Here is a 71,203-nt window from a genome sequence, read left to right on the forward strand (position 1 = left end):
ATGTATTCTTGTATTTAAGGATCACTTCACCCATTTGCACAGGCCTATCCCATGAGGAATAAGACTGCTGATAGTGACAGAGAAGCTCTTCAATGGCTTCATCCACTTATCTGACTTCCCAAGAAAAATCCACCACAAAATGGGAAATGAATTTGACAATTATCTTCTAAGAAAGTTGAAAGCAGTGTGGAAGGGTCCCACCCGAGCCCATGTCATCCAGAAGAGAACCGAAATGTTGAATGCTTCAGTAGGAACCTGTGTGGCACGTTGCACTTTAAAAGAGAAGGAAAGGCACATTGGAAGACTTCAGTGCGTCAGGTCATCCATGCTTACAACTCCACCTGCTCTGAGACAGCAAGTTATTCTCCTTATTTTCTTTTCTTTGAAGATCTTCTCCACCTTCTGTTCAATCTTGGTGTCTGTGGAAAACGAGCAAAATATGAGGACAATGTCATAAAGTAGCAAAAATCTATGAAGTAGGCTTATTCGACTGCAAGCAAGGCAGTGATGGATAATCACTCCATGGCATTGGTTTAATGCATTTTTTGTTCTGAATGGAAAAAGTGACTATTGGCTAAAAATCTGTGGGTTCATGCAGCATGCATTCTTCAGTCAAAAGTTGTAGTGGAGTTTGAGTTGCCACTGAGAAACGCCGCCAGTTCAATGTTGTTTTCATTTCCATATCTCAGGTGGATAAATGTGACAAAAACAAGTGTAAACTTTGTTGATGGTCTCATTTTTTTTGGTCTTGTAGTAGGCCTGTTTTGTACTCTGTGTTGTTTTTGGTTTTATTCATTTCTAGTAGCATAAGGGGTTAGCAAAAGGAAAACAGCTGATTAGCAGCACTACTGTTTATTGCTGCCAAGGCAGCTACACAATACAAAGGCAAAACACTGAACAGACGCAGAAGAAAGTGCCAGCCCACTTCAGGAGATCATTTAACAAGGCAGAGTGAAACCAAGAGTAAGCACAAGAAAGCTCAGGAGGTTTCACTGGACCATGACCAGTCAACTCCTTCTACTTACAATAAACCACCATCAATGGAACCAACACCTGCCATTGGTTTTATGCCCTACAGACAGAGAGCCAATAACCTGATTCAGAGCACAACAGCTGCAGAATTGTATAATGTGTTTTGGTAGTAGATAATGAAGGATGGCATTCAGCAAGCAAAAACTACTACTGCAGATAGATAACTAAGAAATAAATAAATGCATCAACACATGCCAGCTGTGTACTCCTAGAGAGTGGCTGTCATCAGGTTGTCATGGACTATGTAAAATTTTTATTGACCACCTTTAGAATGAAAGAGTCATGTGATCTAATAGACTTATGCCTGGATACAACCTGAGGTGAATGGCTAAAACTGTGAGTCCTCTGGGATAATGCATGTCTTCTGTGCAACATCATTCTGATAGAGGTTGACTAGGTTTGGCTGAATTAACCTAGTCATCTTAAATCGCATGAACTTTGCATTACTCTTTTGTTTCCAGTTCACATATGACATTCACGTCCAAAGAGGTGAGCATAACAATGTTTCTGTAATGTTTCTGAAAGAACTGTCCAAGTATTCTCTCTCCACTGCAGTCCATCTGCCGACAAACTTGTCGGATCTGACATTCTCAGCATGTTTTCCATTGATCACAATGGGATAAAGTGTGTTTTGCTGTGCCCTAGATCTTTTATCATAACTTTGGTTTATTTAATCTCAGTATCTGAAGGAAAGCAGGAAAAGCTCCACTGAACAAAATCATGTCATTTAAAATTGTCACCTCATTCCATTCTCTGTTCATAGAGCAAGTTAACTGGGTAATCAACATATTTAAACAAATGTCTTCTCAGGTGTGGGCCTCTACAGTTGACAGTATCCAGTATTTACAGAGGGGAGGAGATGATGCAACCTTGAGAGCAGCCTTCAGAAGAGAGTCACTCTTCCAATAGCATCTACCCTTTGCGCTTTGTTGGTTGGGATGTCCCAATAGCCAACCCAGCATTGACAACTCTACATAGGAATCAGACAAAATTTCCTCTGTGTTGAGGTGTGGTTTAATAGACGCGAATGAAGAGAAATCAACAACAACAGAAACTGAGCATTCTTTAAGGTGTGATTTGTGAGGGCAGAGATGACAGGATCCCCCCCCCCCCCCGATCTAAGATAGCCATTCACAGCAGACAGTAGGCCTAGTTTGACAAATAGGTAGTCACATCATTGAATGACATGTGTCAATGTGTAAAAACTACTGGAAAAGATCTTCATTTATCATAAGGATAGTGTTTTGTATATCAGGCATAGGCCTATTTGTCTCAACAATTAGCAAATTAACTAGCACACTAGGTGTAACTTTTTGTTGTCATGACACTGACACCTCTTGCAAATTAATGATTAATGTCGCACAATTCAGTATTAATACAGAAGAATATCAATCTCTGCATTCTAAATCCTCAAAATAATTAAAGGTCGCTCTTTCCAAGAAGGGCTTTATTACTCCACCCCTCTCCGACTCCTCCCTTGAATGCTATGTAGTTACAATGCTAACATTAAAGACTGCTACTCGATTTGTTAACTTGTAAACTAGGTGTAGATGGTAAAATATAATAAAAGGCCGCGCGCACTGGAAACGCAACGGAAAACACATATTGGTGAGCATACAAAATACTGTATTAATGAAGCCCAAGAAGGTTGTGTAGCTGACGATAGCTGGGTACATGAAATGGATACAGTCTTTTGGAGTTAGCTATTTAGCTAATGTTGGCTAGAAAAAAATAGCCTCCTCACAACCTAGCAAGCTACAACCCTGGCAACTTTCATGCACGAAATCTAAACAGAGTTAATATACATATAGATATATATGTAGATTACAATTTGGATATACCACATAATGATGACGTTGGAGTGTCCGGTCCACTGCTTCTTAGAGAAATAGCCAGCTACGTCGTTTGGCAAACCAGCTACTTGCTAACCTACCGTTTCCATTCGGTCGTTTTGTTTTCCACCAGCTAGCGAACCATACAGTTAAAATGCACACTAGATTCTGTCGTATCAGATAAAATGACCATGCGTGTCCATTATCATGATCGATTTTGTAATAGCTGGGTAATTTAATGTTTCATGTATCCTGGGCATTTACGAGACATCCTGGCAGTTTAACCGAGTTTTAAAAGTTGACTTGATGTAAACATGGGTTTACTGTTCATATAACAAGCTAAATTTTTAGTGTCAAACATGTTTGATAAAGAGACGAACTAATCAAACGACTGTAAATAAAATACGACCTTGATAATCATGTACACCTTCCTAAAGAGCTCCTTTTTTTTCCACAGAATTCAGCATGTCATAGCGTATGTTACCTTAAACATAGCTGTCGACGTTACAAGTTATTATACTAGCCATATACCAGCTATATCACTTGCCATCACAAGTTACTGTAGCATGTATTATTATATTTTTTGGTGTCACAGTTGCATTATATGCAGCAGTCATTTTGCTCTTCTTAGTCTGTAAGCTGTATGAAATTCCCTCCTTTTAAATCTCAGAATCCTGGTTTTTGCACCATTAGTGATTTAAAAGTGATTTTGTGACAGAGGACAGGGTCAAGATGAATAGTGAGTGGTTGGGATACTTTGTTATGTTTGAATTTGAAACATATACACTGTTACAACACTTGTAAGTTTAGTGAGATGCTGTCCTGTCTTGAATTGTAATGTAACTTGTTCATGAAACATCTGCCAAGTACTAATAGTGTTTGAATTAAATTTCAGACTTAGTGTCTTTTTGAGAAAAGAGAGCCATTTTGACGCAGACTTACTTATTTGCTTGTTTAGGTATTTGTGTATTTACTCAGTTACTGGCACATCTCATGTAAATCAGTCATTTTCAGAATTAAACTCTCTATTCTCAACAACGTGGTCTGAGTTTCATGCACCAATGAATGAAAGTGAGGCCATTACTGAAGCACTTTTCAAATATATAGCCATTTCTCAATGTAGAGTGCATCAAGTACAAATTCCAGTTCTTGGGAGTTCGGGCTTGTTAGTTCAGTGTAGCTGACGAGGGCTGTGGGCTAGAGCTAGCTAGATCGGTCCGCTAGCAGATGTCACCTCTTCGAACATTTAGGGATTTGAAGGAGGTGCCATTGACCCATATTCGAATCTCTGAAATATTAATTTCTCACATGAATAATCTTAAAAACTACATTTGGTGACAGAACAACAGTCATAATATGAAACGTGCTACGTGCTAATGTCACATGCTAATTCAGCTGCCACCATTTGGGTGAAATGCATTCTGGGAAACTTAATCACACAAGTCACCTCCTGATGCATCCTTGATAAAACCCACGAATCGAGGACGCTTCTGGGTATTTGATCTGTACTTGGCTAGATGCAGATTTTGAATTGGAACAGTGCCGTTACTGATTGGACCGTTACTGATGACTTTTCACCAGTCCATGAGAACGCAAATTGAGAAACAGCTTATGTTGCTACAGTAGCTAGCACAGGTGATTTTATTCGGAAGGCATGCTCTCCCGAGGTATCCCTTTCTCGCTGAGATAAGCGTCTTTGTGCAGCGCTTTACTCCAAACGAAGCTCTTACATGCCAAAAAAGTTTTCTTTCACAGAAGCGTTGCACATGACACAACTGGAATCCATACATGATATATTGATAAGTGGATCACCAAAGTGGACTGCTTGTTTTAGCCCAGAAATGGGTTTTTACCAATTGTGCAAATACTGTGCAGGTTATACAGTAAGTTCAAGGGAGGAATGTCAATACATTCTATGTGTTAATGCCAATATCTCATCCTTTTTTGATACTTATGGCTTTTTTGAGTAAATTAAGTATGGCAGAAATTCACAGTGGTTGTACTAGTAACTAAAAATTACTGCTAAAGTGATCAAACAGCAGTGCTCATTTTAGGAGGTCATGCATGAAATGTTTCGTCATGAATAACATGTATTTGTATGAGCACTTTAGGTTAGTGCAGACATAAACTTTGACCGCTCAGCAAGTTCAACAGACTCTTGACTCATCCAAAAGATTACATCACTTGTTCTGGTTAATAATTAAAGCTTTTATTGTAGTGGGTTCCTGGCAAGCAGCCTAACATTAGCTTGCTTGTTGTGCTATGCTAGCTAATGTTAGGCAGATGAGAGAGGTTGGCTAGCCAGCAAGCCATCTTCTTGTCGTGTCAGAAGACTTGGCTGCTCAGTCAGCATTTAGGTATTATGGATATATCAGCTTCAGAAGTGAACACTGGCAGTAACCATTACTGACACCACCAGATCCTCCAGCAAACATTTGGTTCTTAGCATGCACATTACAGTGTGAATCATCATTACATATATGTTCAGTAGGGCCGTAAGGGTACATGTATTCATCCTGAACGGTCACTGTACAGACGTTACGATTCAGTGCACGCAGTTGTACGGAGAATACGCCGTAGCCTATGTGCAAAGATTGGTGAACGTAATGCAGAACCAAATTTCACAAGCGTGAGTCTCTCATTTCACTCTCTCATAGTTGGTTTCTTCTCTTCTCTCTACAATTTGGGATTGGATTGTGGTGCAAACATGTTACGACATAAGTTTTTTAGGACTTTATGTCCTTGTTTACCGATAGTTTGTGGTAAGAAACCTCATTTCTTAATGAGTAGTAGATGGCAATGCTGGCTGTCGATAGCCGAGAATTGGCTACATGCTGCTGTAGGCAGCCACGTGTAGTTGTGACGTCACAAACACACAAACTCAGAAAGGGCAGTAGAAAGGCTTGTATTCTTCACGTGGATCATATGGCTGTAGGAGGAGAACGCATGTTTTCATACTTTGACAATGTTTACATTGCACATTCATCTCAGTGAATTCAAAGGGGGAAGGAAAATCGTGATTTCCACACTATAGCACCTTGCACTACAGGTTGTACAAACTACCTCAGGGGGGACTGTACAACACTAGGTGGAACAAACTGCAACTTGCACTACTGTCTGTTCAAAATAAATGGAAAAAACCTAGCTTTCAGGGGTTTTGTTGCTTTTTTCCCCATGTACCAAACTTGTGCCGAACGGTGATGTCCTAACCGTGGTGTGAACCGAACCGTGACTTCTGCGTGCTGTTGCACCCTAATGTTCAGGTTTCTGTTTTAAGGCAAAATCAGCAACTGACATCTAGCGTTAGCTATCAGTGTAACAAAGTTAAATACTAACTTATTGTCAACTCTTTTGTCCAAAACTGTGCTTTAAATAGTATTTACTTCATAGTCCCCAGAATAATGGGATACCATTAACTTTGAGACCTGGCTATTTGGGTTGTTGTCATCACTCTTGGTATTGTTGCTTGTAAAAACATTATCCTAGAATTAGCACACAGCTACAGAAAATGAACACCGTTCTCTACCTGTTCCTCGAAGACTACACAGAAATTGATCTAATTAAGGCTCGACACCTTGACTATTGCTTCTCCAGGTCTCAGAAGTTGCAGGCTGCACTCTATAACTGCAGTTCCATAGTAAGCCTTACCATAGAAAACAGTTTTTTCAGTTTTGTGGGTTTTGTGTAAAGATGTTTGAGACTGTTATAACTTCAGCCTACCTATTTACGCACAGAAATGAAAGTCTGGTTATGACCCTTGGTATGCTCAAAGTTGCATGTGGCTGTCAGAGCCTGAGAAGTTTCTGTTGCCTGTCACTTCTTTTCAGTATTGTTTTTCAAGACTGTTGACATCTGTTAGCCACAAATTCAGTCTTGATGACGTGGTTTCTTCCTTTGTTTTGCAGGTCCTGTGCTAAATCTCTGTTGTCTGAGTCAGCTGATACTTTTGAAGCAAATGGGGAAACTATATGCTTCTGTGAGGTAGGTTTTTGTGGATGGGAGGTTTCAACTTTCCATTCTAAGTAAGAATGACCAGTTGCAAGTATAAAAAGTTAACATCCTCTTCGAGAGATGTACCATTCATACACTTTTCAATTGCTGATTCTAGTTCAGTGTAGATAACACCTTATTAGTAACTTGCCAAATGGCCACCTAGTGAAAGTATGCTTGGACAAGTTTTAGAGCTGGGGTGTCAAAATCCAGTTCTGGAGGGGTGAGGTCCAGCTGCTTTTTGTTTTACCTCTGAATTATGTGCTGACTAGTGCATCTGCTCTTCAGCTAATCAGAAATCATATGTAATTTCTTGACAAGAAAAGCAGCAGCACCTTGACCCTCCAGGGCTAGATTTTGACAACTCTGCTTTATAGATAAGTTGCGCATGTATCACCAGAATGTTTCCAGCCCAACCATGCTTGCTTTCATCATAACGGGCCCAAATCAAGATGCTTTGCCTGAAGGGTTATTCCTTCTTGTGATGTAACTTGAAAATTGACCTCATTTTAATGGTTTTGTGAAGGAGATGACAAAGGAGAGGCAGCTAAATTGGATGAAAGGATATGACATGGGGCATTTAGTGTCGGCAAAAATTTGAATTTAAACCCCTCAAATCTTTTTCAGTCCAAATGAATTGAAAGGAATTCTCATTACAGCATCTGTAGATCACATATGAACTCAATGTTGTTTTTCAATGCATATAGAGGATATAATGCAGCCTGTATCAGATCATTTCAATAACATCCTGCTAATAAGCAATCTGTATTTATGAGTTGTGGCAGTTATATACCTGTGCTATTAGGGAGGCTACATTGGTAATAGTTGTGAAGAGGTTGTATGGGTGTCCCAATATTGGTGCTTTATCATTTTAACAGTAGGAGCTCATAAAACTCTGTGACGGATTTGCATGTTCAAACCTTTGACTAGCTTTTAGTGTTTATCAAACATTTAAAATTCAAAAAGTCTTCAAACCTCAAATTTATCCTGACAGGATAATAATATGCACCCCTCATAAAGGTATCCAAGTAAGGTGCTAAAACAAACATGAGAATCCATTAAAGATATAAAAGTGACTTTATATTATTTGCTTAACTCAGAGTGTCTATAGTTACATCCTGAGTTCTTGAAAAAAAAAACAACAACATCACATTACTGATGCCTTGCAATGCATTTTTCTTCATATGTCACCCATTTAAGTACTGCTACAACCTGGCCAATCTTGGTGAAACATGTATGATGTCTGTTTTTGCCTAGTGTTCAGATTCAGGATAAAATATTGAATATCCAGGCACAACTTTTCAAGTCTGATTTGGGTTGACAGTTTTGAGACTGGACCTGAATGGTTTAAAAATTTATTGTAGAACCCCATTGTATCTCCTGATAGTTAAACTGTTACATTGCCTGGAGCTAGCTAGATGTTGATGTTCATGGTGAGTGACATCCAGTGCATGACTGGGAAGAGTAAAAATGTCGCGTGAACAAGCCCTACCTGAGATTTACAAGGAGGTCTCAATATACACTGGTGAGGTGTCCACGCTTTAGCACACCTGTGACACCTGCACAAGAACATCACTCCCAGTTCAGTACACCGATATATACTCTCATTTCACTCTCTCCGAATCCATTGAATGTCTGGTACTTGTGAAACCTCACAGAATCATATCATAGCACTGGGGTAGTTCATGTATTGCGTTGTTAGTTCTGATTCATGTGATTGCTTAGATGTTTGGTTTTTATTTTTCAGTTTGACTGCATGCGGGAAGTAGCTGAAGCATATTCCTAAAGACAAAATGGGTTTAAATCCCTAAGATCTCTTAATAAAAAAAGTTCAAACAGTTATTTTTTTCTCTGAACGTTGATTGTCCATTGTGAGGCATCTCATCATACTCTGTCTTCAGTAAGGTTAAGCACGCTCCATAGAGCTTATACACACAGTATTATGCTGCATGACAGTGAAAAGAAGACTGATCTGAAGTTATAGTATATCAAGGTTGCAGTGTTTTAGGTATGAAACAGAACTCTTAGATATGAGATCCTTAAAAATGAAATGGTAACAAATTTTGCAACTATGTTCTCTCAGTCAGAAATGGTAGTTTTCTTAAGGTAAGTGCATCCAGTATGCTTTGTTTCTCGTAATATGTGGTTACTTTGCTAGGTTCGCAATCACATAGTCCAATAATACCAGGTGAGCCATTGTGTTTGTAGTTTCACACAAATAGATTAGTTTCATACAGTACTCTTTGCAAATTGCACCTTCCTCCCAGACAAAATCAGTCATGAACTGAAGCAAAGAAACCATTTCTTAGTCTTTACATTCAAGATGCAGTTGTTTTAACATTGTGCAGCCTGTAATATTTTAGAAAAGTAAAATATACATTGCTTTTGGTCCAGTTTGTCAGAAGGAAAAGTCTATGCAAATGGAAGATATAAAAGTCTGCATGTGTAGCATAGCCTGAGGTGTAGTGGTACACTTGTTTTTCAGCCCAGTCTGGAGTTCCCAATCACTCAAGTAGGTCTTGCCCTCAAATGCTTTCTGTAAAGTTATGTGTGGTTGGCTCCTCTGCGTGTGAAGTAAACCGCTGCATCTTTACTCTCTATAAGCAGCTAGCCTTATTGTGCAGTGAGTTCTGCAAGTTGTAGGTGCCTCCGTGGACGGATTATCATGACCACGGGCCCTGGACACAAACTCACCACAGGCCCTTACCTACGCACGCAAATAGTACGTGCGCACTTCGTGTACCCTCCTCAAGCACACAGAGTTTGGTTGCACAATATTACGGGGCAACCCACAACCACTCAGTCACTCACTATCTAAGCTGCTTCTCCCAATTAGGGTCACAGGGGGTGCTGGAGCCTATCCCAGCGCTCATAGGGTGGAAGGCGGGGAAACACCCTGGACAGGTTGCCAGTCCATTGGAGAGCAGACACACAGACAAACACACTCACACACACATTCATACTGCCCCAACCCACAACCATACAGCATGAATTACTTTGCAATTATAAATGTTATTTTGGCATGTTAAAATACTGCCATTTTAGATCTGTTTTGTTCTACACTTGCCATGTACAGCACAGTATATACATCTTTAGGAGTCAAACACACACCTTAATTTAAATAAAACTGCAATATCCTACCTAAACCAGTGGCTTTCTTCTGGCCTTCTCTGAAGCAAAGTCATTGATCCAGTCGTCAAAGCCCAACTTCTGGACAGGTTTCAATTCAGTGGCCAGGGGTGACAGCATGCTTAGGCGCCTCTGTGTCATTCTTGTCCTTATTTCATTTTTTGGTGAAAAATGTTGAAATAAAGGGTATTTGTTGCACCAAAGTGGCATCTTTAGCTTCTTTTTCTTTTTTGAGTTTACGCTTTGCCGACACGCTAAGCGCGTTTCTCCTTGTCGACCACAAAATTGACATTTGACCTATAGTCTACGTCATTACAACATTATGTGATTTAATGAGCTAATTTACAAAACATTCAAACAATTTCATAATCATATGGCATTTTCAAAATCACATTTACTCCAATATTTTAAAAACAAAAATACTGTACTCATTAAAATAAAGGGATAATACAGCCTCTTCCTGACTTACGGCGGAGTAACACAATGCGTGCTTATTCCAGTTTAGCCCAGGGTGCATGTAATGGGGTGTCGTCAATAAATGTCGAACTCACGCGGTTTAAGTCAAGTCTCTGGATATTCATTATGTGATTGTGCAGCAATCATATATTGTTCTTCCATCCCTAGTGGTAGGACGTATTATTATTATTATTTTTATTCTGCTCATTTTTCGAACCCGTTTCTACTCCCACAGTTTTCATGATATCAATTCCAGTGCAGCGGTAACAGGTCCATCCTGATTTGAAGTAGTGTGTTTGTATACAGCTAATTGATCGGTCCACTTTTTTTTTTAATTGCCATTTTTAATTGCTTATTTTCCATTTTAAAATGAATAGGGAAAGTTTTAGGCCCAAATGATACAACGAGGGATTGCACACAGCGGCAGTCGATAGTTGGATTTAAGATTAATATTAAATCTCCATGAGAGCATTGTGAGCCATTGTGTTTGTAGTTTCACACAAATAGATTAGTTTCATACAGTACTCTTTGCAAATTGCACCTTCCTCCCAGACAAAATCAGTCATGAACTGAAGCAAAGAAACCATTTCTTAGTCTTTACATTCAAGATGCAGTTGTTTTAACATTGTGCAGCCTGTAATATTTTAGAAAAGTAAAATATACATTGCTTTTGGTCCAGTTTGTCAGAAGGAAAAGTCTATGCAAATGGAAGATATAAAAGTCTGCATGTGTAGCATAGCCTGAGGTGTAGTGGTACACTTGTTTTTCAGCCCAGTCTGGAGTTCCCAATCACTCAAGTAGGTCTTGCCCTCAAATGCTTTCTGTAAAGTTATGTGTGGTTGGCTCCTCTGCGTGTGAAGTAAACCGCTGCATCTTTACTCTCTATAAGCAGCTAGCCTTATTGTGCAGTGAGTTCTGCAAGTTGTAGGTGCCTCCGTGGACGGATTATCATGACCACGGGCCCTGGACACAAACTCACCACAGGCCCTTACCTACGCACGCAAATAGTACGTGCGCACTTCGTGTACCCTCCTCAAGCACACAGAGTTTGGTTGCACAATATTACGGGGCAACCCACAACCACTCAGTCACTCACTATCTAAGCTGCTTCTCCCAATTAGGGTCACAGGGGGTGCTGGAGCCTATCCCAGCGCTCATAGGGTGGAAGGCGGGGAAACACCCTGGACAGGTTGCCAGTCCATTGGAGAGCAGACACACAGACAAACACACTCACACACACATTCATACTGCCCCAACCCACAACCATACAGCATGAATTACTTTGCAATTATAAATGTTATTTTGGCATGTTAAAATACTGCCATTTTAGATCTGTTTTGTTCTACACTTGCCATGTACAGCACAGTATATACATCTTTAGGAGTCAAACACACACCTTAATTTAAATAAAACTGCAATATCCTACCTAAACCAGTGGCTTTCTTCTGGCCTTCTCTGAAGCAAAGTCATTGATCCAGTCGTCAAAGCCCAACTTCTGGACAGGTTTCAATTCAGTGGCCAGGGGTGACAGCATGCTTAGGCGCCTCTGTGTCATTCTTGTCCTTATTTCATTTTTTGGTGAAAAATGTTGAAATAAAGGGTATTTGTTGCACCAAAGTGGCATCTTTAGCTTCTTTTTCTTTTTTGAGTTTACGCTTTGCCGACACGCTAAGCGCGTTTCTCCTTGTCGACCACAAAATTGACATTTGACCTATAGTCTACGTCATTACAACATTATGTGATTTAATGAGCTAATTTACAAAACATTCAAACAATTTCATAATCATATGGCATTTTCAAAATCACATTTACTCCAATATTTTAAAAACAAAAATACTGTACTCATTAAAATAAAGGGATAATACAGCCTCTTCCTGACTTACGGCGGAGTAACACAATGCGTGCTTATTCCAGTTTAGCCCAGGGTGCATGTAATGGGGTGTCGTCAATAAATGTCGAACTCACGCGGTTTAAGTCAAGTCTCTGGATATTCATTATGTGATTGTGCAGCAATCATATATTGTTCTTCCATCCCTAGTGGTAGGACGTATTATTATTATTATTTTTATTCTGCTCATTTTTCGAACCCGTTTCTACTCCCACAGTTTTCATGATATCAATTCCAGTGCAGCGGTAACAGGTCCATCCTGATTTGAAGTAGTGTGTTTGTATACAGCTAATTGATCGGTCCACTTTTTTTTTTAATTGCCATTTTTAATTGCTTATTTTCCATTTTAAAATGAATAGGGAAAGTTTTAGGCCCAAATGATACAACGAGGGATTGCACACAGCGGCAGTCGATAGTTGGATTTAAGATTAATATTAAATCTCCATGAGAGCACATACACACTGTGAGCAGTGAATTTGACCTCTGCATTTAACCCATCCTTGCACACCAGTAGTGTGCAAGCACACACACACAGTGCTAACAGCTGTGTGCGTACGATAGCGACCGTCAGACGATATCCCAGCATTGTGTACATCACAGCATCTCTCTCAGTCCTTGCTCTCAGTTGCCATACGACTTCTACATGCCACGCTAACATTCATCTGAATTGCATCCATTTTGAGATACAATCAGTCAGTCAGAACTGTAATAAATCTTAGGGCCAAAGGCCCCCATTGGCTCCAGGGCCCTGGGCACATGCCTACTTTGCCCATGTGGTAATCCGTCTATGGGTGCCTCACCATTAGTGATTGCCAGTGAACAGCGATAGGGAGTATGACCCTGGCCACAGTTTGCAGGTGGAGCCCAGCTGGTATTTGAACCCTGAATCCCAGGTTTAGAACATATCTCTGCCCTAACTACAAACAGCCAAAGTATGTAGAAGCTCATTGGCAGGGTGCCTGGCATTATGGCTTGAAATGCACTCCACAGGTCCTTAGTTTTGTCAGAAATGTGGTATACATTGAGGTTTTAACAGAGTGAAGTCCATTAAAAAACTTGTAGGTGAAGTTTTAACCTGATCTCCCAAATATCACATGGTATAATGGTTGTAAGGGTTGTGGAGTCACTGAGAATAGTAGTTACATTTTTCATTTTGTTGCATCATTTCCTGAGAAATCCTCGCTGTACACTGAAGAGTGTTTCCCAGGTTAAGAGAGGGAAAAACTAGCCATAAACTGACTCGAGGAATGCTGGTCTACAGTATAGTTAGGGACCTTGTGAAAGACCAATCCCATCTGACTGCCCACTCCATGGAGTAAATCAAGATTTCATTCACATGATCGAAGCATTTACTATACTAATATGACAGTAAAAAGTAGCGAATGTAAGATTCCAGTTTGGGGTGCTATGGGACACAAATACCCCTTTTCCACTGCCGCGGTGCCCAATCGAGCACCGGGGCCGCGCTTTTCCACTGACAAAATACTGGTGCCGGAGCCGGAAAGCTGGCACCGACACGGCACCACAGAATTGCTGGTCTCAAAAGTTGGAACCGTTGGTCAGAGGCTATGCAAATAAAAACCACACGATAACCAATCAGTTCAGCGTTTGATGTGTTTGGGACGTGACGTTCTTTAGAGAGGCGGGAGTAACAAAAACATCTGACCAAGTAGCGGTAGGCTAAAGGATATTTGTAGCATGAAAATATGTATATGATTAAAAGATGTATGAGCAACAATTTGTGTCTACATCAATACGGGCTGTTGTTTACATGTTACATGAACGTAGTCGGACCCAGAGTGGTAGAAAAAGACACGCTTTTCTCTCGACTCTGGCTGGTGCAAATAAACCACTGCATGCAGACCTTCATTTAAAAACTCGTTTTAACTTTTGAGCTAGGTGACAGATTTACTATTTTCATGAATTTTGCCCAAAGAGCGAAAAGTTATGGCACAAAATTCGTGAGGTGTTTCGCTGTGTGGAAGCCTAGCATAAAAGTAAATTTATAAAGAGCAAGCAGATGCGTTCTGTCCGACATTATTTTTTCCCCACGGAAATTACGCAAACTTTCGCTATGTAGCGTTCGGTTCCCAAACCAGTGGAAATGCGGGCCGGTTCTCAAAAGGCACCAAGGCAGCACTGGCTCCGCACCGGCACGGGCACGGGCACCAGCACCGTCCTAGTGGAAAAGAGACAAAAGTTCATGGTTCATTTTGTACTGTGTGGTCCACCATTTAATATGATGAATAACAAATTTGTTTGACAAATGAATGGAAGATCCTTAAGGTAACTTGCTAGCTAACGATAGCTATCTCTCGGAAGCATCTGATAGCTTTTGACCGAGATCATGCTATCAACAAATGATACTCCATTTTAGAGTAAATGATGTGTAGCCTGCTACCTTCTGAGAGCTGAAGTCCTTACTTGCAAAAAAAGAAAAAAAAACAGTTTTTCCTTGTATGTTATAGTCAGTGTTAGAATTATATCTCTAGGTGTATAGGTGTATTGGTGTATAGTTTTATATGTTGCATTGATCTTTCCTCTATGGAAAATACATACCAAACAGCAAGTCCCACACCCAGCTGTTTGGTTTGAATAAATGTACTGTTACACACCTAATTCTAAATCCAATTTTTTGAGATTGCAAAATCTTGCTTAAAGGCTGAACAAAGCTTAGACAGTGAGTTATGAGAGAATCGTCTAAATATATTGCCAAAGCAGTAATTATGACAGTCCTGGCCCTTGTCACCAAAAAATGTTCCTAAGCATTGAACTACTATGTAAAACTAGCGAAAAGACGTTCGCCCACCACCGCAGTCCTGGGTTCGAATCCAGGCCTCTGCTTCAGGCTTGCCCAGGCTTTCATACCAGCACGGTTTGCTGTATTTGCGGATGGGAAGCCAGTAGATGATCAAATCCCATGTTGCTGCAATAGCACCTCCCATTGAATGGTTATGGAGCCAGATTAGCAGCAGGTGGATCTGGGAAGCATAGTTTGAACCTCTGTACACATCATGGCTTTTGATGAAAAGAGGCTGTTGGGGATACAGGGTAGCCTGTGACCCTCTGGCTAGTGTGTGGATTGTGCAAGTAGTGAGGAAAGGAGGTGCATGCAACAACTATATTGAATGAAAAAGGGCAACAAATTTTTATTCTTAAGGGAGTCTGGGATCTTCTTGGGTGGGTTAGGGGCCTGAGTCCCTCTCGCTGCAATTTGACACAGTATGAGTAGGGTGGCTATGGAGTTGTGGATTGTACAAATTTCTCTCTCTTCCAAGCACAGTGTTTCAAATGATGTTGCCATGCAGTGAACAATGAGGGATGGAGCTATACATAAAATTCCTTCATTGTGAGTGGTTTCATTCGTGCATGTTGTATCACCTCATGCTCTCAAGTTGACTGAGAGACTTAGCAGCATGGGTAATTCCACACTGCAAACCAAAATAAGTATTTGTTTTTGGAACTTTGCAAAGATGTAACCAAATGATACCTAAGCTGACAAAACAAGATGTAAATGCTCTTTTAAAGAAGTCCACTCTCAGATTCTAAAGTAACATATATTTGAATATATTTGATAACCTTGAATATCTGGCTGCAGAGAAATGGTGCTTTGCTGCTGATATCCACTGATGATGTTCACCAACTGAAGATTGAACCCCAAATTGAATGTGTTTAATGTGTTTGAACAAGGTATTGACACTTAGACTCCTCTACCAAACCTATCACAAAGAAGCTCTAATCCTGATCAACATTTCTTCTGTGCTGTATTTCAGATGCTGGTGTCAAGGCCATGACGACAAGCTGGAACAAGAAAAACTGTGTTAACAAGTTATGGTTAATCATTTCAAATACAGATGCCATCTCATCCATGGATGTGGCTTCCTTGATCAAGGATATTATGGAGGAAATTTGCAGATATCCTTTAAAGAAGCTGAATGAATAGACTCTTTGCAATCTCAAAGCCTTACAAACAATGAACATAATAGGTATGACCCATCTGCTGATTGCTTAAGACTGTCTTAAATCAGTTAAATTAGCTGCTCAAGTGATTTGTGTGCCAGCATTTCCATAGCATTAGCTCCTTGAAGCAGAGTGATTTCCATAACATTTGCATTCTGCTTAATAATTCTGAGTTGTAGTCCATTGGACCAAGTTGCCTGTGGTATCATTAAGATTAGTTTCATTAAGAGTTTCTTAAAAGTAGAAATTTAGCCTGCCAAGGTTTGTTCAGCAAGAGAGACGATTGTTTTCAATATGTCCTACTCTTTAGTTGATTTTACTTGTTCTCAAGAGTCTGCTGGAGGTGGAGATGCCTTTATCTGCACAGAATGTGGTGAAGGATTTGGCCATTACACAAAATTGGTAAATCACATGGCCATGCATGGATCTTTGGATTCCTTCCCCTTTAATGGATCAACCAATGGTAATAGTTCTGATGTACCCATTGAGTTAGCCCTCCATGAAAATGGAACACTAACAGTTGTGGACAAATCTGCACTATCAAATTTCTCCTTTTTATTTGGAAAACCTTCACCAAATGTGCCTTGGTGGCATGAATCCTCATCTTATCGGGAGTGTTTTTCCCCAGTGAAGACAGCAGAAAAAGACCGCACCCTTTATAAATGTGAGCAATGTGGCCAAGCATTCAAAAGCAAGTTGAGTTTACAACAGCATCAGCAGTACCGTTCTCTTGAGCAAGGGTTTAAATGCACCCTGTGCTGCAAGGTCTTTAATGACCGACAAGGTCTACGTGAGCACCTTCAAAGTCATGCCCATGAACGGTTCTATAGCTGTGGTCACTGTGGGAAACGATTTCTAAAACAAGAGACTTTACACACTCACCAAAAAGAATGGCATGGATCTTTTGGGTCCAAGAGTAAACTTGAGTATCATCAAGAAAACAGTATTGACAAGTCTTATCCTTGCAAAAAGTGTGGACTACGATTCTTCTGGTTGTCTGATTTGCAGAGCCATCTAATCAGTCATTCCCATATCACGCAGCTATCTGCTGAAACCACACCACGTTCTCAAAAACATGAGAAAATTAATGTGAGGGAACGTAAAAATGCCATATGTTCTCAGGGAAGTTATTCTGAGAGAAGTTATCGCTGTGGTATCTGTGGGGATCGCTTCCATCAGTTGACAGACCTAAAGAAACATCATCTTACTCATGAAAGTGAAGAAGGAAAGAATGACGACGATGATGGTGACAGTGATGATGATGTTGATGATGATGAGGAAGAAGAATTACCCAGATCACAACGGGTTAGGCGGAGCAGTGTCTATGGTAATGCCCGTCCCATATCACCAAAAGGCCAAATGCAACGAATAGATCCATCCAGACCAATCAGAGGTAGGCCACCACGTAGCAGACATAACTATGGAAAAAAAGTTTACCCATGCAAACATTGCCATCGAGTATTTGTGCACTCTAGCAGTTTATCTCGTCATATGCGATATCACAAGGGAACTCTTCATACATGTGTTTATTGTGGGAGACGCTTTCCACAACGCTGTGATGTCAGAAGGCATGTAATTATGTATCACGGGTCAGAATTGGCAGAACCTCAGCCTACGATTGAGAATGAAGTGGCAGAGAGTAGAAATGCAGGGAAGGAAACTGATGAGAAGAGCATTGAGGTTGAGGAAGAAAATCATGAAGGCGAAGAGGAGCAGTCCTCAGATAACAAAGAAGTATCTTCTCTGAAGTCACGTGGGACATACAAATGTCGAGACTGTTTCAGAGTTTTTGGACTCCTCAGTGTTTATCAGCGACATGTACGTTACCACAAGAGAGAACCAGCACGTCAGTTGCACAGGTGTCCTCACTGTCCATGCCGCTTCTCATTCCGGTCTGCTCTTGAGCGCCATCTAGAAAATCATGAAAAAGAGGCCTCTGGAGAAATTGTAAAGAAAAGGTCTCCAGCTGTTAATGCCAGTATTGATGATAACTTGGAACACGAAGAGGAGGAAACTGAGGATGAAGATAATGAATCAGGTGTGGAAACAAAAGAAAATGGGTCATCTGCAGTATTGTATGAATGCACAGAATGCACCCAGACATTCTCTTGCCTTCAAACTTTCCTGCAACACCAGAGTGCTCATGGATGAGACAACTTTGGATAACATTCATGCCAAACTGTTGATAAGTCAAGTTGTAAATTTTGTTGAGTTATCTTGTCTGATCTCTAAGAGAATGTTTCCTTCTTTGATAAAAATTAATTGAGGAACATGTGTAATTGATAACTTCATAGTGCTAGTTTACCAGCACAGATTCTGTTCAGTAGCATCCCACTCAGCTATACAAGTTCAGTGCCCCACTAGTATATTGAAATGCCCCAAGTTCAGCTGCCACTCAGATCTATGTTTTATTTCTTTATTTGATTTTATTTTTTTGCATAAATTCTCCCTTGTATTGTGCATGTGTAACCCCTCATAAGGAAGTCAGCTTGAAGTCAGACATCTCTGCCTTATTTACACATGGGAAGAGCAACTAGATGATTGTTAGCGCTTATGCACGATAATGGAGCATTAGTAAGCTTTCTAAAGTTCTCGAAATATTTCAATCACACCCTCTCAAGGCCCACTTCCTGTTGATACATCATTTTGCATTTTGGAATCTTTTTTGGATGAGTCTTTGATTGCAGTCCATTTAGTTCAAGCAGCTGTGGCAGTGTTCATAGTTCAGAATATCATGACTACAAAATTTGTTTATTGCTTTTTGGTCAAAACCATGATATGCTCCTTACCTCACCAAACAGCACACCGCTGGAAAAATGTGGTTGTAAACTGTATGTTTCAACCTTGTCAGTGCTGGGAGTGAGGGTTCTGAGCAAGTGGCTATTTATGGATTCACTTGTTTGTAGCTTTTTCAGGACTGCAGTTTATTCTGCATATAAGTATTGTTTTCTCTCTTTTGCCTGCAGTTAACACTGGATAAAGCCCTGTTTGATGAAACACTGAATGAGTTACTCTTGATGAGAGAACTATTTTAGAGTTTTAGGCATTAAAAATCTGAATGGGTTTTCTGTTATGGGAACGAAAACCTAAAAATGGGTTTCCCGATGTTTCAGTATTGCCACACTTTGTGTACTCACTCCCTAGCCTTCATTTCTCAAGAACTTGACTACTTGAAAAATAATTGTTGTTGTAGTGGAGTTTTATTTTCTTTTGTCATTGAAAGAAGTGGCACAAAATGACATCCTGCTTCTGTACTTTTAATAAACATGCTGTTGCAGGTTCATTTGGTTCACTTTGATTTATTATTTTCAAACATCCATTGGTGAAAAATTGAGTCTTTTAAGAAATTGTTTCACCCCCCCCCCCAAAAAAAAAAAACACATATGGAAGACCTCAGAAAGACCTTTTTTGATGAGTAGACTACTATTTTGTCAGCCCCTCGAGTTCCAGTTCAAGTTTTTTGTTTTTTGTTTTGGATTGTCCAAGAATGTAATTTATTGATGGGACCAATAAAACTTAGAAACTTAAAGACTGAATGTAGGTGAGGTCAGAGGTGACATGAATCAGTCCACCCTGACTCAATCATTTGTGCCTAAGGTGCATGCTCTGTAGACTGAGGTGAATGGAAAGCCTTCAGCCCTTGTGGCAGTTGTGGACCCAGTGTGAAATAAAACAGGATTTGGTACAAAGTATTCATTATATAAATGAGTTATGGGGAAATGATCGTGTGAATGAGCCTTAAGCAGGTATTACCTGCTTTAGGCAAGGTGTTGATGTATAGTTGTCCAAAAGCTACTTGCAACTGCCTTTTACCAATATTATCTACTTCATTAAGTGCCATGATGCTGTCTGCATTGCTGTGCAAATGTGGACATTGTGTGGAGTTTTTGCTGTGCAACATTTGCCTGTTGTGCTCAGGAGCCTCAGGGAGCAGAACTAGCCAAATTTCTCTGGGTGGGTGAAACAGTGTTATCCCTTTCACTTTTGATGAAAAGCAAAGCTTTTAATCAGACAGAACCAACCAATGGCAAGGTCCTGGCCATGCACCGCATTGATATTTTGTGAACAAAAAAAATGCATTTGCAGAGTTTCCATGCATCGGGAAAAGTGCATGCTATTTTTCACTGTCCTACGTTGATGGTTATGTTATGCACTGAAATGTCTACTTGACCATTCTAAACGTGGAGCAAATGAAAGAGGGGAAAACTGTTTGTAATGGTATAAATAACTTGTGGTTCGCGCATTTCTTGTCCTTTGTTTTTGTTTTTGTTTTTTTTTTAGCTTGCAAAATTTTCCGCAACCACCAGGGGTGCCATAATCTTCTGACTCACCATTTGTAACGGAGATGCAAGGTTATTTTGACAAAAGCAACAGAATGATTTATGTGACATGTAATAATAACACTTAAAGTACCAACAGATTATTATGGCTCTTGGAAGCAACACTCTTCAGACCTATCTCAAGGGAAACAAGCCAAAATCATTGAGGTCAACACCAGTAGAGTATTGCTGTAATGGCTAATCATAGTGATTGTTACCGCATTACCCAATCTGAAGCCAGCACCTTTATTTTGGTTTTATGAGTTACGTAAGCTTAAATGTTTTAGCCCCCTATGGCCAGTTGCAGAATATTCGGTGCGTGGTAAACTTTCTTTCCCTCTGTGGAATAGGGCCTGATTATAGGTGGAGTGCTTCATATGAATCTGGTCAGAATTAATCATTAAGTGTAAATGGGGACTGGCTTCTGCACTGTAGGAGAGCATTTTTATTTTTTGTATGAAATCCTCATTTGTAAGTGTCCTTTATCCTACTCATCCTGTGCTTGGCAGTGTGATACTATAAAATGTCAGCACGTCCCTTACTTATAGACAAGAAGTTGTTTCTACTTTGTTCTTCCTCATAGCTTGCTGAAGACACAGATCTTTATTTTCATACCCAAGGTTGAACTAATGAAAAGGAACAGAGATTGAGTAAGGTTATAGAAAGGGCATTGCACACACTTTGTTATACACTTTATCTTTGTGCCACACAAATAAAGAGTAACAAGTTGCTTCTTCCAAAAATAAATGAAGAGTGATTTTTGTCAAAACAATAGTCAAAATGCCTTGGCGTTCCTTCCAGAGTAAAATGTACCAGAGATTCAGAGATTAAGCCAGCAGTTCCAACCTGTGCCATGCTCTATGGAGAGTTAAAATGTGGGACTGGATCAGAATTGGGGAAAAAATTAAATGGGCACACACGTCTCTTAACTCTAATAGCTCTCCAATGCCTTGCAAGCTTTACCAGCCAGTTTATGAACAACTTATCCTTTTTGTGCAATGTTAAAGGAAGCTAAGCTGGAAGGTTTCCAGGAAAACAGTCAGTTTGAAAGGTCCTTCACAGCACATCTACACGGTGCACTAGATCTTGAATAAAAGTTTCAGACATTTTCAACGTACGGAACATGTGGTCAGACTGTTTTGATATGTTTACGGGAGATGGTGGATCTTTCAACATGTCCTCTGCAGTAATGAACACTCAACAGTTTATAAAGGAATGTTTCAACCAATTGCCCATTTTGGACAATTTCTGAAATGAAATTCATTCTTTGTCATCCCAGCCATATACACAGCAGGACGAAATTCATTCTCTGCATTTGACCCATCCCATATACATCCTAGGAGCAGTGAGCACACACACACACTAGGTGCAGCAGGCAGCCGCAGTGCAGCACCCAGGGACTAACTCCAGTTCTTTTGCCAGTGCCTTGGTCAACCCACACAAACACAGGGAGAACATGTGAACTTCACACAGAAAGGACCCAGGATGGCCAGGATTTAAACCCAGGACCTTCTTGCTGCTAGGCAACAGTGCTAACCACCAAGCCACCGTACTACCAGTTATTGATCAGATGTGCACCTTTTGTGTTCCCATGTCACATTCTAGGTATAGAGTAGTGGAATAAGCATAAGAGCTCTTGAGGTACAATATTCGGTCCATTACTGAACGAGTTTACTGAACCAAAGACTTTTCCACGCTCCCTGAGATTGCTTAACAAGAATGTTGTACAAATGTAAAGGTAGGAGTTACCACATGAGGGGGTTTTCTCTGGAATCTCTGCCATCTTATGCCAAAGGTTAGATGAGATACATGAATAACCACAACTTTAGAATGGGACTAGGTAGTAGTGTCCATATTGCTTCTGTCTTGCCACTGAACTAATAAAAACACCACTGAAAAGTCTCTGTGGAGGTGCCTCACAATCATTATAGGTAAATTTCAGTCTTTGTTCTGTAAGAAAGTTTCTTGCACCAACAGGAAAGGTTTTGGATCCCAAGCAGAGCCCTCTCAGGGTTGAAGTGGTGTAGACACAGGTCGTCTGGAGGTAAGACCAACCTTCTCCAAGCAACCTGGAAGCCATCTTACAATTTCTTTTCCCAGCAAACATGCGCAAACACGTTACTGCGCAGGGACTGAGCGTTGAAATGGAAGCCCCGTAGTATAGGGGGTGGGTCCCTCCTTTGCAAGAGTCGTTCTCATTGGCTTTGATGATTGAGTGTCACGAAATATCCCGGGCTACTGCACATTGTTTAGTAAATGCGCCAAAGTACAGGCAATTACGGACTAAATGTCCGTTGTTCTTGTTGGTTTGAAATTTAACGCTTCTTGGATGGTGACATCATGGACATCTAGAGGACACGACCTGATCAAACGTCGCAGAACAGAAAGCTGTTCCAGTACACACGGAAGGAGAGAGAGAACAACGAAGCAACTGCTGTGCTGCCACGGTAGGTGAGGAGATCTGAAAAGGAATGCACTGGTGGGAAAACTGTTGTTACCAAATGAGCTATTAACAACGTGGTCAACTCTATTGCCGTTAGAGCTTAGTACACCTGTATAACTAGATAGCAATTTGAAATGTAAGTTCAGAAGAAGAACTTTCAGGAGGATGATCTGCACGGCACAGAATGCTTGGCTACTGAACATAGCTAGCTAGTAACAGTTTCGTTGGTAGCAAGCCCCTTCCATCCATTTTGTGCTATGACGTTAGAAATCTTTGTGGCTTTCAGACTAGCCCCGGTAGCCTGGACATTGATTGCTAGGTAGCAAGCTAGGGACATGTTAGCACTGGTAAATTTTGGGTCATTTTGCATTAAAATGGCACAACTTGATAGGCAATTAAACAAACGTTACACTAATGCCAGTAACTTGAGAGTTATTTTGACGTAAAATTTGGTTCAAGTAAATGCTGTGTAACGGAGTCGTGTGTATTGTGCACATTAATGTTAAGTATATGCGGTAGTGATTTGTGAGCGGTTTGAAACTGTTTATGCACTTATGTTTTCTCCTCTCCTCCTTGTTGCCTCGTTTATAAATACAAACTCCCATCAAGAGCATCTCCCAGTTAGACATGTAATAGATGTGGTCGAAGTAGAGTTTTGGGCAGGAAATATGAAGAGATGAAGTATCAGTTAGTTCGCGGTAAATAAAGTATAAAACTTAGGTTAAGTGTTTTTATCCCGCTTCAAACTGCACTTATTACAGAATTTAGCATTTTGTTTGTTGCTTCAGAGTGTCCAGTTGGGCTTCCTTGTTATCATGTTACGACACTTGAGGTTATTGTTTCATTTAGAATTTTTTTTAAAACGCAGGAGGGAAAAACTGAATTTTATAGTGTCATATCGACTGAGTCTTAGCGCTTAGTTTAGGTTTAGGTAGCCTAATGCTTTGTTGTCAAACCTAAGATCTCATCACGAGCAAACATATGAGTATAACCCAAGTTTTCACAAAGAAGGTCTTTTTACAAGTCTGTTTAACAGTATGTACCGAAGAGATGATGCTTTGCTGCACTACACTGTCTATAGTAGTAAAACACGACAACAAGAATTCTTCGTTACGAGTAGGGCGTATATATGACGTGTCCACGCTGCTTTATTTTGTTATCACCTTGTCGGTCATTATGCATCGATTTGTGTGTCAAAACATCAAGATGACATTCATTTGCAATGAAATGGCCTATAGACGTACAATTGGTTGTACATATGTATCAACAAATCTGTCTGATTTCCTCACTAAGCACAGATTAGTAGAAACCTCAACACCTGCACGTGGGAGGTGTGCACTTTTATGCTAAGTAATATCAATCAGTGCAGAAGTTAACTGTAGTTGTGATGTCTTGATCTTTAAAACATGATCCTGAATATTTTAGTATGATTTATAGGCAAATGATTGTACCTTGTTCTTATTTTAAATACTTTTATTGTATCTTAGTGTCTTCTCTCATCAGCCTGCATCAACAAGACTGAGTTTATGACTTCAACTAGAATGGCTTTTCTTGTTCTCAGCCCCATGTTCATTGATTGCCTCTACTGAATACTGGCATCTTTAAACTCCGCTGTGATAACTAATGGAATGCATCCGACATCACCTGTAGATTTCTTTCTCTCTTTCAAAAGAAGACTTGATAACCCATAAAGTAAATTATATAGGCTATTATTTTAAAAAATCAAGGTGTGCACCCATGCATCCTTTGTATGTGTGTATACATACAGTGCTGAAGTTGACGTTCACTCTTCATTTTTAAACCACTGTTTCTCAGCTCATCAAAAAGTTGCCCTGTAGTCCTATTTCATTCATTTCAACCAAGTCTATGGTTGAAATTAAAGGTGCTCAACTTATATCTCTACAGGCAAAATGGCCAAGCCTACAGTGAGCTGTTTTGTCACATGCTGGGTTAATTTTGTTAGGGTTTTTTTTTTTTTGAGAATATCTAGATCTGATTCATGCATGGTTTGGTGAAGTCTAATACTACCTTTCATGACGTAATCTGTGTTTTATGTATTTTTGTCCGGTAGGCCTAGATGGTGGCTCGTGACAGTGTCTACGACAAACATGCCGAGATTGGTGTATTAATTACATTGCTCTTGATGGGAATGGTAAACCAGATGTTAAAGTTTTACCATTCCCATCATGTAGCCTAGGTCCTACAGTGTTGCCACACACTTTGGGATAAGTGCAAAGTGTATTATATGATTTGTTTCTTTCTTTGTCTTCATAGAGGACGAAATAATAAACCTGACTCAGAATTTCATCTATGCGTCATGAAATGAAGCAAAACTAAAATAATAGCTTTAGCCTACCTGATTTATCTGTGCACCTGGTTAGGATTTCACAACTAATGCATCAGGGTTAGCCCAAGTGGAAGTGAATGAAAAAGGTGAGCAATCAGTTTGTTAGAGAGAATGCATAAAGCTTAGCCTACACGTTGAAGCTTATAATCGAAGACATGTAATCTTTTGTATTGGACCGTTATTCATTTTAGTTGAAATTACTGTTGCAGTGTAAAAAAAAAAAAAAAAAGGTGTGGCCATTACTTGGTTTTTAATGGAGTATTCTCATTTGTGAAAATATTTGTCGTTATTAAGCTATATCATGGAATGATGCATCATACTGTGATTTTGGAGCTGTATTTCCCTGTTCTTCACCTGCAGTCTCTGTATCTGCTTCTGCCACTTCCTCTTGCCTGGAGAGAAGGGGGGGGGGATGCAGTTTTACTGAGTGGTCTTCTTTTTGTCCTCTTGTGTCCTGTGTCTGTGCAGGAGCCAGTGTCTGTGCAGTCTCCTTGTTGCCTGCATGGTTGTCCTTTGGTTGTCTGGTTTGCCTGTTTTGTCCTCTTGCTGCTATCTTGCTGTCTGTTTTTTGCAGTCTTTTAACTATTTGTGGTGTGTGCATTGCTGTTCACGGAGTCATTTTGCCTCTTGTGCTCTGTTGCTGTATGACTGGCTGTCTAAGCTGTCATTCCTATCCGTTGTCTGTTGCAATCATGCTTTCCATGACTGTTGGTCCTGCTGAAGCATGTCGTTTGTTGCACTACAAATGACCTAGTTAAAATTTTTAAAGTGTCCAGGAACCTTAAGCTCATTAGATTTTCTTTACGCCACAGTTGTATTAAAGTAATGCCAATGATCGATGAAAAAAAATGGCAATTGTACAAGTATAGCATGTCCTGTACTTACAATACCACTGCCTGCCTATTGCTTATGCTGCATCAGGCAGGCATTCGATGATAAAATTACTTCAGAATTGCCCAGAGCCTTTAAAACCACATACATCACCGCAAATCACACCTACAAACCATGACTTGTGTTTACGAATTTTTCACGAATCGTGACTTGCCTTCTTAGATCTGCTGGGTATTCTTTGAAGTTCAGCAGTTCAGCCACATTGTCTAATAGTCTAGAATGTTCTTAAGCTGTTCTCCTACTACATAATTTTGAATTTTTGGCTCAAATGGTCTGACTCATTGAGGAATCCAGTTTTGTTGAATACCTTCCTGTGAGTGCAGGGTATGGGTATGTTGTTTTCATTGGCAGGCATCAGCAAACTATCTGTTAGCTTCCCTCCTCTGTGTGCATTCGTGGCAACTTGCTAATAACCTTTTAGCTTTGCAATGTCTGGCAGTAGACGCAAAAAATCTTTTTGGGGGTGGTGTGAACAAACCAAACCCAATTACATATATGTTGGTTAAATCACTATGGTGAATTGTGTTGTGTACTTTCAGTTGCCTCAGATGGTTTTTGAATGAATATTTCTTTGATACAAGAAAAACACATTCCTACTTCTAAAAGCATAGAGATTAGATCTCAGTGTTTCCGCTGGTAATATTTCTCTGGCGGCCTTCATGCCAAAATGTTGGCCACCACGGCAAAAAAAAATCAATCCAACCAATCATCTAATCCAATGCCTTGGTGACTGAAAGTCTGATTCCTGCCCCCACCCCCCGTGCAAGCGTTATGGAATTCAGTTGGTTAGCAGCACTAATAGGCTATATTACACTGTCCTTTAGCATATTTTCTTATAAAGCTCAAATAAAATGAGCTTACTCAGGTATTTTACAATGAAAAGTAAAACAGACAAGGTACGTAAACAGAGCAGGCATTAGGTGGGGGGCAACGATGCATCTCTCTCCTTGCTCTATTAGGTTTAAGCTGGGTTAGCTTAGCTCCTATCCCGGCTCTCTTCCCTTTCAGTAACAGCCTTTCAGTAACTACCATTGCAACCTGAGCTTATGTATTCCTTATGGCTGACTATAGTAACCTGACCAACGCTAATGGCATACACTTTTCTGTGGCTGTGGCAACGTGCGTTTACTTCTTTCACACACCGGGAGAGACTCGCATCCCACAACAAACCCACTAAGTTAGACTGAGTCACATACTCGGGTGCAGTCAGGCTGTTGTTATGTTGTTAAGTGAAGCGCTGGAGATGGGCGAAGGGCTTAATTTAGCAACCGCTAAGAAACGTAGTTATAACTGTCACAGAAAAATAAGTAGCCTATATTAATTCATATAATTATAAAGTGTTTGTTTACATCCACAGACAGAGAGGGAACACGGATTAGGGGTGGGAGAGACAGATAAGAGAGAGGAGAGGAGGCAAGGAGAGGAAGGTAGGCTATTCACACAAGGGGAGCAGGAGAGTAGAGGGCAGAGGAAAGGGGAAAGACTGAAGGATGAGACAAAAAACCCCAAACATAGGAAGTCTGGATGGGACCCAGATTGGCCTAATATTCCAAGATTCAAGCCTTGTTGTACCATAGCCTACTTGAAATGGTAAGGCCCAAATACAAAATTACTGTGTAAAATAAATAAATTAAAATATTTAAATGAAGCTATTCTTAATTAATCTATCCATGGGATGTGTCCGAAATGGCATACTAGCGTACTGCATACTGCATACTAGCCTAGTATACACTGTATACTGCACACTACTCCGCACGCTAGTATACAGTATGGTACGCAATTATGAGAACTTTCGCGTATTTTACTACACGTTTGGTATCGGTTGGGCTATCTGTTCTGTTAAAATCGAACAACACACCACTACCACAAATATGTATCAAAAGTAGCCCTCTAAGAAAGCATATGAAGACTTATTACACCAAAATATGCAACTGAGACATTTATATTCGGAACTTCAGCTGCAGTTGAAGTTGAAGCCGCTTCTGTCACTGTACGCCATGTTTTTAAAATTTTTTGATGGTTGAAAATCACAGCGTTGCTTCATGGGATGCAGTACCCAGCGAAGTGAGCTCTGGTTGTATACTGCCAGAGTAGTACATCATCTGGGTAACTGTCGTGTACTGCAAAATTTTTATTTTTCACGTACTGCATACTACTTACTACTTTTACGTCACAATTAGTATGCGAGTAGTATGTAGTATGCCATTTCGGACACGGCCCATTACTTTTTATAGGAGTTTTATAGCATGTCTTTAGCTGTCATCTTTGATATTAGAGTCGTTGTTTGCTCTGCACGTCTAACATCAAACTTACTTCTCCTGGTGACAAAGCTAGCCACTGATTGTTGATCTGTGGGTGGACCTTCTGCTTGGTTCTTAGCTCTCAAATGACTGTGCATAGTTGTTGTAGACTTATGATATGCTAGCTTTACCTGGTGGAGTTTGCAGTGCACCTCATTTTCATTTTCTCGTTTTTTTTGAAGGAGTTCCACACAGAACTTTTTGACAGCTGTAGGCCTAGTAGTCTTTTGCTTTTGCATGTTTCTGTTTGTACAGTAGTGTCTAATCTCATGGAGCCACACGCATTTTACCAGCACCTGGTAGTAACACGTTATTTTGTTGTTTAATGGTGGTTGGCAAACAGCTTTTAGGTGCAATAACAGTACTATGGCATTACATACTACCAGGCGCTGGTAAAAACAAGGGAAAATATATTTTTTTAAGACAAGCCAACAGTCACAAACTATTTGAATCTTTTTTTATGATTTAGGCCTAACGACTATTCGAAAATTTAAAAAATGACCCATCTCTAGTATGTAGCCTAGACCTGATTTTAAGGACCGGATTGCAGTAGGTCACGGACCACTGGGATGCCACATTGCATTGCTCTAAAACGCTCTCAGTGTCTGTTTCTACCCATTTCTAATGGGGACGGTTTCAGATGTGACATTTTACAGCTAATAAATCTAAGATGGGCAGGCATGGACAATGTTGGTAAAGCTGTATTGGTCCTTTCAAAAGTAAGGTCAGGGGAACAAGTGTTATTGTGTTGTCAGCTAGGCCTAAGCTTGACTGGTAGGTTAGTACCAGTTATTTTGAGTTGTTGAGTATCAAAAATGTTTGGGTTACAATTGGAAAAGGAGATCTCAATATGAAATAAAAAGGTCAATGTTGAGGCATGTTTACATCACTGCTGAAGGGCAAAACCGGGAAGCAACTCTGGATCAGTCGACTACAAGTATCAATCTAGAGCATCAGTGATACTTTCAATGAAGAGTTCATTATGAATTTGTGCGCTTATGGTGCACAAACCCTTTATAAGCCTTAAATATGCTAATATTAGTAAAGTGGTAAGATTGAAGCTGTATAAGACTCGTTAGTTGAGTCCTGCTCTTCTCAACAAGTGGATGAGTGCATGTGTGGGATGTCCCAAAAAGTTGGAGGCCAAAGTGTTTGTTTCCTGCTGTGACGGTTTCTGGCAGCTCTTTATGGTGGGGGATGCATTTTTAGGCATGGTTTAGGTCCATTCAACCCCAAGGACAACTATATAATCAGTAGTGACTAAAGCCATTTCATTTTGAGCTATTTTCCATTCATCACTTCGTGTGGTCTTCTTTGGTTAACCTGATGGTCGAAAATTGCATACTCCTCCAGTAGTTTCTTTCTTTTTGAAGATATTCCATACAGTTGGTTTTGCAACATCCAGCTGCTCTGCAGTGGTTCTAACTGGTGTTTGCTCATGTTGTTGTCATCATCATCTCATCTTTAAAATTACTTGCTTTTCAGACAGACATAAAAGGCAACCTCCAATGTCTGCAACCAGTCATACAATGCCCTTTTGTATTTGCAGTGGAATCCACAATGGTCTATGGAACCCTTGAGCAATTAAAAATACAATACTAGTTAGGGTTGCTTCCTGCCTAGCCTGCCACAGTATTGCCACTATTAGCATTGTGCTTAGACAGAGGTGACTGTTAGGCCAAATCAAAATGTCATTTGCTTAAGAAACAGGAAAAATTTGTTTTCAAAGCCTCGTACTGTGCGACTTTTCAGTTCTGTTTTAACATGGAGCACTACTTTCTCATCTGTTTCTGGTGAAACAGGTTTCTCAGGCTAAGGGGATCTAGAGGCTTCACATCACGTTTTTTGTTAATGGGAGACAGGGAAATCCTTATGTTAGGTTCTAGCTACTTTCATCACCCAGTACCACCCCCCTCACAGTTTGCAACACTGAAATGTTGTTCAGACATGAACTTGCTTGGACAATAACCTTTTGCAGCCTTACAATATGATTAGTGTACTTGATTTTCTTGGTGTTCGGACCTCTTGTCTTGTTGGTGGAATTTCACTTCCCACTAGTATTTAAGCAAGCCTGTCTGCTCAACCCAACATGGATCACTCAGAAATGACTGGGCTGTGCATTTTATTTTTCTTTACAAGCATTGATCCTCTTGGTAAGTTTTTGTTGTTTTGTTTTTGGTAGTTACCTGTATGCATGATGTGTAGATGCATAAAATTGAAACAGTGGCTTACATATCAGTGTTAAGTCTTCTGGGTGCATTAGTCTCTGATAGCAATCCCAAAATATGCTAAAATTAGTCAGTGTATTGAAAAGACTGTAAGCATTCAGAGCTTGGCTTGATCTGAAAAATAATTGCTATGCTCTTTACCGGGGAAACTATGCCAAATCCAAACATGTGTCCCAATGTATAAATTATTTCAAGACATAAGCGTCTGAATTCAGTGCTCTCTTTCCTTCTGCAGGTCCAGAGGGAGGTGTGACCCATGTTCTTCCTACTGTGTTGTAGGTAATAGGCTGGTAAGTGGTGCACTTCCTCCCATTTATTGAGATTGATATTAAATTAACCCTTAAGTGTTTCTATATTACACTACTTGATTTTCTTTCAGGGTTAGCAGAACACCAGACCTGCTGAGAGACCCGCCGAGAGACCAGCATGTCTAATGGATGGAAATCAGGTTGCCAGAGCCCAGCACCATTGTCATCTGATTCCACAAATTTGGACATGCCCTTGGAATCTGAGGAGACCTTGGCACATTGTATTGAGAAGCTCATCGATGAAGAAGAGCTCTCCAGCCTAATGGTGTCACATGAAATCTCCTCTACTGACTTGAGTTTGAAGGTAAAACCAGGCTCTGTAGAGGCTTCTCATGATGGCTCAACTTGGCAAGATGAGATGAATAAAGCTCGGACTGTTGAGGATGAGTCAAGGGACACAGAGTCACCAAATCAGTTGGTACTCTCAGGTGGTAACTATCTTAGGGTTGATACTGACTCAAACTCACAAAATACAGGGAAAGACTCTGCTTTATTGAACATGGCTAGCCCAAAGGATTATTCAGACATCAGCAACAGCTCTGAATCTGAAACTGATTTAAGGAGTATTGTGAACTCTTGCAAAGACTTAAACACTATTGACCAATCTACAGAGACCCAGGGGGTTGAAAACTGTAACGAAGCAACTAAGTTTGAACAAATTTGTTCTCCCTCTTTTCTTATGAGCAGTATTGAGAGTTCTCTGGCACTATGTGATAATAAAATTACTCCAAAGGAAGTCACTGATGGAGTCCGGCCACAGGAGGCATTGTCAGAACTTGAAAGAGAAAGGAACTGTTTGAATAGTGATGCAGAGGGTAGGGAGCAGGAAAGGAGCCCTTCTTCAGATCTTGAGGATCAGAATTCAAATGCGACCACACAGAATTTTAAAAAGGTGGAACAAAGTGAGAGAAAAGACTTGACTAAAAGTTCAGAATTGTCTTTGGATGCCAGAAGAGTGTCTTCATCTGTTCAGGCCAGCAATTCATGTGCCTTTGAATCAACAAATGCAGTAGAGGAGACTTGCTCAGATGGAGTTGAAGGGAAAAACCAACAGTCTCATAAAACTGGAAACAGTCCCACCCTTTTCCCCTCAGAAGGGGAAAGAAAAACGTATGAATCTGAGCACGAACTTACAGAAGACATGTCTTCAAAACATATGGTTGAGCAAGGTGTGGATTTCAATTCTGCCAGTGAAAATGTGGTATGTGAAGACAGTCAAAAAGACCCTCTTGACAACTGCAGTCGAGAGGAGGAGCCTAGCAGTTTTGCATTCTTGGAATCCTGCTTTGGCTTTAAAAACTCAGAACATGACTCGAAGATTATCCCTCAGCATGCAAACCTAAACCTGAATGAAGAGACAGACATTTCTGAGGGAAGAGAAGCTAACCAAGGCTCTCAAGGAAATAGGCCATGCAATGCAGAATCACCCATTGTTGTGAAATCTGGATGTGAATCAATCTCTAGGGACCAAGATAAAAAGGAAGCAGATGGTGAAAAAACTCGTCTGCTCAGTGTGTTTTACAACAAGATACCATCCTCTTTGGTGCCTGAAATGCAGAGTGAACAAATCGGATCCACTTCAGCTACAGAAGAGCAAAATGGGGACACCACAAGCACTGAAACTCAAAATGAGAGTGGCATCACGCGCAAATCTATTACACCACTGTTATCTTGCCAGAAGTTGCAGAAGAAACTGCAGCCTGTTGTGCTCCTGAAGACTAAGGAGCCATGTACCAAGGAGAGAATGTTTCATTGTGCCAAGTGCAAAGAAACTGCACAAAGTTTAGATCAGCTTATTGAACACCACCATGGTACTCACCCCAACACTGATTTTCAGTACTGTCTCACCTGTGGATTTTATTTTACTAATGATTCTTTTGCTTGGCAACACCTCTGCAACCAGACTGAACAGAATGGTTACCATTTATCCCGTCCTACACAGCTGCATGCCAACAGTTCGTTAGAGAGGCCTAATGCAAAGTATAAATGCGAGTATTGTGGAAAGCCCTTCTTTAAACGGATTAGGAAAGAGGAACATGAGCACAGGCACAGAACAGTCACACCACATAGATGTGATAATTGCGGGTTGTATTTTACTCAGTTTGGTACCTTAAATAGACACAAAAAAAGAGTACAATGCTTTCCCTTAATAATGGCTCCTAATAAACAGAGTGAGGTAACATCAAACACAAGTCTGCTAAAGGAAAGTGTAACACCTTTGGTTGACACATCTCTTTCAAAACTCCTTGATTGTTTTGTGAAACTTGTGGACTGCATGAAAAATCAGATTCCTCTGCCAATTACGTGTCAAGTTTGTGGAAGAAGCTTCAGACTCAGAGCACAGTTGAACACTCATCTCAGAACACATGCAAATGAGAAGCCATTTGAGTGTTCAGCATGCTTAAAGGCTTTCAAATATCCATGGAATTTAAAGAGGCATAAAAGGGAACAGTGTACAGGACATAGCATCTCACAAGAGGGTTCCTCGTTGATGGAAAACAAAACACAAGGGCAGTTCAAATGCCCAATCTGTCCGCGCATGTTCAAGCAATCGTACACTCGTCTTAGGCACTTGCGTGAGCAGTGCCTCAAAGAGTATACCCGCACAGGCAGTGGGAAGGTTAACAACCGATACAAGTGTCCCTTGTGCAATCAGACCTTTAGTTTGGCAAGTAACCGCAGTAGACATATCAGAATAGTTTGTTTCAAGCAGTACAAACTCTTGGGGAATTCACAGACAAATAAGGAGGCCCAGGAAGACTTGGCAGAAGTCAGACAGCAAGAGATTATGCCTCAGGAGATGACACCTTCAAAAAAGATGTCACACCACAAACATTTCTGTCAAAAATGTCCAGCTGCCTTTGCTTATAAATCTGGATTATATAGGCATAAAAAGAGACATGAAGTGTTTGAAATGAGTGGAGAGCCATATACTTATAAACATGCAAAGAAACGAGCAAATGATACAGCCCTAGATCCCAGTGACAAGGGGGGTCTTGACAAGTCTGGTGGTCAGTTGTTCTCTTGTCGTTTCTGCGGTAAATGCTTTGGGACAAATTATTCCTTGAAGAAACACATCCGTCAACATAAGGGAGACAAACCTTTTCGCTGTCTTGAATGTGGTAAGTGTTTTGCAAGGCATGGATACTTGTTGGCCCACAAAAATGTTCACCGGAGAAGAATACAGTGTTCTGTTTGTAAGAAGATTCTTCCTACCATAGGTGATTTATTGAAGCATAGACAGTCTCACATTAACAAAGGCATGCTTCATTGCCCAGACTGCCCAATGCAGTTCAAGTTTCCTGTTTTCCTAATTCGACACCTGAAAACACACGAAAACAAGAAGCTAAAGCCACCTCAGCCATCATCAGTAAAGCAAACTTCTGATGCAGACACATTGGAAATGACCAAGGACTTCATGTGTGCAATCTGTAAAATGGCCTTTAACGATGCAGAAGGACTTAGTAAACATTGCCTAAGTCACCTACCAAAGCCAACTTCATCTCGATGTCAGTTTTGCAGGCGGTCTTTTCACAGCAGAGCTGCTTTGATCCGGCATATCCGCTTGCACACAGGAGAAAAACCTTTCCCTTGTCAGAAATGTGGGAAGCATTTTTACCGTCCTGATTTTCTCAAGCCTCATCTAGAAAGGTGTACAGGTTCTCAAAGGATGCTTACAGTGGAAAAACCTGTAACAGAAAAAAATCAGGGCAAGTTTAAAGATACAGTAATGGTTGAAGTCAAGAAGCCCTACAAGTGTCCATATTGCCCACATTCGTTTGTCTGGGCCAGTAGTTTGACAAAGCACAAGAGAGGCCATGTCTTAAAAGAAGTTTTCCCGTGTTCGAAATGTAGCAAATGTTTCATGAAAGTTAAACTAGAGGAACATGAGAAGACCTGCAATGGCAAAGAGCCCACCCGTGTTCTCCGATATGCATGCCGGAATTGTGGAACAACATATAGTCGAAAAGACAACAGAAATGTCCATGAGAAGAAGTGCCAAGGCCTAAATAGAACACAGAAAGGTTCTGTAGAAATGGTGTCACAAGGCAAAGACAAGAGAGGGCACAGGTGCCCCTTTTGCTTTAAGTACTTCAAGTACAGAAGCTTCCTCTTGAGACATACGCCTGTTCACTCGAGGGAAAAACCATACACATGCATGCACTGTGGTCAGAAATACGCCAGCCAGCGCCGATATCTGCAACATGAAGCCTTCTGTGATGGCTTATCAAGAGGAAAACAGTCAGAGCCGAATGAATCTGAAAAGATGGATCTCCCGTCTGTTGATGCAACAAGTCTAAAAAATGTAAGTCCATCAAAAGGAGAAAAAGATGGTGACTTCAAGTGCAAGTTCTGCACTAAAACATTCTCAAAATCCAGATACTTAAGGCGTCACATTTTAACGCACACTGAGGTCAAGCCGTACCGTTGTAAAACCTGTGATAGTTGTTTCTCTCGCCATGATCATCTGAAACTCCACCAAACTCGCTGCAGAGGAAAAAGACAAAGGCTAGAAGTATGCATTGAAAAGATCAGCCTTGATGAGGTGGGCACTGGCAGGCAAACTAAACTGCAGAAGGAAGGAGAGCCATTACTGGAATGCAAAATTTGCACAAGAAGTTTCACCAGTAAAGCCAATTTGGCCCGTCACAATTCCATGTTGCATGTCACCGGTAAAGCATTTTCCTGCAGACATTGTGGCAACACTTATTCTAGTCAGAAGTCACTAAACAAGCACAATCTCTTTGTCAGATGTAAGAAATCCTCAGGTGATGCTGTGTATTTGGCAAAAGCAGTTTCCCCAGTACAGTCATGCAGGGAAACTTCCAAACTCTTGCAGCGGATACAGAGCCATTATGCAGACAAATTGAAGTTCCAATGTGCTTATTGCCCACGTCGCTTTAAAAACCAGGGACAGGTCATGGTTCACACTCGTCTTCACACTGGTGAAAAACCTTTTGGCTGTGCGGATTGTGGTGAGCGTTTCATCAGACGGGACTATTTGAAGCGTCACTTGGTCAAATGCAACTTCAAAGGAGAAAGACAGGAAAGAGTGCTTTGCGATAGGTGTGGTGACTTGTTTACTAAAGATTCACTTAGTAATCACCAAAAGAACTGTGTCACTGGTTCAGTTTCTGTTGGTACTCATTCAAAAGACACTGACCCGAAAGCTTCCTCGAAAATAAAAGGCTTTTCCTGTACGAACTGCAGCTGCCGCTTCCTGCTGTTTTCACAGCTTCAGCAGCACTTCATGAGTAAGCATAGAGATGATACACTGCAAAAGTCTGATGAGATGACACCAGATCTTCTGCAGCAATTATCAGGCCACATGCAGATAAAGGAGGAACCATCAAATGAAGGATACATTGAAAAGCAGACAAGCAGCAGTCAGGTTCAGCACAGAGATCAACACTTGAACTCGCAGGGTGATGGAAAGAAACGATTTGTCTGCACACTGTGCGACATGCGGTTTATGAATAATAGTGGATTGGGAATGCACATGCGTGCACACAAGACAACATATATATATCCCTGCGAAAACTGTAACAATAGATTCAGCAGTGAGGAGGTGCTGCAGAGACATTTCAGAAAGTGTCAGGAGCCATTGGTTCTTGCCAAAAAGGAACCAGGAGAATGTTCTGTTTCCCAAGAATCACAATCCACCTCGGATGACACTGTCTTAGTATTTAATACTGGCTCTAAAACCACAGGCACTGGGGTTCTACAAACCAACTTCTCATGTAAAGACCATGAAAAAGGGAACACCACGGGAAAAGATGATGCAGTTGTCCACAAGTATCAATGCTCAGAGTGTGATCAGAGTTTCACCGATGGGCTTAAACTTATTAGTCATTTAGAGGATCATGGACGAGAGGAGCAAGAGCGTAAATTAAGTGGCAAATACTCTTGCAGTGAGTGTGGCAAGTCATTTAGTCAGCCAGGGCTTCTGAGTAGGCACGTGAAGTACAAACACAAAAAACGAAAGCCTCATGCTTGTCCAGAATGTTTTAAGGGCTTTAGATGTCCATCTGACTTAGATGTTCATAGATCTTGTCATGATCCCAATCGTCCATTTGTGTGTAGTACATGCCAGTTGAGGTTTTGGACTGCCAAGTCCTTGCACATCCATCAGGCACGGCACGCTCGCTTTCACTCTGAACCCTCTAAAGTCAATGAGAGTAGCCGAGTAACTGAGGGAGGGTCCCCAATAGAGTTTTCTTGCCAGCTTTGTGAAAGGAGCTATGCTACAAAGAAATCATACATGAGACACTGCAGAGAGAAACATAAGAAGGAAAGTGAAATACGCCCCAGTGACCAAGAGTTTCAGAAAGAGGATGCTATGGGAGAGTCTGACACACAAAATGATGATGATTTTGATGGTGAGCAGGAGGGAGATGACAGTGACGACAATGATTCCGATTCTGCGCCGTACTTCCCTTGTCACGTCTGTGGCAAAACTTTCCTGACATCAGAAAATCTGGAGGATCACCAACGATGCCATCTTGGTGAAAAGCCTCATGAGTGTGCACAATGTGGGAAATGCTTTGTCCAGCTTGTAAACCTGCAACAACACGAACGCAGTCACAAGTCAGAATTCCAGTGTCAGGTATGCAACAGGGGCTTCGTGTCACTCTTCGCTTTGCGTAAGCACAAACACTCTCATGGAAGGAAACGTCCCCATCGCTGCACCAAGTGTCCTTTGAGCTTCTCGGGTGTTTCGCACCTGGCAGAACATCTAGCTACCCATCGTGATGAAAATTTCCCCTGTGATCTTTGTGACCGCACCTTCTCCTGCAAAATAAGTCGGGCAGAACATCGGAAAATCCACACTGAACCGGAAGAAGAACTCCCACCATTGATTCCTCCCAGGATTCAAGCAACAACTTCTCCATTGTCAAACCTGTCTAGATCCTCCCCCTCGTCCAAAATGGAGCAGTTTAAATATCGTTGTGGAATTTGCCATGAAAGATTTTGCGATCCAGAGCAGCTCACAGAGCATGGGTGCAAAGCAGCTAAAGAGCGGCCTTATTCGTGCCCAAAGTGTAACAAGCATTTTTTGCATGGGTCGCACCTGAAGAAGCATCAGCTTAGCCACCAGTTGTCAGGAGTACATTCGTATCAGTGCGATCGTTGCCATATGAGCTTCCGTTATCAGCATCACTTTCTGAATCATTTAAGGACACATGGCAATGACAATGCTACAGATGACACTGAAACCCTTAGTGGAGACCTGATGCATGCTAAAGGCACAAATGAGAACAAAATTTACAAGTGCCCTATTTGCCCACATGGTTTTTCTCAAGCCATGGAGCTTGCAAATCATCTGTCTGTACACTCACATATGTGCAATGTTTGCAACATGACTTTTGCATCTAAGAAACAACTTGCCGAGCATGAGAAATGCCACTTAACTGCTGCTACTCAGTATGAGTGTACTGAATGTGGTGACAGCTTTTTAGGCAGTGATGCTTTCCGTCAGCACCGCTGTGCCCACCGAAAACGCTCATTTCCAGACAACGCACATCCTGCACAGTCACTCTCCTCAGCCCCACACAAAAGGAGTTCTCCAGGGGTTTCAGCAAAAATAATTAATGACGAGGAAGAAGAAGTTGATGTCGGAGAAGACTTTTATAACTGTCTGGTCTGTGATAAGCGGTTTTCCTCTAACATTAGTTTCTTGGAACATCAGAAGCAGCATACAGATGAGCGTCCGTACAAGTGTCTGGTCTGTGGAAAAAGCTTTGCTAAGAAGCGTTACCTTGTACAACATCAACACATACACTTAGAGCAATCCTACCATTGTGATGTGTGCACACAGTCTTTCCGAAGTGAATCTTCTCTTTTGTCTCACAAAAAAATGCACAGTGAAAACCGGCAACACAAATGTTCGGTGTGCAACAAGTCATATCTTACAGCCTATGATCTGTCTCGACACAAGCAGAGGCATGCTGAACTACAGAACAAGAGTGAAACTACTGGTGACCACCGTTGCGATATGTGTTACAAATCTTTCAGTCAGCTGTCACAGCTACGGAAGCACCGGGAAAGTCATGTTGGACAAGTTGTTTATGAATGTACAGAGTGTGACAAGGCTTTTGCTTTTTTCCATCTTCTGGAAGAACATCAACGCACTCATTTTGCTGCTACAGAGTCCTTAGAACCTTTATCCCTATCCCATTCCCCACTTCAGAGCCCTGTTACTGAATAGATCAAAATGCATTCGTTGGGCAGTTTCCTGCTATGCAGGTGATTCTTTCTTTTCATATTTTCTGACATGTTATTGTTAGACTAATGTAGGATTTATCTGTTTATTCATTACACTTTGATATAAAGCATTAATGTTTATGATACATTCACGTTTATGTTCAAGGTTACAAAGGCATCTGAACTTAATTATATTTTGTGGCCCAACTTTCTTCTGAACCTCAGAAGAAGAACAAGTTATATTTTACTTCATCCTTGCCAGTGCTACAGTTCTGTAAATTCCCTCCTGGTTTTCCTCTATCTGTAGGGCATATAACGTGTTTATTTGTTTAGTTTGGCCAGGTTTATTGTTTCATGAATTAAAATTGTGTATGTGTATATGTTTATATATATGTATATTCTAACTCCTTTAAAGTTTGCATGTCACTAATAGTGAACGTGAGAACAACAGTTTTAAAACTTCCATAAATTTTATACAATTTATTCTTAAAAAGAATTACCCCAGCAAGTAATATTAGTGGTGTCTACAGTACTTTTCAACTTAAAATCTGATTTTACTGAAGTTACTAAATTTTTGACCTGGACTAAGATGAATGGTATTTACAGAAAATATGTATTGTCACATCACATGTTGCGCATTGTTCCCCACGAGGGTTTTAGCCTCGGGTTCTCTTGTTTGCCTTTGTTTGCAACTGCTAATAGTCATTTGACACAAATAGAATAATTACACTTTTTGAATGATGTAAATACCTGTCAAATTTGGTCCAGTATTTCATAAAGAAGGATATTCTCTTTTTTTTCCCCCTTTGTTTATGAAGAAAGTCAAATGCCTTTACTTCAGAGTGCAAAATACTTCCATCAAGCATTTCATAATTAAAATTGTTCTCCATGGAATACCCAGTATGAAGTAATGGTAAAGAATACACTTGAATGATAAGTAAACTTATAGACTTGTGTTAACTTGTTTTTGTTTACTTTTGTATGAAATCGATGTGCTGAAAGATCATTGAGAACCAGAAAATAAACCGGTTAGTTTGACTCCGCAGTTTTTCTTTATCATTGAGTGTTGCATCTTTGATATTGACCTATTGTTGTATTTCAGATCCTTGGGATATTAATATTAACATAGTATTTATGGTCTGTGTATGTTAATAAGATACCAAGCATATACATGGACAACCCAGTGTTCATGAAAAGCTTCTTTTGCTTTAGCTTTTTCTCCTCGAGATATGAAAGTACCTCCTGTATCTATAGTATTTTGAAACTTTTGTGCCCTGCTGTATTCTGTAACGACCAGTTCTTTTGCAGATGAAGAGTACTTAACATTTTTAACCTTAAGTTTAACTGCTGTCCTTTGACATGCTGATTCTATCTGTAAATCCCCACTCTCATGTTGACAATAAGTTTTTCTGCAAATAGGTCTTCCTTGCTTAGCTTTGTTAACTGAGGAAAGATGGTGTTATATGGCTCGGTGGACATGACCTCACAGTGTATTAAATCTATAATGACATTCTTGCATTTGAAACAGCCATAATCTCTCTTCCAATATTTGAATAGGTGCACGTAAAGCCCATTTACAATCAATAAAATAAGATGTATTTGAAACCCATTTTAAAATACTTCATGTGCTGTAAAGCACAATGGCATAAATTCCATCTACATTTATGTAACTTTGCTTGATATTATTTAGATTATCCAACAAGGAAGTAAACAATCATAACATTAAACTGATTGTTAATAGTTAAATATAGATAATTGTAATGTAATTATTTGTCTGCACTACACTATTTGAATGTCAACCATCCAGCCGCTAGGGGGATCATTTACTGCCGAGCGCTGTTTCACAAGTGCCCGCGAAAGAGAGCTGAGGATGGCAGGCCCATGTGCATTGGATGTGTACGGCGTTTCTTGAAACCACGGCTCCCCGTCGTGTCATTGTTTTTGCAACAGTTTTGAATTTAGGGGTCTCGGTCGAGAAAGTCATCACAAATGACCACATTTGCTAATCTCAGGTAGGTACTGTCATTGGTGTGTAGCAGTCGGTTTCATCATATTTTAAATTGTGATATAGCACAGGTAATCCACCTCGCTAACTACATTAAAGATTCGTTTCTGTGGGTACAAAGAAACATTCAAACCGATGCAGTGTCGGACTATAGAAAAGTTAAAAAGTTGTATATTCTTACGTTCAGAGGGGATGATGAATTAACGGCGGTGTGAACCGTTTACCTGTTCTAGTTAAATAACGAGGTTAGCTGGGTGGCTTGCGCACTCCCCAGCCTAAACTATAGCACTTGCTGAAGGCGGAAAGGTTGACGATCATGAAAACGGCTTTTTTGGCTTATTAAAACCGCACAAGAATGACTTTATGTGAGTTGTCTTTTATGAGCTTAGCAGTCTGAGCATGCACAGACACCGTGAGTAGGCCTGATAGGATTCTTAATGTATTTCGTCGTCAGAGACCAAATGGGAAGGCTATCTACAACTTCGGCATGTGGAACAGGGCTTCTATACCAAGTACACCATACTAGATATATGGGACACTAAGACATACAGAGACAACTGGTAAATGGAAGTAAATTAAGGAATTACAGATGATTCCATGACCATGATGGAGAAACGGCTGATTTTGCTCGTTTGTAATGTATGTTTATGAGAAATGTCACATCCCTGGTTGGACGGTATTGTGAGTAACATGCCTAATTTCTCTTTCTTTTGGTGTAGATATAGATTGATACCAAGATTGCTGCATTATAGCTTGCCATTCACTGAATGTACACCTGGACAGTTCTAGGACAATATTTATTCTCATTTCGTAACCTTTTCCATCATGAATTGTTGAGAACAGAATTGTCAGTGCAATATGCCATGGGCGAAGATTTTACTTTCCTTTTGTGCTCGAAGTGGTGAGATAGCGGAGCTAAACTGGTAATTCATTAGGTGGACGAAGAGCGCTCCAGAATGCTTTGTCCAAAGGGCTGCAGTAGGTTACTGCAATATTCCGATAACTAGTTAGCGTTTGTCAGTTAGGATAATGCACTCGGCTAATGCTACAGTGGCGGCTGTATTAACTCTGTACGTCCACATTTTTAGGGAAATTGAAACATCTGAATTAATTTTTATGGAAACTTCACCGCTGTCATGGCGCTCTTCCGCTCAGCGAATAATGAGAGACAGAGGTTTTGCCCCCAGAATCGATGATGCTAGTTGGAGAAAGCCCGACAGCATAGCTTGTGGATGGACATGCCGTGTAAATTAGGTAGACCCGTTCCTTGAAACATAAACGGGTAAATTACGAAATTTGTACATAGACCATAAATTGCAGTGTAATATGTGTGATCGTCTGTTCCTTGAATCATATTCATTAATTTAACTGGCAGTCTCTTTAGCAAGGCCGAAAGCATTAGTGGCAAGGCCGATTGTGAGACAGGCAAATTTGGAATGAAGTCATAATTCTGATATCAGATCTGGCTGTTTGGAGTCGTATCAGTGGTCTGGAACTGAGGGCGTGCAAGCTATATATTGCTCTTTTAAGATTTTGTATTGACCTCGAATGTTTAAAAGTTCACTTAAAATACAGGTCCAGAAATTAGGAGTGTATGAATGTTTAAAATAATAAGAAACCAAATTCTAATAATTTATTGTACCCAATAAATGCGTAATGTATTCAATACTAATGCATAAGTGGTTGTTAAATATTTTAAAGGGACTACATTATTCTTGTAGGAAGAGAAGTAAAAGCTAGGTTTCATTTTGATGGTTGAGAATTAGGTTAAAATTGGATGATCAGTGTGGTTATGGTTTGGCCAGGCATGGATGATGAGGTATGGTCATGATTAGAACCAGCATTTGTAAAAAAAAAAAAAAATGTAAGAAAAAATGACATCTGTGTTAACTTAAACCCGAGTAGAAATCAAATTCTCTGTTACACCCTTTACTTTCAGTTCTAGTTTCACACTAATGGTTTCACTGATGCGTGATGAACCTTCAGCCACATACAATCCAATAATAAAACAATCAGAATCAGATTTTAAATGCCATTTAAACGCGTATTATATATGTTATATAAGTCCAGAAACTTTACTTGGTGAGTTTTTGTACACATGCACAAATTTCAACATACAATGAGCTGCATTAGTAGGTTATCAATTTATATATATATATATATATATATATATATATATATATATATATATATACATACACACACACACACACATGCAGATGTATATGCATGGTTACTTTGATTCTTTAAATTTGTAGAGAACAAAATGTGATCTGATAGACTTTGTTTGTTTGTCATAAGCAAAGCAACAGGAAGTATGAGAGGAGTGTCAGCAGTCTTGCAGCATTTCAGATTAGCTGAAAGTGTACATAGTAGCAAGCACATCTGGAAATATGCAGACCAGTTTCTGTGGTTGTCATAGCTTTTGAAATTAGAGCAAGGAACTTGTTAGTGAACGTTACTCTGATTCCTACAGCTAAATGTTTCGCATTAAAATATCTTTAATGTTAATCACAGTAACACTGTGACTGCCTTTTACTTTGACATGATAGAGGGCGGGGGGCAAGGGTAGAGTTAGGAAACTTTATGAATAGCTTTATGTAAGTTACTCTTTTGAAATGTTTGGAACGACACAAATTACACTCAGCGACAGACTGCGTTTTGGTGAAAACTGTGTAAGCTATTTTTTTTATTGTGGTCATGAATTCATGGTTACTGAAGGGAAAACCTGATTGATTTTCTCGGTGCATTTTTTGAAATACTAACAATCCTGGCTGCTACAGGACTCCTTTACAGAATTATACTCTCTCCTTTGCTCCTGCAAATGATAAAATAACTGACAAATAATGTGCACTGATAAGATTATTTGTCACAGTCTTGTCTCCATGTGGTCTTACCTGTTTTACATGCATGTCCCTTTGTCAAGCACTGCATACGACAAAAAATCAGATTGCTCTAATGGATTAAGAGTCCAATAATAAATACAATTGTTCATGAGTGGTAGAAACTGACAATTTAGTAAGATGCCTATTATCAAAGTGTGTTATGAAGATGAGAAGTTAACAGTCAACAAATCACAAAGAATTTACATTGCAAATTTAAGACCTGTAGTTTTGTCTGACATTTCGCTAAAAGGCTTTAGTATATAATCGTGTGCCATTTACCCTTCTTTTATACATGTACAGGTGCATGTAGCTAACCTGATCAGTCTGCCCCAACCTGTGTTCCTCATCTGATGTGAAATGCAGGATTTTAAGGTGGAAGCAGTTGTGAAATTTGCTGGATTTTCATCTCTTTGCTTTGCTCCAAAATAGCACATTTCAGCACATTTATAATACCATCGCATGTTGGTAATGGTCGAACACACTGTCAGATGGTGGCAGGTTCTCTGAGAGGATGTAATTAGAAATGATGAACCCACTTTAGTTTAGCAAATATGACTGTAAAAGGGACATGGCCAAAAAAAAAATACATAAACATTCTGTAAATGATAGTTCTTGAGAATTGTCTTTATAGCGTCTGGAGGACACTATAAAAGTTTATGGGTTAAAATCTTATAGCTTCTTTCATATGAGTTTCCCTGCTCTGGATGAACCAAAATAGATGAATTTAATAAACAAGCAGAGTAGTTGAGATGCATTGGATATTTTTAAATATTGTGTTTAATATTTTTGCATATGTATGTTATGAGCCTTTTCTTTTAACCTTATAAAATGTGTGATTTACTGTATGGTTTTTGCTGTAATACTTGCTAATGACATGTTGTTTTCTTTATATCCAGTGCGAGGAAAGCTGACAGGTAGTCCCCCTCTTCCAACTGTCCTCAAGTCAGCCCTACAAAATGCTTGGCCTTCAGGGAACAAGGACTGCGGGAACACCATCTACAAAGTCATACAGTTGTGTGGCATGTTCAGCCACTTTTCAAGGGTTGGCATCTCTGCTTGTCCACCAAGCATCTCACGCTGGTGAAATTTCTAGGCAGCCAGGACCCTCATCGCCCACTTGCACCCAGTGTGGACTCTCATTTGCAAGCAAAGAGGTCTTGGAAAAGCACCCCTGCAGGACCTTGCCCACACCATTACATTCAACATTGCCTGCTACTGCCACCGTTACACCACCCCTGCCTGCTCCAGATGTGTATATTTGTGAATGTGGGGAAGAATACCATGACTTCAGTGTCTTGCAAGAGCATAAAAAGTCCCATCAAACAGAGGCGATATCAGAGCCACCACTGGATAGCAGTTCAGTGAAGCACATTACTAAGAAATTAAGCACACAGATTGACAATGAAACATCCAACAAGAGTACCTCAAATCAGTGTGTTGTATCCCAGCCTTCATCCTGTCACAACCTGCTTCCACATACCAAGGAGCTGAAACCTTATCATAAGACAAGTTTACTCCCTGAACCTGACACAAAGGATCAGCCACTTTCTGTAAGCAGCACTGCCTCGCTTGACCAAGGTCATGAGATTTCAGAGCCTGCAAATCTTCCCTTAGCTGAGAGTGTTACAGAGGAGCAAGATCTTGCCTCACAGAAAGATTCTCTGTCTTGTCAAGCTATAACCAGTTCATCGTCTGATAGTGAAAACTCAGCAAGTCAATGTAAGGAGTCAAAGGTGCCTCAGAAGAAAGCATTATTGAAGATGCTTGCATCTGCCTATATGAATAGTCAGCAGTTAGCACAAGAGAATGTGGAACAAAGCAAGAGAATTTTGCCCCCTAGAAAAGTTTCACCAAGGGCACCAATACCAATCACAACACCTGGATCAACTGCAGTTTCCAGTAGTGAAATGTTAAAACATCAGTCATCAAAAAAATCTGACTCAAATGTTGGCTCACCTCCAGGAAATATGTCTACGAAGAAAGGAAATACTGTCTCTGTGACTCAGACTTTCTGCCCTGTGGTTGTACTTGAGACTCGTCAAAAACTCATTGGCTATGGCAAGTATGATACAGAGGGTAGACACCAGTGTGGTTTATGTCGGAGACTTTTTATGGACATAGATAGCCTGATCATGCATCATGCCTTGCACAGGAAAGAAAGAGTAAAATGCTGTCGAAGCTGCCATCAGCTAATCATCAGTATAACATCTGTCCCAGACAACCACAGATGTTCCACTGAAGGAACTCTGCAGTATTTTCCCTCTATAGGAAAAAGGTTGACGGCGTTCTCAAAATCACTACCACTCACCAGTCGGAAGACCAGTTTCTCAAAACAGATGTTCAAAACCCCACAAACAACGCAAGCAAGAAAATTGTTTAATTGTCAGCTGTGCCATCGCAGCTATACACGTTTGCACAATCTTAAAAAGCATAATTGCTGGTGGAGATCCTCTCTTCTACACTCGGTCAATCTAGCCCACAAAAATACAGCGGAGCAAACCAAGCTGGATCTGAGTATAAAAGAAGAGAGCCAAAATTCACCGGTGAAACAGTCGATTCTCCATATAAATGTGGGTGTCGGAACTGAATCCCATCGTCCAGTAAAGACAGAAATAACCAGTGCAGAGTCTAAGTTGTTTGGTAAAATTCAGACAGAATTCTCAGCAGATCACTTGGCCTTGAAATCTTTGATCCGGACTGGTTCGCCTAAGAGCTTTGCCCCGTTTCGTCCAAAACTTGTGAAATCCACCTCAGTCCAACAAACCCCAGTTGTGTCTGTGGAAAATCGTGATGCTGCTGACTCAATTCAACCTGTCCAGGTGCGGAAGTGTGTGCAGAAGAATGATTCAGAACCACGTGGTGATGCACTGGAGGAAAGAGGTCAGTGGACCGTCCCTTTGGATGATTCTGAAATTGATGTACTAATAGAGGCAGATGGTGAAGCAGACCACGAGAATCAAGATATGTTACGACATTGTAATGAGTTGGAAGAAAAAAATCTAAATAAAGGAATGGTGCACGTCAATGATGACGGTAAGAGACGTTTTGTCTGCAAAGGATGCCACAAAAGCTACTCTCGCCGTTTTAACTTGAGGAAACACCTCAGGATTTGTGGGGCAGGGAGAGTACGGCAGCATCATTCTTCAGAGATGTCGTCCTCCGGCGCAGCTCTGCAAATGAAACAGTTTACTTGTTTCCAGTGTGGAAAATCTTTTAACCACAGAGATACTTTTATGAATCACAGGATGATGTGCCAGGTTGGGAATAATCCTAGTGTTCTGTTGGATGATGGTGGATTGTTAGCAGCACAAACAAAAGCTTCCAAGGACAGTATCTTTGTTCTGCCACCACCACCACCTGAAAAAGCCCCTAGAGAGCATGGTAGTAGTAATGTTAATGAGGGAAACTGGGGAATTATGTCATTGCCATCTGTGCTCCCAAGAAAAGTGACTTGTGAGTGTGGTGCTACATTCTCTTGTCCAAGGCTTCTCTTTGAACATTTGCAAATGCACACGCAGGAGTCATATATCTGTCCCCATTGTGGTGATAACCTACAGTCTTGGGCTGAGTATGAGACCCACCAACAATCACACATGCAGCCTCAGGTGCAAGCAAATGAGCTGCTAGCCCCACAGCACCACCCATCTCTTCTTTTCCATCTACAGCAGTCTTCATATTTGCAGTCATCAGAGCAGCAAAGACTTGTACCATCCCCCAAGTTGGCAGCAAAACAGCAGAGGCCGCAACAAGAAGCGTTCCCTAGGTGTCATCAGCAGACGAATCGCCGTCCGTCTCCAGAACAGTGCGTTTGCCATAGATGCAAGAAGACATTTAGGTTACGCAGTTCTTTGCTGAGACACCTGAGATTGAGTTGCAGAGGAGAAATGGCAGCACAAAAGAAAATCTGTTGTTCCCGTTGTAGTATGGTGTTTCCAAACTATGTAACCCTCAAGGTTCATATGCTAAGCAGCACATGTACACCCTCCTTCAAGCCCATGCGCTGCCCAGTGTGCGTGAGGTGGTTTAGCAGCGTTGATGGGCTAAAGAGACACTTGGTTAAACACAGTGAAACAAAGGATGTCCTGGTAGAACCATCTCAAAACAGCCAGTCTAATGTCTTTATGTGTCATATCTGCCAGCGAAGTTACCCTAAGAAACAGTCTTTGAAGGACCACCTAAGAAAAGTACACTTCAAAGTAAAGCACGTGACCCCAAAGCCTACTGTAATGAGGGTTGATCAACCTAATCAGTCTAGTCAGTTTCAGTGCCAGATTTGCATACGTACCTACCCTACCCTTCAGTCATTGAAAAGACATAAGAGAAGGGTACATCGCATCTTTGCCAATGGACTGAAGCCTTCAAATGGAATAACTCAACAAAGCGAATCCAATCAGTTTCACTGTCAGATTTGTCAGCGCAGCTACCCAGATATACGCTCATTGAAAAACCATAGAAGGAGGGTTCATCGCATTTTAAGTGGAGGACAACTTGAGCCAGCAAAAGTAGATGCCTAACAAAATCAACCCAGTCTGTCTCACTGTCTGATTTGCCTACATACCTGCACAGATGTTTGCTCTTTGAAAAACCACAGGAGGCAGGACCATCACATACGGGCGAGTTGTTGCTAAGGATGTTACGCAGACCACTGTCTTTCACGAACGTCAGGAATGCCAGCGTACCTGCCCAGATGTCCATGAATCACACAAACACGAAAGGTGTGCCCATTAATCACTTGGGTCCGTGTTGGATTTGGTTGTGAAGGAAATCCCCAGGCTCTCACAGTGAATTAAAAAAAAAAAACAGACATTTTAGCAATGTCAGACAAAGGCCAGCTCTTGTCCCTTTTAACATTTAGTGGGAGAATATTTTTTTTTGAGGTGCTCCTTACTCTTTATAACTGGTTTAGAGAGTTGAAAAGTGCATGTTAAAGACTTGAGAGTATACTTTCAGGACCTTGATGTAAATACTGTAAATACCATCACATTCTGGCACTTTTTGTGCCTTGAACTAGAGATTTTGTGTATAATCATTGTTTCTGCTAACTTAGATTGGTTGAAAGTAAGGTTTTTAACGTGTTCACTTTGAGCTGTTCTTTTTTTCCCTCCTTCTAACACAAATATAATCCACATGCTTTCAAAACATGTAAAAGAAAATTTTAATTTAAGATTAAGATCTTTTTTTTTTAATCTTTGGTTCAGAACAGCTAGTTACGTATTGAATATGGTATTTTATACATGTGTTGTCTTAAATAGCACTGTGCTGGTGTTGTGTATTAGGCTTACTGAGCGTGATATTCAGTGGAGATATGCTTGAATGTTCCATAAATAAACACAGTATATGTGTCATTTGTGATCTCAGTTCACCTAAAAAGAGCCATAAATCTCCTGGTTGTACAGGTATTCCTTTTAACAATTGTATGTTATATAATTTACAGTCATGTTCAGACTCATTGGCAGGCATGATAATAATGATTTAAAAAAAAATAAGAACTGCATTATATTAGAAACATAAGTAATGTATTATATGGCACAAGAAGAAAAAAACAGGAAACTACACTCTTTTATTCTAACACACTATCTCAAAGTGTTTTCTAAGTAATAGGCCTACGGTGTTTGTCAGACTTATAGGAATCCCTGATGATTTTTCTGTAGACAAACCCATTGAAAGGATTATCAGTGGTAAGTGAAGAATGAATTAGGTGGATTGCAAAAAAACAAAATTTCCTTAACAAAACATACCCGTACACTGATGATGACAATGTATTTGTAGTTGCATGTAATGATCTTGTCTGTGATGGATGAAAAAGACACGAGTAAGACTTCTGCTGAATCGTCCTGAGACCTTTTGGGAGATCAGTCTAATTATGCGGTACGAATGTTTAATTGCTGAAATGACAGAAGATAAGGAGAGCTTACTTTTATGCATAAGCATTCTGAAAACAGGCTACGAATCAATTTTGCATGAGTACAAACACAACCCCAGTATAAAGGAGTTGAAAATAACCCTGTCTTGATAAAATGAATTCTTTCAAAATTACTATATTGACATGCTACTGTAATCTTCATTTATAAATATTATTGGTTTCCACAAGTTCACAGTGTTTTCAAACATCGTACCCATTCACTTCAAAGGTTAGATGAAATTTCGCAGCTGCAACTGTATTTTTATTTCTAGTTCACATTTCAAAAGTTTGAACATGTACGCTTTCCGTACCCCGGTTAGAACTTCACTCTGCCGGAGGTAAGGTGTGAACAGGGAGCGCTCTGTGAATAATTTTACATTTTTTATAAAAGAATCTGTTTTCACTGAGAAATGGTGGTGAATGAATAAGTATGAACATTACTCGTAAGAACAATTTCGGCAAGTAACGTTATACAGTGGTGTGCTAGTGTATTAGCCAAGATGCAGCATTTTTTGGCGGTATCTGTACAGCGTTAACAATGAACTACGAATAAGAAAAACACTTAATCTTGTCACCTTTTTTACGTTTGTATAATTTGATGTGCAGTCGTAAGAATTCATGGATTGTATGTTCATTTGTGAATGCAATGAAGGCAAAATAAAACGACGGAGAGGAACTCTTGCATTGGCTGTTTTAATCACAACTACTGACGCACAGGCTATAGGGAGCCGTCACACCAGTGTAATGAAATAAGTGTTCGAGGAAACATGCTTTTTTGTGGAAATATGCGACGCTTCAGCCAAATTTGAGTAATAGGTGTGTAAGCCTGACGGTTGTGGGATGGTGAGATAGCCTACTCCGTCCAGTACACTAGGCGGCAGAGAGGAGCTTTACTCAGTGTGCTCTCCGCGCCATGTAGCGGAGTGGTCAAGTCAATGTAGAGGCAGTCTCCTGAGATGTTGAGAATGAGTTGTAAACGCAGTCTCAATATACACACTTCCTGCTATCACATCAGAGTGAATGATTGGACTAATAGTTGAATGAAATTGCGGCACTTTGATTTTGTGGAGGAACAAAGAATTTTCTTTTCTTATTTTTTTTAAAATGCGTTTTGCTTATGACAACGAAGACTTGCGCAAATGCAATCAGTCATCTCATTAGGTGTGGACCAACGTTAGCCGGCTTGTTTGAGGCAAGTTCCAACCAAAATTTCTATTCGTCATCTCATATAATGTTAAAATAATCGTATCCCAAAATCTGCCAGTGTTGTTTAATCAGAACCGAAGATTACAGGATGTAGATGTTTCAGTCATCCAATAACGGACACTATTGTTTATATGCTTGGCAACTGTTAGCACCAGCTGCTTTTGCTAAAGAACATTAGCTTGCAGATAACATGATGACTTGATACCTGGCCAGACTGTCTTCAATATTTCTTATTTTCGACGAGTTCAGATTGACTCTGTAGAAGTGGTCCTCTTACGCTCATCTGGCAAAAAGTTTGGTTAATAGCGGTATTTTTGTAGGGGAGCAGATCTGTGTGAAGTGGCTTGTCAAATGCCCGGGCAGCAAAATTCGTGATCTTTCAATACAATGCAAAATAAGCTTTTACAGTAGCCATCCCCAGTCTTATCACAGAATATGTTGTATTTGAAATAGTTTCTTGCATCAGTTGTTGACGTGTAGTGAAAGATTCCAACCTTCTCTGTTATCTAATTCTCAGAACGAACTGCCTCGCAAATATGTTATTTTCGCACTTAACGCGGTTTGAAGCCTCCTTTCATTATATTCGAGATGCTGGTCTCTTACAGCCTAGATAATCCAGTGAATCGAGAAAGGCAAAAGGTAGATCACAATTACCAATTGTTATTGTATTCTTAGACCAAAGACTTCGAGTCGTTTATATCCATATAATATTGGATATTGTTGTGACCAATATTTCAAACATTGGTAACCAATTCAAACATGAAGAGAATGCAGCTCTACATTTTGGTGAACATTCTGTTAAATAGCTTTATTATTGTTGTTGTTGTTGTTACTGTTGCTGCTTTTGTTTTAAAATGTCACATGTCACTGAGTGCAGTTTTGAAAACATTTAGACGAAGTTTGTGCCAGGGGTTTTATGTTCAGAATTTTTTTTTTCTCTGGTACCATCTCTTTGTTGTAGACCTCATGTTTTGGTCTGATGTTTTTTGTTTGTTTTGTACTGATGCCTTTTTAAATGGTCCCATTTCAAATGGAATACCTCTCTAATTCTACGTACATGACCCAATGTCTGAATTAATTCTTGCCTTTGTGTTCTACGTATCTCTTCTCATGACAGAAATGGAGACTCTGGGGTACACAGCACTCCAAAGTCAAACAAAGATGGAACCTTGTGTATTGACCTGGGATTCACTGTGGACATCTACTCCTAAAACTGACCAGCAAGCCACTCCAGCTTTCTGCTTATCTTGTGAAGCAAAGTTTCCAGACAGACCCTCACTTGAGGAGCACATATGCCCTTTTGTTAGTCACATCTGTTCCTGTGGTCTTGGGTTTCCTGATTACTCCGAGATGTTAGCCCATAAAGTTTCCCACAACCACACTGGCTCTTACATTGTGAACCATTTCAGCGCTATTCAGAGCAGGATGCGTGACGTTAAGATGCAGGAGATGAAGCTTAAGAAGCTAGAGGGAGAGGTGATTGCCAGTGGTGTTGAACAGAGCCCTGCTAATCACAGAGCTCCTGTCTCCATCACTTCTTGTAACGGACAAACCAAAAATCTCTCCTGGCGTTTCAAACCAGTGGTAAAGCTGGAGACATTGCGAAAGTTTCGTGGCGGAAAGCCGTACATGTGTGCGCAATGCCAGGTTACGGTCAAGAAGCAGGACCATCTCATCGAGCACGTCAATGCTCATCCTCAGCTAAATGTGTACGGCTGTACACGTTGTGGGCTGTTATTACTTGGATACACACACCCACCCGCAGTACATAAATGTGGTACTTTCTATGCACAACCTGACACTAGGTATACCACAGGTAAAGTGCTACAGGACACCTTACTTGTTGAAAAGGAGAAGGAGATCTATCCTTGTCCACACTGTTCACTTCAGCTTGGTCACAAGTTGCACTTGAGCAACCATATTAGGGTAAACCATGCAAATTTAAACAAAGTACATGAAAGTTCAAAAATAACGACATCAAAAAATATGGAAAAAAGGGCACAAGGGACTTTGGAACAACGGAAACAAAAGGAAGGTCATGAACTCCACAGACGTAATTGTGCCTCAGCCCAGAAGCCGCAACAGCAGCACAAATTCGCTATGCCAAGAACAGAAGCCTTAAAGCAACCAGATATTCATAGCAGAGTGCTAAAAAGGTCAAGTCATCGCTCACTGTCAGAGAGGAGCTGTGATGCGCTGACTTTCCGATTTCAAGCATCCACCAACATGAAGACATACCAGCCATCTATTAAAACAGAGCCCATTGAGTTGAGTGTCTCAGAACATGAGACTGATATCCACAAACTGTTGTCTGTGAAAAGTGAACCTGAATCTAATGATAACCATGGTTATGCTGTTGACAACGCCACACCTAAAAGCAATCAATTGTTTTACCAAAGCTTATACCAGTCTTCCCTGTGCCTAAAACACGAATACTCATGTGTCCCAACACCCAGCATTTAATTTAGAATTTAATTGTATCGTGCTTTTTTTGGACTATATTTATTTTCCATCCTTGCTCCTATAGCCACTAATCATGCTTTTCCTCCCTCTCTCACAGACCATGCTTTTTCAGTTTGGTCCAGTCAAGGCATGAACACATTTTGAGATCTATATATTTATGATGCTTTTGAATCCTTTCGACAGCTTTCAGACAAATTTTCACTTCCCTAGCAACGCTTTTTTAGATGCTTGCAAGTCCTTAGCTTTGCTCGTGCAAGTTTCCCAGAGTTCCCTCGTCTACCCAATGAGGTACCTCTTCATAGATCTCTGACACCAAGGTTGAAAGGTTTAATTTGAAATATTTACAACCAAATTCACCTTTCGGTCCAGATTCATTAGACTCGATAAGGGCCATGTGGCAGGAAGACTTAGGGGAGGAATTATCTGAAGCACTTTGGGATTGTATTCCTGGATGGGTGCATAAATCTTCTATCTGTGCAAGACATGCACTTATCCAGTGTGATATCTTATCTAGCGTGTGATAGATGTCAGCAAACCTCATTCACATGTTTTGGCTTTGCCCATCTCTGTGTAACTGTTGGACAGAAATGTGTAATACTATTTTAGATAGTACTGGGGAGAGAATTGAACCAAATGCTCTCAGCACGTTGTTTGGAATCTTCCCCTTAGTACTTTCCCTGTCTAATTCTAAAAAGGATATTGTTGCTTTCATCACCATGACAGCAAGGAGACTAATATTGACTAAATGGAAATTAATAGCCCTCCTCTTCTCATACCCGCCGATTAACAAACGTCCTTTACTTCCTCAAAGTAGAAAAAATAAGACTTTTCACTAGAGGCTCTTTGAATAAATTCTGGAAAATATGGACCTCATTCTTCCAGTGTTTTAAGGAGATGAATTTCCCACATATCCCTGATTAGGGCACCTGGGAGGGGTTGGAGAGGCAGTAGTTAAGGGTTTAATTAGGCACAGGGATGTGATTTGCAGCATATACTACCTGCATTACCTATTACTGACTGCTGAGGGTTTTTTTTCTCTGTCCTCGTTTTTGTGTGTGTGTGTGTGTGTGTGTGTGTTCTTGTTTGTAAACTTGTTTTTGTAGGTTTTGGGGTTTTTTTTTACTGTAATTGTATGTTTGTGAACATAATAAACAAACTTAGGGGGAAAAAAGAATTTATTTGTGTCAGAAAGAGAGTGTCTAAATTCTGTGAATTTAGGTAGGTTTCAGAAAATTTTCAGTATAGCCATCCAAAGTCAGTAGCTTAGCATAGAGACAGCTAAAATTAGTTACTGTGGTTGAACTGGCCATTTCAATGACTGGTTATTTCTGTTTAACCTCAAATAAATGATTCAAACAATGCCCTTATGCCTTGTGTTTTATTCATTTAAGTTTTCCCTTTAGATTATGATCGTCAACTATGAACATTAATTGATGGCTTGGAGGAGTAAAGATTTCTTTTTCCATTTCTTGAATTCTCAAAATGAGAGACCAGTTTTCTTTTTAGAGAGGTAAGCGATCTTGTTGGTGGTGTATGGCGATCAGGAAAACATAAGGACGTGGTTCTCCATTTACATTTTGCTCAAAATGTCAAGATATAGGCTAGTGGATGCGCAACACAGAGAGCAATTTTACAATTCACAGCTTGAAGTTGAACAGAGCCAAGAGTGAGGATGACCATTTGTGGGGGGATGCAAACGAAAGCGGAAACGGAAATTTGGATAACTGTAGTTCCATCATCTGGCCTCTGGAAATAAGGAAAACTACGAAGGTTCTTTCACTTACGCTGGTGCGGACTACAAGAGGAAATCTAGTTTATGACAAGCGGTGATCCCTGGTCGTTTGCCACATCACTCAGCGTGCGCTTTAAAACGCGTCACGACTTTGTTCACAGTTCACATGCTGTACTTCAGGCATAGTATTCTACGCGAGGCTGCAACGAGATTTTGGGCCAAGGCCTTGGATTCACGGAGTCCACAAGCGAGTCGAAATACACTGTCCAAACGCTAACAACCTAATAGTAAGTAACGCTATCAAGACAGTTATTTCTTCGATGCTCTGATGGAAACCGTCCATTCCTTATCTCTAAATACGTACAAAACATTGCATTGCGAATACCAAAATCGGAGAGAAGATGCTTAATGAGGCAGATTTTATGTATTAATGGTAGGATAACAGCCTACACCCACTATGTTGCACATTGTTTGCGGCATGAAACATGCAGCGATTATGATTTTTCCGTGAATTTGACACGAAACCTTTTGACAGCTCCTTCGATATATTCCAGTTTAGAAGACTTATTGGTAGTCTTCAAGGCTGCAGTGTAACCAGGAATATTTACAAGCCCGAGGTCTTGAGGTCCAAACTCTTTGTTTTGTTGCTGCAATGTCATTTTGCAATGTTGGAGAGTAAGCACCTGTCCTTATTTCCTCATTTCTCAGTTCTTATCGGTTATTGCTTGACGGAAAGCTGTGTATATGTTTGTTTGTTTTTCAGTTGATGTTTTTGGTTTTAAACCAACACTAACACGCCCGATTCAACATATATACTTAACGTCAAACCCTCCTTTATCTCACCAGTTAAAAATGTGCTGTCCACATTTAGTGATCAGATTCAGCCAAGTTGAACCGCTAGAAGCAGAGACAGTTAAGAAATACATTCTACACGTCTGATGATGTGAAATCTTTCTTTCTGTTCCATGCGTTATTATTACTGCCCTAAATTCTTAATGTTGATATGCTAAGTGAAAATACAGCATCTATAAGATGACGGTTCTGTTGTGAAATAGTCTACAGCCTTACTGCTAATCCTTTGATTATTTCCACTTGGACTTGTACAGTATTTCCTGAACTTGCAGATTTGTTCAGCCATAAATAAAGAGACCAGTAAAATTCTTTAGCCCTAAATCAATATATGTAATGCTACCATCCAGATGTGCACAGAGACTTTGATTAAACTGAATTATGTGTTTTAGAGAGTGAGAGCAGAGGGCTGCAAGCAGTGGATCTGCATGAAAAAAAGGTGTCCAGAAGAGTGGACACTAATATCTCAGAAGTACATCTTATGAGCTTTTTGTCTCTTTTCTTCTTTCTTTCCAGCAAACATAGGTTTATCAAGGTGCCAATATGTTACAAAAGCTTAGGTAAGTAACTAACTGAGTTGCAATTCGTAACTGTCTTCCTCCTTGGAATCCTTCCTCCTGATTAAAAAAAATTAGGTCAGTGGAAAATGAAATGGAATTATTTAAATCAAAGCCAAGGTTCTTACGTGATGATCAAGGCAACTTAGCTATAACAACTGAAAATGAAGTTGTTCTGTTGTATTTGGGCTGTTTTACATTTCTTCAAACATACAAGTTTTAATTTTTGATTTTTGAGGATAGATTTGATATTAAGTCATTTAGCTCTGCTGGAATGTCATATGTACTTGACGTTGTGGCTTTTTCTTTGCAACTTAAGCTTTTTTCCAATAGCAGCATTCTTGTCAAATAACAGTTTGTAAAGCAATACAAAGGCTAAAAAAGGATACGTGCAAATTGACTAATTGTTTAGAAGTGAATTTTTGTAAGTTTTGAGAACAAAATGTTGGTCTGAATTTTCCAGCTCACCCAACGTATTGCTTTTTTTCTTAAGGCTCCCATCTCCTTTCATCATACAGCCTCCTTTTACATCAACTGCAAACACCCTCTCTAATGCAGTGGAGAACAAGGACACTAACAAAGGATTTGCACATAATGCTTGAAGTCAAGGAGAACAAGCATGAAACAGTGAATAACAAGGCAAGGGCAGGAATAGGTGAATGCATCCAGACGCAGAGTGTGATGGGAGGGTTCATCTCTAAAAGTGAGACACCGTCCAACTCAGTGAGTACTCCAGCAGAGGTGCAAACAGCCACCGTCTCTGTGGCCTCGTCTGAAAGCTTGCCTGTCAGTAGTGACGCACAAGAATCAGAGCAGAACCATCCAAAAACTATACTAAAAGACTTCACAGAGGAACTGGATGTGAGTGATGGTACGAATACTCCATGGCACTACCCTGAAAAAGGGAAGTCATTTGAAGATGAAATCTCGTCCAGTAAAAAAATCATTCAGAAGGAAATAGTTCCCTTGTTATCAGTTGACTCTAATGACTTTACCTATTCAGATGCCTTCATTCATAAGAATTGTGTTACATCAATGAATGCAGAAATGCCAGTGGAATCACAAAGCATCTTGCCTGTTTCTAATTCTACGTGCCATGTTATCAAGTCAAGCTCTGAAACTGGTGGAAGGGGTGTCTGCACCGCTGAACAGAGAACCACTGGCCCTGAGCCAGTTGTCCTTGGACCCCAGACTGAAGTTGAGCAAAATAGTCAGGAAGTTATGTCAGCATACACAATGTCAGTTGAACCTAAAGATAAACTCAGAAGAAAGCCTGGTCGTCCACCAAAGAAAAGATTAAAGATTCTGCAGGCTGACGAGCGGGCTGAATATAATTGTGATGAAAGCATTCCTGATGAGAAACACATCACTACTAGGTTTAGCTTGTCTCAGGAGGAAGAATTTGCCAAATGCACAAGAGACGGTACGTCTCATGGAGCCCTGTCAACAGATTTCTCTATAAATGAGCCCCCAGACAAAACAGAACCTACAATTGTCACTACAGCACTTCTCAACAAGGTTCTCCAACCTAACACTGGGGAGGCATCATTCCCCTTAAGTAGTCCAGACAATAACTCAGATGGAGTGCAACTTAAAGTGGTTACTGATTCAGAAAGGGTTCAGTTAAAAGAAGAGGCAGCCCCCTACAGTGTTTCTGAAATTAAGACCTCTGAACATGTTTTATTGTTACCTAAGCAAGGGGCAAGTGCACATCCTCATAAAAAATGGAGGAAAAGAAGAAGGGGTCGATGTCCATCGAAGCAGGTCTCAAAACCATATACAGAAGTTGCTGAGAAAAACTGCACCCCTGCTGTGAGTAATTCTGCCTTGAATGTTAAGAATGAAGGAGGAAATAATCAAGACCATGAAGCACAGCAGTTCAAGTCAAGTAACAATCGAGACGAAGTGTTTCCTAAAAAACTTTGTAGTTATAATGAAGTAAAAAGAGAGTCAGATGCAACAGTCAGCCTGAAACGTAAAGTTGGACGACCACCAAAGAAAAAGACATTACCATTAGCTGGTGAAAGGGCAAGTCCTGAGCAGAAGCTAAAAAGAAGCACCACAGATTCCCCAGTTAATCACAAGGTTCACCAAAGTCCAAGCTTGAATTTGGCTAAAAGAAAATCTGAAACCCCACCATTACAAATTGGAGTATCAAGATGCTACACACGAGCCTGTAAAGCAAATAAAAACAACAAAGTTCAGCACTTGGGTCATAAAAGCAAACAGACTTCTCCCTCTTCATCATCAAGTAATGCTGGTTCCCCACAAATAAGAGTTGATATAATGACCAGCCCCTCTACAGTCATGTCATCCTCCAGTGGGAAAACAGTTAGAAGAGTAAGAAAAAGAAAACATATTGAAATACACAGTGAATCAGAAGAGAGTTCACTACATGTCAAACTGTCAAGCATCAAAGGGTTGATCTCAAACAGTAAGACCAGCTCTGTAGCGTGTAATTTGAAATTACGGCCTGAGAACGATGATTTGAATTTCACAAGAAAAAGGAATCGTGATCTCCTGAAAGTGGTGCCAAAATCAGAGGGTGTTCTTTCACCAGTCATTCCAGAAGAGACAGAGAAATTAGTTATGAATTCACAACACTGCACTAACAGTCAACTGAACCCAGGTGCTGACTCAACCCCTGCTCTTTCCAGTACACGGCAAAAGCGTGGGAGACCTCAGAAGAAAGAACTGGTCAGTCCTGATTTGAAGACTGTGGGAACTATGAAAGAAATTGACCACTACAGTTTCCCAACTGAGGCAAATGGGCCTGCATCATCAACATACACCACCACAGCAAAGACTGCTTCAGTCCCAGCGGTTGTTGCCCTAAGAAGGCCATGCAAAATCGATAGACGACGGAAAAGATTTAGAAAAATGAAGGCAATGGAAATGGAAAGACTGACTGAAAAAGAGAAGGTCAGTAGCCTGTGCCAGGATCCCCTGTCTGGTGTTGGGCACATTTCCACCAACAGTACGCTTGTGAAATTTGAGCCAGATCATAATGCAGAAAAAGCAACTTCATTAATACAGCAGGTCAGTACAAGCAGGAAGACAACTTATGGCAATAGAAAGAGACACAAAATAAAGAGGTCAGTGTGGAACAGGAAGAGAATAGTACAAGATACACAGCTCAAAGTCCATCAGGATACTGCTGTGAAGCAGATGTGTGAAAACAAGGAGTCAGTGAACAACTCTAAGGACTTTCCTGTTGAAAAGGAAAGAGCAAGTGCCGAATCCATGGACACTTATGAACATGATTCTCTCAGTCCTCAAAAAACTCAGTCTATGCTGCCTGTTCATGTCCTCCAGACAAGAACTATGAAGGTTGAATTTACAGATGGAAACCCACCATGTGATGACATCTCAGTTGAAAATGAGAAGCTGCTACATAATGTAACTGTGAACTTGCAGCCTGAATATTGTAGGGATGATCAGTTGGCTAAGACAAATGTAGATCAGGATGTCCAAGTGAAACTTAAGGAAATGCCTTGTATACTGAACATCAAAAGTTCAAAAAGAATGAAGGAGGAAGGTGTGTTCTTACAAAACACCCTAACAGATTTTTCAAAGGCAGTGAAGGAGACTGGAGAAACAACGTCAAAGGATTCATGCTGCAAGCCCCTTAACAATGAGGACAAACAAGAACATGTGGTGGTTGTTGGGCAAAGGAATCAGTATCTGAAGCTGAAGGATTCCCACAGTTCTGACATCAGTAGTGATGAAGTTCTTGCAGAAAATTCTAATGGAGATTGCAATGGCTCACTTTCTCGTGGCCGGCCACGCAAAGAGAAGAAACCTATCAAATGCGAGTATTGTGACCGCCTTTTCAATCATCTCTCTCCTTATATCATCCACCGCCGTATTCATACAGGTGAAAAGCCTTTCAGCTGCCAGGAATGTGGCAGATCCTTTGCTCAGCTGTCCAACCTCAGATCTCATTATAAAGTTCATAAAGGTTCTTCCAAGCAACATTTCAGATATTCCAACAAATCAAACAAATTTCCCCTGCAACGAGATAACCAACGTCAAAGCAAGTTGCATGCCACAGGAAGCAGTAAGCAGCTGAGAACTGTTGAAAACTTTGACAGTGACTGTTTTGTTACACCTGACAACACTTCTCCTAAAAAAGGCAAAGTCCAGGTATGCCCTTACTGTGGAAAAGCATTTCGCTTTAGATCAGTGCTTAACATTCACCTACGAGTTCACAGTGGAGAGAAACCATACTTATGCAGGGTTTGTGGAAAAGGCTTTACCCAGGCATGCAGTGTTCGTATCCATGAGAGGATACACTGGTCTGTCAAGCCTTTTCTGTGTTCCAAGTGTGGTAAAGGGTTTTCTCAGATAGGGACATTGAAGGGACATACCTGCCATGGTAATAAGCAGATTCATTCCACACTGAAAGACATGGAAGTTTCAGGTGCTGTGACCTTCAGGTGCCATCTTTGCAAGGAATGCTTTGATCATAGGCATGCCTACGAGCTTCACCTCCAAACACATACTGATATCCAGCGTTACACTTGTGATGTTTGTGGCGAGAAGTATAGCCTCTTGTCTGAGCTTAATGCTCATCAAAATTTCTGCTTGAATATGAAGATTTTAGACACAAAACCTGATCATTCTGAACCTGTTGTTAAACCTCAGGTAAACTCTCAGCATCTGCAGCATACACAGTCAATCTGTGCTGCTGTTAAGTTGGAGACACCACAACCAAAAAAACACAGTAATCAATTTTTAACTCCACTGTCTCTTCGCAGTCACAGTATCCAACCACAAAGACATAAAAAGTATCTCTCCTTGTTGAGTTGCCCTATCAAAAAGATGGTCACCTCTGTTTATGATTCTCAGTATAACTTCAAACATCAGCCCTTTAAAAATGGTCGTTTTGTATCTCAGTTAAATAGTGTTGACCAGAAATCTGACCCAAGGAAATATTTTTGTCCGCGCTGTGGACGGCTCTTCCGACACGTGGGCAGGCTAAGAGCTCATATGCTTACACATGCACGGGGTCAAAGCTACACCTGTGGTTGCTGTGGCAAGACCCTTGAAAATTGGAGCAAGTTTTGGCGTCACCAGCGAATTCATCGACAGAAACATGGACGCTTTTTCTGTCCAACATGTGGCCAAGGTTTTCGTTTTGTAGGCGTGTATGAGAAGCACCTGCAAGAGCACCCAGAGCTTAATGCGTATTTCTGTCCTATTTGTCCTCACACGTTCTCCAGTGCGAAGAGATTGAGGGACCACCAAGTGGAATGGCATGGAGCCTGCATGCCGTATATATGTGATATTTGTGGAAAGGGCTTTAGAAGTCCAGTAATCCTGGAGCGTCACAAAGTTGCACACCGTCAGATCCTTTCACAAATGGACAACTTTTGTGAAGTTGAAGTGCGTCCATCTGCAGTTCCATACCAATGTGGAAAATGTGACTCCAGCTTCAAAACCCTGGATCTGCTTTTCCATCACCAGATCCTCCACCCCTGTCGTTCTAGGCAGAGTGATGGGTCAAATCATTGCACAAGAAACCAGGATTTGCATCAAGCCGCCCATTCCAGTGCTTCAACTTGTGAACCGACTGGTTACAATCCCCAGTGTGTGAAAGACTGCCCTTCCACTCTGCCTTCTGACCGAACGAACAATAAACCACTTAAGGTCCGTTCCCAATCAAAGCATGCTAACCTACCTCATCACTTGCTTCTCTCTGAAACTGTGTTTTTACATCCCATGCACAGGCAGAAAAACTTGTCTGCTCAGAATACCATTGATGCTGATACCCCTCTTTGGTCTGATGCCCACTTTGATCCTCATTCTCAAAGTAAAGAAGCTCAAGATGTCAACAAACTGCAATGCACTGGGAGTGCTGTGCATACTAATTATCAAGTTTCGGTGGAGCCCTCTCCCAGGGATTTATCAGCAGTCACCGATAAGATGGAGGAAAGAACTGAGGTTGTTGGATGTACTGAGTGTAATGCTACATTTACAGCTATTCCTCTATTATTTCAGCATTATTTGCAACATGCCAGGGAGGAGGTATAAAGGCCCCAAATGACAGTATTTGTAATGATGAACTCAGTGAGTTTAGTTACTGATTTTAATATAAGAGCATATTATGTTTTTCTGTTCCTTCAGAAGTACTGGAAATGCTTTTACTCCCTCAGACGGAAATATATAGCTGTCCTAGGATGCAGCTGTGGATGATAATCCACTTGTTAAATTGTCCTTAAATTTTAAATAAATTGAAAAGACATGTTTGTGTTTTCTGCCCTTATATCTATATCTGTCAATTAGAAAAATCTGGCATTTACTGTTGTGATCAGAAATTTTCCCTGTTCCCTGTTCTGTCGCACTCAAAGTAATAACCAGTTTGTAACAAATGTTTAATAAGCCAAATATTTGATCAAAGGCAGATGAATATATTTGACTCTAATATTAAGAACATTTCAAGATGGTATTACGTTTCATAAGGTCATGATGTTTTCATGTTTCTTTTGGACTCATCAATGCATACATGTCTGTATCTTTATCCTGCCCAGCCTTTTTGACAAGTATGTATAAGAGAGATTTCTCAGAAACTAGATACGGCACTAACTTGGTCAGAACTAGACAGAGTGTTGGTTATTTTTGAGGTTATTGCAACACTCTAGCAGGAATTGTCACCTAACATTAGCACAATGGTTCAGTGGTTTGTGAATTATGTCTTTTAGGTTCTCTGTGATACAAGCATTTCTAACACATTAAGCACCTCATCTCTAAATTGTATATTTAATTAATTTGTATTTGTCCTCAACATAACAATAAAGCTAGACTTTTATACGTATTGTTTTGTCTGGGTTCATTTCCTTTATGAAAGGCTGTATTTAGAGTGACATTTGGGACAGTGTTTTTTTGGGTGGGGTTAAATAATGAATTTAAATAAAATGTATTTTGTTATTATTGATATTTAGAGGGTAAAACCACCTACCTCTCAATTTCTGAGTTCCTTATCATTTATCTTTTTAGAATGTTTATATTTAACAGGGGAACTTGCTGATCATTCAATCGTCCTTTCGTATGAAATTTAGATTTCAGACAGGAAAAAAGGCCAAGCAGGGAAATGTTGAGTGACTGGTTCATTGATATTTCTCCATTTACAAGTATTTTGTCACGGAAAATAAACTGTCATGGACTCGTTTATCAGTGTTCTCGTATATTAGCATAAACGTTATTTATTATCTCTTGATGTGAATGCGCATGCAGTTTCAAGTTTACGGTAATATTCGAGATGTAGGGCGGGGTATCTCAAGTCACAGCATGCTGCATGGAACATTAAGAATATCGGCGCCTCACAAGCATTATATAATAAATTGTACCTTAAACCGCTAAATTTACTTTTGTAAAGGACTTCTTCATGATGAAAAATTTTCGTTTTGAAAACGAGTGGGTGACAAAACAATGGCACATTAATAGCACAATAATTTTGTTTGGTTAATGGATGTATGCCTTCTGTATGTGATATTGTACAGATTTTAAGACGAAAGCAGCTAGTATGCTGTTTAAATACAAAATGCGATTTTATTCTAGATATCTGCAAAATACTGTATGTATGCGCGATTTGTCTACAAAACAGAATTCTGTCGCTTGAGGGTAAGCCGATGTGACGCACTGATTGCAGTTTTACGACTTGTCGGTTAATGTTTCTCACCAGTTGTCATCTGCACTCATAAACGAAAGAATTAAGCTTTTTGTCCACTAAGCAGTCTTTAACTTTGTTGCCGTTTTAATTAACATCAGTCTGCACTGATCTCTGAGGTTAAGTCAAAGCCATATTTCCGTTCCGCTCTTGTAAACACCTCTCTTCGACAAAGAGATCCACCGAGAGTGATGGAAGCTTTGTGTGTAAACGGAGGAGCACTGGGTGCTGATCCAGTGAGGGTAGCTGTGAAGGAAGAGGAACAGGATGGTGAGAATTCGTATCCAATTAGGTCTCTGTCAGTGTTCCTCAAACTGAAGAAAGAGGAGGTGGAGAATGACCCTGAACCTAATGCCTCAGGTAAATAGTCCTTGATTTTTAAAATGACAATTACACAAGTGTTTTCTTTAATGCCTGTTAATCAGTGTATGTATGATATGTCTTCCAGGACTACCACATAATATCTATCCCCACTCTTTAGATGTCTTAACTTTAAAGGAAGATCCAGACATCTCAGAGCCAGTGATTGAGAGGTCTAAGAAGGAAAACGGGAAGAAGAAGAAGCTGGAGAGGAAAGAGTGGGTGTCCATGGAGCCTGAGGGAGAGGACTCATTATGGCACTGTAAATTATGCCAACGCTGTTTCAGTTCATCCTGGGAACTAACTGGACATTGCTGCATGGGCATAATAGGTGACGGTGAAGAAGGAACAGACGATTACACCTCCAAACTGGAGTTCCGGTGCCCCGTATGTGGAGATCGCTTCTTCCGTCCCACGGCTTTCATCATGCACAAGCGTAGTCATGTAAGCCAATCAAGGTACCTATGTGGTGTCTGTGGCCGCACACTCAAGACGCTCCGGAAGCTTGCCTTTCACCGGCAGGCACACTCCCGGGCTGGCCTTTGGCAGCACCATTGCCAAAAGTGCAGCCGGAAGTTCAGCAATCATAATGCACTTAAAAAACACCAGGAGAGTCAGCACGGAGAAGAGTGGAGCTGCATGGACAGGGAGGAGAAAATGAAAGATGGAGAGGAGAAAGGGCGAGGCACCACATCACCTCCCAAAGACAGCAGAGGCAAGTTAGGTAAACATTATTACCAACTCTTGTTTATGGCTGATGTTTATGGCTAATATGGTGTTGACTTTACTGAAAAATATAACGCTGGAGGGTTATTGGCTTCATTAAGATTTGAAGGAAGTTGAACATCAATTGACACCTCCGATTTTGTTTACACAGGGCTTCAGGTGTACTCTCTAGGCTGGGATTTATTATATTTATCTTGTTTTAGACTATTAAAATCAGTACAATATTTTCACTTTTCTGTGCTATCCATTTCTCTGCTGATCACAGCTCAGGTTCTCCAGTCACCACAGTGTCTGCAGTGTTTTATGACATTCCAGGATGTGGAAACTGCTGAGAGACACCTCCGTTTCAAGCACCCAGCTGAGTATGAGCAACAGCTACAAGGTCACACTGTATTTGCCTGCTGTGTCTGTGACCATACTTTCCCTTCCTCGCGTTTGCTCTCCGCGCACCAGCGCACTCACAGCAAATGGAGTATGACCTCATCTAGTTCAGAGCATTTAATGCTGGGTAAAACAGACACTGAAGAAGTATTAAGGGACAGGAGCTTGGACTGTGTAACTACAGTGCAGAGATCTGGAGGTAAGCAAGTTCATCTGAGCTTTGGTAATATCAAAAGCTAATAATATCACTCTGTTGTTTTGGCATATGGATCTGTCATTTCTGAATGGTGCTGTACCGTTAATTATCTTTTTTCATTCTTCCTCTTTGATTTTTTTTTTTTTGTGCAGATGCACAAACTGTTCAAAATAATTACAGTTCAATGAGCTGCCTCCACTGCCACATCATTTTCGCTGACCCACGGACATGGGAGCGACACATGAATACGAAGCATCCATCTTCGCCACCTGCAGGTGTCGGAAATAGCTCTAAAGAAATGTTCCACAGACCCAGCGAGGGCCAAGAGAGACCATACCACTGCTGCACCTGTGGAGAAAGGTTCATTCGAGAAAGTTCTTTGACAAAACATTGCTCTGAAACACACTCAAAGTGAGAAGGGCTGACACATGGACGATATTTGAAAAGCAATAGACAGGAAGAAGAAGAGGAGAGAGAGAAACAGAAACCTCTGAGAGAGTGTTTATTAATTTTAACTTTGTGGAATCACACTGTCAGACCACTGGAGGTGACTGGAGAAACATATTTGTTTGGCTAGATAAATGACATTGGTCTTTCATTGAACTGGTTTAGACAAAATCACAACAAAAACTGTAGCTATGGACAAAACAGGTTGTGTTTTTAAACTTTTTGTGTTTGGTAAATTTATTTAAAGATTTGTGGTATTATAGATGCTAGTCTAAAGAAGTTCAGAAGAGATATGTCATGCCCTGTTCCTCTCGTTCCCCCTCTTGTGGTCAGTTGTGGTTAATTTGTCTGTTTACTTTCTGGTTTCCTAGTTCAGCCTTGTTTAGTCCTGTTAGTTCAGTCATTGAGTCCACCTGTTCAGTGAAGTCTGCCTTGTTTAGACTTGTGTACACACTCCTGTCTTGTCCTTCATTCTTTGTCTGGAATTGTATGGTGCTTACCCTCTGTCACGTTGGTTTTTCCTGCCAGTCTGAATTCCTGAACCTGCTATTTCTAAGTTCTTTGAAGTCTTTTGTTATGTTTGATGAAAATACACGGACAACTGGCCTGCACTTGCATCCAGCCTCTTTCTATAAGTGTGACAAGTGTAATCAAGTTACATCTTAGCATATTCAGCGTCTCATGAATTGTACTGAAATGTCTTTGTATTTAAAAAAAACAAAACGAAATAAAGCCCTTTTCAGTTTATGCATTAAACTCTTTATATTTTCACAACATCTAACTAATTTTCAGATTAATGTTTAGACCACTGAAAAAAAGCAATGCTCTAGCTCGTAGGTCACACCTGTTTAGTTCCATAGGTTTGCAAGGACAAAAACAAAAGAGAGCACTTTTTCTAATGAAATGAGGTGGATTGTACCTGATTATTTGCCACCAGTGAGTAACGTATCATTAAAATAAATCATAATTAGGACTTCCTTTATGCTATTTGTTAACGTTCACTCTAATGGCAAATCATATTGTTCTTTCAGTATCAGGTTTTATTGTCTTCTCTATCTAATGAGTGGTAAATTTTAATTTTCTTTATTTTGTCCTTGACGTTAATTGAATTTTTGACAGCAGAAAGCACAAATCCATGACAGAAAAGAGAAGCAGCATATGCATTTCAATAGAGAGTTATTTATTTTGCCAAATCAGATGTTACTGCCATATGCTCCTAATACTATGTTCGTTACTTCAGTGAGAATCTAGTAGGAGCTCATGGTGCTCCTGATCCAGGAGTTGTAGTTGCAGACCTTGGCATAGACACCAGGCTTGTTTCTCAAAGCACAACCATAACCCCAGGACACAACACCCTGCAGCTCACCGTTGCAGACGACAGGACCACCGGAGTCACCCTGAAAGGGATAGAAAGGGAGGGTGAAATCTATGTAAGAGATAACAGTTGATGAGTACTGGTATCATCTGTTTTAACTTTAGGTGCTCTCATCACCTGGCAAGAGTCCTTGCCTCCCTCCATGAAGCCAGCGCAGAACATGTTGGAGGTGATCTGACCAGGGTATGCACTTCTGCAGGTGCTGTCACTGAGGATGGGGACATCCAGGCACCTCAGACGGTCAGGGTAGTTGTCTGATATTGAAAATTAGACACATTATCTTCAAAGTAGGTAACTATGCATCCTCCATTAACTACTGAACTCACCACAGTATCTGAGAGTACTAGTGAATGAGACAAAAGGTAGATGTCAGATATTTGTGTCCACCTGACTGCGTCTGTCCTTAACTAATGATGAATGTGACTGTTTCTGCTTTGTGAATTTAGCTCTTACATTTGTTCAGTTAAAATTCTTTCCCTAATAGTGGAAAAAGAATCAGGAGAACACTCACTTCCACTTCCGCTTGTGTTGCCCCATCCAGAGACAAGGCAACGAGTACCAGCACCGGCACAGCTGGTGGGCAGGGCCACAGTGCGCACGTAGCTGTTGAGGGAGGCGGAACGGCTCAGCTTAATCAACATGATGTCGTTGTCCAGGTTACGGCTGTTGTATCTGGGATGTTTGATGACCTTGGCAGAATTGATGAACTGCTCGGTGCCCTCATTGGTAGCGATGTTGTGTTCACCCAGACGCAACTGAACGCGACTAGATGGGAGAGAAGTGATATGCTGAGGTTGAGTTTGTTGATTACACATCAGGTAACATGCTTTACTGCATCTGGTTTATGTGCATTTTTTTTGTCTACATGTTGAATTATTTCTCCCCTGTAAATGGATGTTTCACAAAATATGAAATAAAACAAATAAAAGGTATTTTTCTCTCTATTTTTCAAAGTGCTATCTATAATGTAAAGTACCATTTAGATATAATTCTAAACTATTTCATGCTGAACAGAAATCCCAAAATGAACCCCATGACAGACATGGAAGACTAACCCACAGCAGAAACACAACAATATGCAAGTGGATATTTGTGGTTTTTTTAGCACTGAAATGTCTGCCACTGTATATGAATTTCAAACACTCAATCATTACCATTAGATTTTTTAAATTCTAAGACTGATATTCCATGTGAATCATGCTCATAGATTATGCATCATTTAACTGATAGCTAGTCTCGCATTTCATTTCACATAGTCAGAGTTTCACTTACGACTTGTAGCAGTGAGCCGCAGAGACCACCCACAGGTCGCTGATCAGGGAGCCACCACAGAAGTGGTATCCAGAGTTCAGGGACACCTGGTAGGGCAAAGCATTCTTCCTGCACTCATACCCTCCAACGATCTTGTCATCCTCCTCAAGAGGTGCAGCATCTGTGAAAGGAGCATACAGCAAATAAAATGAATCTATACAGACATTAAAAATTCATGGAGAATCCCCAATCTGTGTTTATATTTAGATGGCTTTTGACTGGCTATGAAGTCCAAATGAGCTGTTGAGTTCGCCCAGCCAGTGCTGGAATATTAGTTACAGAATGGTGTTGGTTACTTTAAAAGGATCTTGATTTCTCTCAACTAGCAAATCAAATGGGAAAATTCAGTGCTTGGCTCTCTGAAAAACTCCCTTGGTGAAGATGATGGCAAACACCTGGGAAACAGGTTACAATCTATAGAAAAAGAATCCATTCAGACTCTTCAGTGACTGCTACTCACATGCCACAGCAAAGAGAGCCAGGAGAATCAATGCCTTCATGATTGCTTTGCCCGTGAATGTCTCGGTGGCTCACCAAGAGAGTGACCCCCTTTATATACCCAAAACTGTACTGAGCTATCTGTTATCTACAAGGACACTGTCAGTCATTTTTATTCATTTCTGTCAGCAGTTACTGGTGTGTGAATTGACAGGTGGAGATAAAGCGCAATGTACTATACTGTGACAAGGCAGTACCTGCTGTTCTTTATAGCACAGTATGTCCTTCAAACCTTCAGATACCTCTTAGGACTTAGTATCCCTTTCTATACATATATTCTGATTAATTCCATATAAGCAAAGAAACATACAATAAGGCATTGGCAACAATGCATAGTTTTCTGGAGGAAAGCAATATATATTTCAAAAATTAAGTTTGAAAATTTTGGCTCTACCTTACAGTGCCAAAGGTACACTACCATCTGACAGTGTACTGTTTATGGTTCCAGTGCCAGGTAGGACAGTCTGGTTCACACCTGTACTGGCCGGAAACACTCTCCCTCTTTCAGCTGAACATCAGTTTCAGACCCTCAGAGTTAATTGAATAGCACTATCCTCATAAGTATATACCAACATCATGCCCTCAACTGGTATAAATGCCTTATGAGACAGAGATTTACTATTGTGACCAGACCTTCCAAGCCAGAGAGAATGTGGGGAAAAATACATTTTTAAAGACAGCTACTGGTGAAATGAAACATTACATTGTGTTATTACGTAATGCTAAGGTATCAAAAAACTGAAGTGCTGTTCATTTAAGAGTGTCTTGTTCTGTGTGTGGTTGGATAAAGCAACTATTTTTCCACATCTTGCTTTAGTATTCTGACTGGCCAGTCTATGCATTGTTTACACCCCACCAACCGAACTTCAGAGTGAGTGCACATTATTCCAGTCTTCTGATTGTTTGACTGAACATTGCAGATGAAGATTTGTGAGTTTACCCTACCACTACCAGAAACCTTCCATGTTGCTCCAGTTGCCTAGTGAATATTTTTAAAGTTACATGGCTAATCTGAGGGGCCTGGCCAGCCATTGAAAAAACAGGGTGCTTCAGGATCAGATAATATGAGACCAGCTATCTAAATGAATGAAAAGTTGGATTTAGTTGTTTTTGGAATCTAATGTCTTAATACTCAATGCAGCCAACAAAATAATACTGCAAGTAGAGGAAGCCTTAGAAAGTTCCTGTATGTTACTGTATCATGACCAGATGTTACTGTATCACTCCTCAACCTGAACAAGCAGCAAGAAGTTCTTTGCTCACCTGCCTCTAGAGCAACCATCTACTGTAAAGTGACTACGAACAAACTAAAA

General features: G+C 40.4%; 6 protein-coding genes across 7 annotated transcripts; 5 read left to right on the forward strand and 1 right to left on the reverse strand.

Moving 5' to 3' along the window:
* The first annotated feature begins 2,553 nt into the window (after positions 1 to 2,553).
* LOC115821190 (zinc finger protein 345) lies at positions 2,554 to 19,456 on the forward strand. The gene is made up of 3 exons (XM_030784952.1): positions 2,554 to 2,640; positions 6,770 to 6,845; positions 16,101 to 19,456. The coding sequence occupies exon 3, from the start codon at positions 16,582 to 16,584 to the stop codon at positions 18,436 to 18,438; it is 1,857 nt and encodes a 618-aa protein (XP_030640812.1). The 5' UTR covers positions 2,554 to 2,640; positions 6,770 to 6,845; positions 16,101 to 16,581; the 3' UTR covers positions 18,439 to 19,456.
* Positions 19,457 to 32,086: 12,630 nt separating this feature from the next.
* On the forward strand, positions 32,087 to 37,983 carry znf1035 (zinc finger protein 1035). Its single transcript, XM_030785355.1, has 3 exons — positions 32,087 to 33,893; positions 37,677 to 37,767; positions 37,928 to 37,983. Exons 1-3 carry the CDS (start codon positions 32,265 to 32,267, stop codon positions 37,981 to 37,983), a joined length of 1,776 nt encoding a protein of 591 aa, XP_030641215.1. The 5' UTR covers positions 32,087 to 32,264.
* Positions 37,984 to 45,173: 7,190 nt separating this feature from the next.
* Positions 45,174 to 48,732, forward strand: LOC115821541 (zinc finger protein Xfin). The gene has a single exon (XM_030785356.1). The coding sequence runs from the start codon at positions 45,175 to 45,177 to the stop codon at positions 48,730 to 48,732; it is 3,558 nt and encodes a 1,185-aa protein (XP_030641216.1). The 5' UTR covers position 45,174.
* A 10,733-nt stretch (positions 48,733 to 59,465) lies between these two features.
* Positions 59,466 to 63,710, forward strand: LOC115821282 (zinc finger protein 227). Its single transcript, XM_030785070.1, has one exon. It carries the CDS (start codon positions 59,517 to 59,519, stop codon positions 62,961 to 62,963), a length of 3,447 nt encoding a protein of 1,148 aa, XP_030640930.1. The 5' UTR covers positions 59,466 to 59,516; the 3' UTR covers positions 62,964 to 63,710.
* Positions 63,711 to 64,787: 1,077 nt separating this feature from the next.
* On the forward strand, positions 64,788 to 66,836 carry LOC115821542 (zinc finger protein 771-like). The gene is made up of 4 exons (XM_030785357.1): positions 64,788 to 64,956; positions 65,078 to 65,680; positions 65,948 to 66,262; positions 66,412 to 66,836. Exons 1-4 carry the CDS (start codon positions 64,788 to 64,790, stop codon positions 66,672 to 66,674), a joined length of 1,350 nt encoding a protein of 449 aa, XP_030641217.1. The 3' UTR covers positions 66,675 to 66,836.
* A 1,117-nt stretch (positions 66,837 to 67,953) lies between these two features.
* LOC115821247 (trypsin-3) lies at positions 67,954 to 69,892 on the reverse strand. Of its 2 annotated transcripts, none has more exons than XM_030785024.1 (5): positions 69,853 to 69,892; positions 69,354 to 69,513; positions 68,593 to 68,846; positions 68,199 to 68,335; positions 67,954 to 68,103 (listed from the first exon to the last, which is right to left on the reverse strand). In XM_030785024.1, exons 1-5 carry the CDS (start codon positions 69,890 to 69,892, stop codon positions 67,954 to 67,956), a joined length of 741 nt encoding a protein of 246 aa, XP_030640884.1. The 2 variants fall into 2 exon arrangements, with proteins under 2 accessions (XP_030640884.1, XP_030640883.1); XM_030785023.1 differs by having other exon boundaries at positions 68,587 to 68,846.
* Positions 69,893 to 71,203: the final 1,311 nt, after the last annotated feature.

This window comes from Chanos chanos, chromosome 9 (assembly GCF_902362185.1).
Source record: "Chanos chanos chromosome 9, fChaCha1.1, whole genome shotgun sequence".
NCBI classification, from domain to species: Eukaryota; Metazoa; Chordata; class Actinopteri; order Gonorynchiformes; family Chanidae; genus Chanos; species Chanos chanos.

What these genes read in the sequence shown, in the direction of transcription:
- LOC115821190 (XM_030784952.1), top strand. Translation starts at nt 16,582, where the DNA reads ATGTCCTACTCTTTAGTTGATTTTACTTGTTCTCAAGAGTCTGCTGGA.
- znf1035 (XM_030785355.1), top strand. Translation starts at nt 32,265, where the DNA reads ATGTCTTCAAAACATATGGTTGAGCAAGGTGTGGATTTCAATTCTGCC. An exon ending in CCCAGGAAGACTTGGCAGAA is followed by an intron (nt 33,894 to 37,676) that starts GTCAGACAGCAA and finishes TGCTTTGTCCAG; the next exon opens with CTTGTAAACCTGCAACAACA. An exon ending in CGTGTCACTCTTCGCTTTGC is followed by an intron (nt 37,768 to 37,927) that starts GTAAGCACAAAC and finishes CTGCAAAATAAG; the next exon opens with TCGGGCAGAACATCGGAAAA.
- LOC115821541 (XM_030785356.1), top strand. Translation starts at nt 45,175, where the DNA reads ATGCTTGGCCTTCAGGGAACAAGGACTGCGGGAACACCATCTACAAAG.
- LOC115821282 (XM_030785070.1), top strand. Translation starts at nt 59,517, where the DNA reads ATGAATTCACAACACTGCACTAACAGTCAACTGAACCCAGGTGCTGAC.
- LOC115821542 (XM_030785357.1), top strand. Translation starts at nt 64,788, where the DNA reads ATGGAAGCTTTGTGTGTAAACGGAGGAGCACTGGGTGCTGATCCAGTG. An exon ending in CCCTGAACCTAATGCCTCAG is followed by an intron (nt 64,957 to 65,077) that starts GTAAATAGTCCT and finishes CCCACTCTTTAG; the next exon opens with ATGTCTTAACTTTAAAGGAA. An exon ending in AGACAGCAGAGGCAAGTTAG is followed by an intron (nt 65,681 to 65,947) that starts GTAAACATTATT and finishes TGCTGATCACAG; the next exon opens with CTCAGGTTCTCCAGTCACCA.
- LOC115821247 (XM_030785023.1), bottom strand. Translation starts at nt 69,892, where the DNA reads ATGAAGGCATTGATTCTCCTGGCTCTCTTTGCTGTGGCAT. An exon ending in GGCTCTCTTTGCTGTGGCAT is followed by an intron (nt 69,514 to 69,852) that starts GTGAGTAGCAGT and finishes CTCCTTTCACAG; the next exon opens with ATGCTGCACCTCTTGAGGAG. An exon ending in GAGGCAAGGACTCTTGCCAG is followed by an intron (nt 68,104 to 68,198) that starts GTGATGAGAGCA and finishes TATCCCTTTCAG; the next exon opens with GGTGACTCCGGTGGTCCTGT.